Source organism: Akebia trifoliata, chromosome 16 (assembly GCF_017979445.1).
Source record: "Akebia trifoliata isolate Shusen 1 chromosome 16, ASM1797944v1, whole genome shotgun sequence".
In the NCBI taxonomy this organism is placed as follows: Eukaryota; Viridiplantae; Streptophyta; class Magnoliopsida; order Ranunculales; family Lardizabalaceae; genus Akebia; species Akebia trifoliata.
In genome coordinates, this window is record NC_141390.1 from 24,624,011 (window position 1) to 24,689,827 (window position 65,817).

At 34.4% G+C, this 65,817-nt stretch overlaps 3 protein-coding genes, 1 long non-coding RNA gene and 1 pseudogene across 5 annotated transcripts; all 5 read right to left on the reverse strand.

The window, feature by feature from the left end:
* Positions 1 to 16,475: 16,475 nt before the first annotated feature.
* On the reverse strand, positions 16,476 to 19,682 carry LOC147383007 (uncharacterized). The gene is made up of 4 exons (XR_015173852.1): positions 19,106 to 19,682; positions 18,473 to 18,666; positions 17,195 to 17,915; positions 16,476 to 17,115 (listed from the first exon to the last, which is right to left on the reverse strand). It is a non-coding gene; the product is annotated as an uncharacterized LOC147383007 (long non-coding RNA).
* A 10,209-nt stretch (positions 19,683 to 29,891) lies between these two features.
* Positions 29,892 to 32,533, reverse strand: LOC147383008 (uncharacterized). Its single transcript, XM_086427255.1, has 3 exons — positions 32,357 to 32,533; positions 31,524 to 31,573; positions 29,892 to 31,434 (listed from the first exon to the last, which is right to left on the reverse strand). Exons 1-3 carry the CDS (start codon positions 32,531 to 32,533, stop codon positions 29,892 to 29,894), a joined length of 1,770 nt encoding a protein of 589 aa, XP_086283381.1.
* A 2,203-nt stretch (positions 32,534 to 34,736) lies between these two features.
* LOC147383009 (uncharacterized) lies at positions 34,737 to 38,145 on the reverse strand. Its single transcript, XM_086429240.1, has one exon. It carries the CDS (start codon positions 38,118 to 38,120, stop codon positions 35,133 to 35,135), a length of 2,988 nt encoding a protein of 995 aa, XP_086285366.1. The 5' UTR covers positions 38,121 to 38,145; the 3' UTR covers positions 34,737 to 35,132.
* Positions 38,146 to 40,872: 2,727 nt separating this feature from the next.
* On the reverse strand, positions 40,873 to 43,136 carry LOC147383010 (uncharacterized; annotated as a pseudogene). The gene is made up of 6 exons (XR_015173245.1): positions 43,076 to 43,136; positions 42,873 to 42,975; positions 41,704 to 42,192; positions 41,427 to 41,549; positions 41,237 to 41,338; positions 40,873 to 41,164 (listed from the first exon to the last, which is right to left on the reverse strand). The product of XR_015173245.1 is annotated as an uncharacterized LOC147383010 (transcript).
* Positions 43,137 to 49,051: 5,915 nt separating this feature from the next.
* Positions 49,052 to 53,354, reverse strand: LOC147383011 (uncharacterized). Its single transcript, XM_086429354.1, has one exon. The coding sequence runs from the start codon at positions 53,228 to 53,230 to the stop codon at positions 50,507 to 50,509; it is 2,724 nt and encodes a 907-aa protein (XP_086285480.1). The 5' UTR covers positions 53,231 to 53,354; the 3' UTR covers positions 49,052 to 50,506.
* Between the last annotated feature and the right edge of the window lie 12,463 nt (positions 53,355 to 65,817).

The following is a 65,817-nucleotide window of genomic DNA, read 5'->3' on the forward strand; positions in this document are numbered from 1 at the left end:
AAAGAAAGTAAGGTGTCATTCAAGATTGCAAACAAATAAATCAAGAGTGAGGGATTGCTAGACTATGTTCATTCCGATGGGGGGGGGGGGGGGGCGCCCGCACCTGCTAAATCAAAAGGTGGAGTTTCCTACTTTTTCACTTTGATGGATGATTAATTCTTCAAGAAAGATTTGGGTCTATCTTATGAAGGAGAAATCCGATGTCTTTACCATGTTTGTTGAATGGAAGACTGAGGTAGAAAATCAAATGGGGAGAAAAATAAAATACTTGAGAAGCGACAATGAGGGTGATGTCACACCCCAAAGACCAAGGGGTGAGAGAAAATATGTAAACCTAACCCAAATTATGGGTCCAAGTGAGCCATATTCCTTAAATTGGTTCTTTCTATAACTATTAGTGAGTGTGGCACTTAATTTACCTTATTTATTTATTTAAGTTTTATTTGTAGAAGATCTATCATAATCCAACAAATAGAAGATATTATTAATGAAAATATTAGATGATTAAGTAATATAAACATTTAAGTAGTTTTCCGTAAAAGTTTTACCTTATAGGTGTACATCTTGTTGTGGTAGGTGGAAGAACAATCACGTAAAATATAGGTACTCATGATTCATCTTAAATGTTAAGCATTAAAATTGAGACACTTGTCTCTAATGGAAGATTCATAATGTTTAAAAAGTTGATTATTATTAAACTTGAAATTTAAATAATAAAATTTAGAAACACTTGTCTTGTAAATTTTGATGAATGATTAACTTTGAATTGTTAATTGAAACACTAATCTCTAATGGAATGATCATGATAATTAATAAATTGGTGAATGATTCACTTTAAATTGTTAAACATTAAAAATTGAGACTCTAGTCTCTAATGGAATGATTTACTTTGAATTGTTAAACATTAAAAAAATTGAGACACTAGTCTCTAATGGAGTGATCATGATAATTAATAAATTGATTAATGATTTACTTTGAATTATTAAACATTAAAATTGAGACACTAGTCTCTAATTGATGATCATAAACATTTAATAATTTGATAAATGATCAACTTTGAATTGTTAAAACATTAAAATACTTTTATAATATCTTAAATCAATATTTGTTTATCACACCTAACATCCTTCTCTTCTTCCTTCGATTCTTCTACACTTCTAAATGTAGCTAAGAATTATATTTAGAAGTAAAGTGGCTAAGAATTATGTTTAGAAGAGGAGTACTTCTAAATGTAGCTAAGATTAGTGTTTAGAAGAGGAGTGGTTTAAGATGGCAGTGAACGAGTAAACACATTGAAGATTCTTCCTTTTTAATTATTATGTAGGTGTTTTTTTCTCTTTGAAAATTATGATTTTAATATTAGATGAGTGTGAATCAAACAATATGAAGTAGGTGATTCTTTCTCTCTGAAAATTATGATTCTAATATGAGATGGATGTGAATTAAACAATATGATATAGGTGATTCTTTCTCTCTGAAAATTATGATTCTAATATGAGATGTGTGTGAATCAAACAATATGAAGTAGGTGATTCTTTCTCTCAAAAAATTATGATTCTAATATGAATTTGTGTGATATGATTCTAATATGAGATGGGTGTGAATCAAATAATATAATGTAGGATATTTTCTTTTCTAAAATTTTACCCATGAATTGGATGCATGTGTATATGGTGGTATTTGTTATAATTTAATGGATGTGCGATGAATATGCATGGATTTTTATGATTGAATGTGATGATTATAGATTATATGTGAATGTATTGTGTAAAAAGAATATACATGGATTTTAATGATTGAATGTGATGACTATAGATTATATGTGATTGTATTAGTGCATGTGTAAAAATAATATACATGGAATTTAATGATTGAATGTGATGATTATAGATTATATTTGAATGTATTGGTGCGTGTATATAAAACAAATCTGGTTATGGGATGATGGATACTTGTGTTGTTGGTATCAAAAGGATCGATTATCCTTGGGTGTTTATCCTAAATTCCCTTGAGGAAGGTCCTCCGTTTGGGATGGAGAGTGTTAAACGAACTGGTGTGGAAATTGGGGCGGGGCTAGGAGAAGGGGGGGGGGGGGGGGGGGGGGGGGGGGGGGGGGGGGGTGGGGTTAAGCTTGGTCGAGCTGGTGTGAAAATCAAACTTTGAATATTGCATTATATTATTTTGAAATATTTTTAGATAAAAGAACGTACCCTCGAGGAAGATCCCGTGTTTTGGGATCTTCAGGCTAAGAAAGGAAATGGGAGCTATGAATTTCCCTTAAGGATAGGAAGGAGTCTCTTTCCTATACGACTGTAGTAGTGTAGAACTAAACGAGAGTAGGTTCTTATAGGGGTTCCGGCTTTCCCCCCGCTCCCGCTTCCACCTCTTCCTCCTATGATACCCGTTGTCCCTGTTGCCTTCCCTAAAACCCCCTTCCGGGCCTATCATTTTGTTCGAACCAAGGGATATGGCCCGCCCTCTCCTCATCAGTTGAGTGCTTTCACGACTTGACCTCTCCAACACAGTCGAGTCCGGCCTAGCAGTCGAGTAATAAGCTCGATCTGGATCCGAAATGGACTATGGATCTCGATCGAGCTTGTTGCGGGATTCGCCCCCCTCTCCAGTTTAAGTTCTGGTTCGAACAGATCCCTTTCAGCCGCTACGTATACTACTGATGAATGAACCTTCGCTGCACTCGGCCGGCAGAGATGGCAGGGAAGGGCATTTCTTTGCCGTGATCCCCACGTTCAGCTGTTAATCCGTACCTATCCACCCGATGTCATAGAGCGAGACTCTGTTCGTATGGAGAGTGTTAGTCGTGCTAGTGTGAAAATTGGTGGAGCTGAACTGGTATGAAACTCGAAGGGGAAATCTTGGTCGAGCTGGTGTGAAAATCGAACCATGGGAATATTTTTGTATGTCATTATATTGATTTGATACATATTGGTAGGTTGATGTTTATATGGATTTATCTTATTTTCTAGGTTATACCTGTTTTGAAGCATGCAATGTTTTCTAATTATTTTTATAATCTTTGAAAGAAAGGATGAACCTATAGAGTCTTAGGACTCATGGTTGTTGACCGATCTTTTCAGATTTGAGATAAGTGGCGATAATGGGCAACAAGACTATTCAAAGGAATTTCCTATTCTAGTTTTTAATGTAGTTATTTTAATTGGGTTGTGATAATTAAGTTCAAGAACTTATACAATAAGTTTCAACTTCTTTTGTATTGAATGATTATGCTAAACTTATGATTAGATTAACTTAGAGATAAATTTCAATTAATTTTGTGCAAGTATATCAAAAACCCACTTATTGAGTATGTTCAATTAGAATCAGCTGGATTGAATAAATTATAGAAAAATTTATAATAATGCATAATCGGCAAGACCAATTTTATTGTTTCACTGACTTCCATAGGTTTCTACAGAAAAACTTTCAAAACAAGTAAAGCAATTTAAATATTATTTTTTGAGATTTGTTTCCAAAGAACATTGTTGCTGAAATTGCAGCAGAAAATATTCCCTTCGATTTTTGGGTAGAACTTTAATAAAGTTCTTCGAATATTTTCATAGTTTCCATAGCCTATATTGAAGTATTTTGAGTCTACTTTATCCGAAAATTAGCCTTATTACATTTTGATGTATTTATTAATTGATCTAGAATTGTTCATCAAGAACGTAAGAGTAGGACAATAGAAACTGATTTTGTAAATTTATTTTAAAACATATGTTTAGAAACATTTCTCTTCTTTATTTTTCTTAAAATGTAACTTCTTGAGTTTTCCAAACATATAAGACACATAAACTTTCACGGAGAATTGATTATTTTAAAAATCTACAGGGTTACATATTCAAAAATATAAATATGGGTTTGCAAACATTGATTTAAAAGGATGTATAAATTAGAAAATAATAATTGTAAGAGTTTTCTGTATTTTTAATTGTTACATAATTGAGTTAAAAGCATATAGGAAAAGAATAAAGACTATTCGAAATGTAAACTTTTAGTTATGGATTTTAGAGTGACCAAAGGTCAAGCTCCGGAAAAAAATTTTGTGCGTTGTTTAAAAAAATAGAAGTTAAATTTTGAGTGTCCAGATTTACCATCGAATTATAATAGTAGATTTTAACATTATCTCTCACTCAGCTTTTGAGGCGTGAGAAAATTTTAAGATCTACTATTATAATTCGATGGTAATTGAGGATACTTAAAATTTAACTTCTCTTTTTTAGAACAACACAAAAATTGGTAAACAACCATGAGTCCTAAGACTACATAGACTCAACGTTTCTTTCAAAAGAGTATAAAAATAATTAGAAAATATGACATGCTTCAAAACACATATAACGTATTCAATAATTTGAAAACATGACATGATTAAAAATATTTCAAAATAATATAATGAAATGTTCAAGGTATTTTTACACCAGCTTGACCAAGTTTTCCCCACTGATTTTCACACCAGCTCGACTAACACTCCCCATCCCAAAACACGGGATCTTCCTCAAAGGAATTTAGGGTAAACACCCAAGGATGATCGATCATTTTCATACCAACAACACAAGTATCCATCATCCCACGACAAGATTTTTTTAATATACATGTACCAATACATTCATATATAATCTATAATCATCTCATTCAATCATTAAAATCTATGTATATTCTTTTTACACATGCACCAATACATTCACATATAATCTATAATCATCACATTTAATTATAAAAATCCATGCATATTCACCGTACATCCATTAAATTATAGCAATTACCATCATATACATATAAATCCAATTCATGAGTACAATTTTAGAAAAGAAAATAAACTTACATTGTATTATTTGATTTACACTCATCTCATATTAGAATCATAATTTTCAAAGAGAAAGAATCACTTACATCATATCGCTTGATTCACACACCCATCTCATATTAGAATCATAATTTTCACAGAGAAAGAATCACCTACTTCATATTGTTTGATTCACATCCATCTCATATTAGAATCATAATTTTCAGAGAGAAAGAATCATCTACTTGATAATTAAAAATGAAGAATCTTCAACATGTTTACTCGTTCACTACCATCTTAAACCGCTCCTCTTCTAAATGTAATTCTTAGCTACATTTAGAAGAGTAGAAGAATCGAAGAAGGAAGCGAAGGATGTTAGGTGTAATAAAAGAATGTTGATTTAAAGATATTATAGAAGTATTTTAATGTTTTAACAATTCAAAGTTGACTATTTATCAAATTGTTAAATATTTATGATCATCCATTAGAGATTTGTGTCTCGATTTTAATGTTTAACAATTCAAAGTAAGTCATTCACCAATTTATCAATTATAAAATGATCATTCTATTACAGACTACTGTCTCAATTTTTAAATATTTAACAATTAAAAGTAAATCATTCACTGATTTATTAATTATCATAATCATTCCATTAGATACTAGTGTCTCAATATTTAATGTTTAACAATTTAAAGTAATTCATTCACCAATTTAGTAATTATCATGATCATTCCATTAGAGACTAATGTCTCAATTAACAATTCAAAGTTAATCATTCATCAAAATTGACAAGACAAGCGTCTCTAACTTTTATAATTTAAATTTCAAGTTTAATAATTCTTCAATTTATTAAACATTATGAATCTTCCACTAGAGACAAGTGCCTAAAAAAAAAAAAAAAAAAAATTTTATTGATAAGATGGGGTTGACGGGGCCCCTCCTAAAACTACTACTATCGAGTGTAAATACACGTTAAATCTTCCAATTCTCACAAGTTCTTGAAGAGCATTAGTCATGTCTTTCATAACATAAAAATCATCCGACAAGGACCCCAACTTTGCAAGAAAATCAGTAGCCCTATTTGTCTCTCTCCAATTCAAGATAAATCATGAGTACCTATATTTTATGTGATTGTTATTCCACCTACTACAACAAGATGTACGAATCATAATTTGTTCACCCACAAGGTAAAAAATTTATGGAAAACTACTTAAATGTTTACATTACTCAATCATCTAATATTTACATTAATAATGTCTTCTATTTGTTGATTATGATACATATTTTATAAATAAAACTTAAATAAATAAATAAGCTAAATTAGGTGCCACACTCACTAATAGTTATAGAAATAACCAATTTAAGGAATATGGCTCACTTAGACCCATAATTTGGGTTAGGCTTTATAGGTGAGTACAAAGATGGCAAGTTCTTGAAGTTTTGCAATGGAAAAGCATCACAAGGCTTTTCATTGTGAAAAAGAAAATCCTCAACAAAATGGCACGGTCAAGGGGACGAATATAACTCTTATAGAGAAGGAGAGATGCATGAGGCTACATGCTGGGTTGCTTGAACTATTTTGGGGTGGAATCGATTAACCATGCTTGCTATTTGGTTAATCTGTCTCCATCTAAGCTACTTGAATTTAAATGTGGCGAAGAGATATAGACGGACAAAGAAGTGGGCTACTCTACATTGAAGGTGTTTAGATAGAAGACATATGTTCTCATTCTTGATGATGAGAGAAACAAATTACAATCAAAGTCACTCAAGTGCATCTTTCTTGGATTTGAGAAGGGAGTGAAGAAATTGAAGCTTTGGGATTCGATAAACAAGTCAAAAATCCTTAGTAGAGACATGATCTTTGATGAAGGTTCCATGGAAAATAGAAAATTAAAAAAAAAAAATGATGGTGAGAAGTTGATTGTCGGTGTCAAAGTAGTTATTACCAAAATTTCTATTAGAACGGAGAAGACTACAAAGGAAAATTTTCAAATTCAATTTGAGGAGGGTAACACATCCGGTGGGGAAGTCCAACAATAAGAGAGGGCTTATGCTTAGCCTTCTAGCATAGCACGGGGAAGCCCAAGAAGTACCATCATACCACCTCAAAGGTATGAATAGGAAGATGAAGTGTACTTTGCACTAGTGGCAAGTAAGGGTGATCTCATTAAATTGGTTACAAGGGACAAGTTTAAACATTGCTTAAACTTGTTTAATCTCATTGTTTATTGAGATTGGAGGGGACCTACCCACTTGAGGTGCATGGAGATTTCTCATCAAAGTGGAGGTGTCATAAATACATTGAGGTTCTAATGTTTTCAAGGGTCGAAGAGTTTTTTCACCAAAGTGGAGATTGTTGAAGTATGGCTCAAAACTTGGTTAGGCCCGATCCAAGTATGTGTTTGGATCGATCCAATGTAATTTGGGTTGGACTCATAACTTATGTAAGTTGTCCAATTATATCATGTTTCTAACAAGGGTTTTGTTCTTTTGTTGTAAGAAATCTAACTTCAAGTCTAAATCTTTTCTAGATAAGGGTGTAAAGAAAGAAAGAAACCTAAGAGAGGAGAGGTTGAGAGGTTTGAGAAGATTAAGATCCAGAATAATGTGAATCTTTGTGATAAAGGGAGTTCTTGTATTGATTTGTCCCATTTTCTTTATAGTGAAATTGAGTTCCAAGACTCATACCTCCCTAGACATAGCCTTTGGATGAACCATGTAAAATCTCATGTTGTGAGTATTGTGTTCTTATTCTTTTCTTTGTGTGGTTGTTTATCCTCTTTGCATTTGCAATTATTATTTGGGTTACCTTTTATTGCCATTATCAAATAAGGTCTTGGAAGGTGTAGTACATAAGGTGTTTGGTTAAGTACCCAATAGGTGTTTGACAAAATTACTAAGTAAGCTTCACAAGAGTGTTCACATACACAACACAGACTTTGTAATTTCCCCTCTCTTTTATACAAAATTATTCACTTGCTTAGCAAAAGAAAAACAAAAAGAAAGTTACCCCAAAATCTAAAATTTGAAGAAGATTGAGGATGATATTAGAGGAAGAGTCGAAGGTTTGGATCTTGTAGAAGACTTAGAAAGTGCAATCAAAACTTTTGTGGATTTTGGAATCTAAAAGCTAGCAATCTTGTGAAGACAAAATCTAAGACTTTCTTTTGGAATTGTCCAGAAGATGGAGTGGTGAAAGTAAATACCAATGGCTTGTGAACCTTGGAGAGGTTGAGATTGAGATCTATTGGCTGAAACTGTTATGGAAGTTTCCTTTTTGCAGGACGGATGAACTGTGAAGAAGAAGATGTCATCTTTGTGGAGCTACTTGCATTAAAAAAAGCATTAACTTATGCTTTAAGAAAAGGGCATTGTAGAGTCATTGTAAGCTTGGATTCTCTCCTTTCCATCAACATCATAAATTCCAAGATCATGCCTGGATGGAAATATGAAGAGGTAGTGAAGGAGGTGAAACAACTGAATTGTTGTTTAAATCTTTGTTATTTTGAGTTTCTTTGGAGGGAAGCAAATAAAGTTGCAATCTATCTAGCTTGACTTGGTGTGTATGGACATGAATGTTTTGTAACCGAGGATACTTCTTGTATTTCTCATGAGCTACTGACAATTTTGTTAGATGATGTAACTTGTAATTATTCTCAGGAGTAAAATAATGAAAGAACATTTAGCAAGAAAAAAAAAATGATAAAAAACGGAGGGGTCCTCTAACCTCAAGTTACAGATAAAAAAAGCAATATATATATATATATATATATATATATATATATATGGAATGCTAACGTCCAAGATTGTATAGGGACGTTAGCATTGCCCCAATCTTTTAATAGACAATAATGCCCTTTGGTGAAACTTAAGAAACATTACTTTAATTTAGTTTTCCAAGTCTTTTTAAAAAACATATGGGGAGAGTTCAAGGGACACAAGTAAAAACATATGTAAAATCAATCATTTTTCAAAATATAGGTTAGAATTTTCGGATTGAGCTAATTTTAAAATGATCTATCCTAACAAAAAATCAGCCCAATTGAAACTTCTAACCCCATTAAATTTGATTTAGAATGTGGACCATCGATTTTTTACCAATAATTTGTAAACCACTTTTGATGGATTTAAAAGTTTCAAAATGGGCTGATTTTTTGTGAGAATGATCTTCTCATCAAAGGGATCATCCGCACAAAACATCAGCTCAATTCAAAACTTCTAACCCATATTTTGAAAAATGATTGTTCTTACATATATTTAGGTGCTGATTGATTCAGCTTCTTAAAACTACTGTCAGCTTCTGCTGTCAGAATCTGTTGTTTGAATCTGAAAAGCTGAAAAACTTATTTGATAGAGCTTTTTAAAACTGCTGTAGTAGGGTTAAATGATCAGAATGCCTTTAAGGTTGATAATGCATGAAAATTACCAGAATACCCCTATACATATATAATTACACTAAATATATATAAATACAATAAAATTATATAAAAAATTAAAAAAATAATTATTTTTATTTTAAAATGTTTATAATTCTAAAAAAAATTATAGAAAAATTTATAATTCTATAGAAATTTCGGCAGCATCTCCTTTTAAAAATAAACATATAAAATTTTCCTCATAAAAGAAATACCTGCATAAAATACAATCCAACATAATGTACGCATAATGCATCAAAAATTACTAAAATACCCCTATAAATATATAATTATAATAAATATAGATAAATACAATAAAATTCTATAAAAATTTCGGCAGCATCTCCTCTTAAAATTGAATATATGAAATTTTCCTGATAAACAAAATACTTGCATAGTATGCAATCCAAATTTTACATTTTATATAACATATCCACATTACATCGTATATACACAACACATCCACAACCACCACATTTAGATTCTAACATCATTTAAACATAATAATCATCGTTAATATAATAAGTAAAACAAAAATAAAAAAAACATGAAAAATATAAATCCAACAAATGCATACAAATGCATAGGGGTTTGGTTTGGTTTAGAGATTTGTTTCGGTTTTATACAAGCTTGATCCAACAACTGAACCAAATTGATCGGTTCTCCATTTTTGTAACCCGAAATCGAAGCGCAACTTATTCCAAACCAAACCAAACCACCCCAAAGCCATCGGTTTGGTTCGGTTCTCGATTTAAACCAAACCAAGATGCACCCCTAGTACAAAATACAGTAATTGTTGTGTATGTGTGTAATTGAGCTGTGTAATTTTATTTTTTTTATAAATTTATAAATTATAAAAACAAAACCACTCCATTGAAAGAACATATAAGTCTAAAAAATGTTGTGATGGGACAATAATATTGTCTTAAAATAGCTATTTAATTTTAATTTCTAACAAAATAGCCCATGTGTATTAAAAAAATAATCTAAATAAATTCATTCAATTAATCCACACTAACGTCAAAGAAAAACAAATTATGACAAATAGTTTGAAACCAATAATATGAAGATATAACATAACTAATAACCAGAACAAGAAAAATATCAGAAAAAATGTGAAAGTTCAAGCAATTCAAACTTAGATGCATTCAACATAAACACATAAAATCAAACAAATAATCAAAATTCAAAGACAAAACATAAACAAAAAATCTCAATGAGATTCAAATACAGTCAAACAAAGATAGATCCATTCCTTTTCCAGATCTCTAAACAATACAATAGCTAAATACCTTGAATTCAATTCCAAACCAATAAAATCAAATTGACCCAACCCATATCATAAGTTAAACACCCACCAATTCAAATTCAAAACAAAACCAACAAAAATGCCCTCTTTTTTTTTATCATAAAAGAAAAGAAAAAAAAAACGAATTACAGATTAAGTAAGATCTGAATGAATTAATGAAATGAGTCTTTAAAAAGCAGGAAATTAAGAGATGGGTAGGTTCGAATTATAGCGTACTTAGCGAAGAACACTTATTGACCCTAACAGAAAGAAAATTCTGTTAATCCAACAGAGTCCCAGCAATTTCATCAAGAATTATTCACAATTGTTCAAGTTCTATAGAAATTTCTACTATTATTTTATTTAAATAAAAATATACCAAGAAATTACAATCAACCTTAACAGAATAAAATTTCTGTTAATCCAACAGAAATATGCAATTTCTGTTAATCCAATAGATTCCTAGCAATTTCGTCAAGAATAATGCACAAAAATTGAAATCAATGGGAGAGAAAAAGAGAGAGTGGTCACAGAGATTGGAAAATGGCGTCGATCGAAAAATGGATCAAACGGAGATATTGATTTCGATCGGACTTCGAATCGTCATCGTTAATGCCGTCGATCTTCATCGCTATCTTGATCGTGGTTGAGTTCAACGATAAAGGGTGTCGATCGATATGGGTTTTTGCATTTCAAATGGGTTTACCGCTGCCGTCGTCGATGGTTTCGCTTGAACGAAGTTAGGGTCGTCGTCGGCGTTGTTGATATGTTAGATCGATGCTGGTGGTGGTCGTCGTCGATGAGTTCAGTTAGCTGCTGCTGTCGAAATCGATGGGTGAGGAAAACCCATTTGATGAACAAAGTTACTATTGCGGACAGACGATGGAATTTCTAATAATGTCGAAGGGTTTAGTAGTCATTTCACTTGACTGCGTTTAAACGTTGTTGGGCGAAGCGTCTCTCGTCCGCTTTTCAAAATAGCAGTTAAAATTCGTAAATCGCGTTAAAAATATCAAAATGCCGCGTTTTAACAGAAATCGCCTCGACCCTTTTTCACTCAATAGTGGATAGGGGTCCGATTTATTAAATAGGGGACTTTAAAACAAGGGAGTCGCCACCTAGTTTAGGTCTAGGAACCATAAATAACTCCAAATGGATAATGGGTCGATCCACTGATCAAAGAGATGGGTAAAGGGTCAGATTACAAGTTTCGGAAGGTGTTAGGCACCGAACCCGTCCGATCAATACGATCGGTCTCTACTACAATCCAAAAACATCCCATGGTAAACATACAAAGATTACAGTCAAGGTCATAGTCCAATCATCATCATCTTATCTTGGGTTTTCCAACCAAATCCCATGGCTAAAAATTGTCCAACTATCACATGATCCTTATTTGAATTCTACAAAATATGGAAGGGTTTGAAAAAGTCCTAATTAGCTCCATGACCTGAAATCAATTAAGAAACTCCACCTGCAAGTATTCCTCAAACTGTCCAAAATAGAAAATCATAAGAATATCCTAAATAGGAAGATTACAAATAGAAACATGTCAAATCGGGATTTAATATTTCTAAATTAGGAGCGTAGAAGTTCCTAAATTATAATTCATGAGATATATGCTGTATTCTTAAATTAAAAATTTAAAAAGATACATTTTCTAAAATAGAATATTCTAAAAATGTAAGTTTCTAAATTTGAAATTCCCAAATTTCCATGAACATAAACCTCCTAAATATAAAAATGTACAGAATCTTCTAAATTGGAAAGTTGCTAAAATATGGAATTTCTGAATCAGAAATCTATAAATATATTCTCCCAAAATAGGAAACTATACAACCCTATATTAGAAAGTTTTCAAATAGAGTTTTATAATAATCCACAAATGATCTCCAACAAGGAATATTATATAAACAACGAAGTCCCCAAATTAGAAGATTATGAATTTGCCAAAAATCACCAAACTGGAAATCGACAAATATTATCGCAAAAAAATTCCAAGTTAGAAAGGACTATCCACAAGAAAATTCTCATATTCATGAATCCCTAGAATAACCTAACGAGCATGCACATATGATTTTCAATTTTTGCCAAAATAGCTATCATTCAATATCATGCATAGTTGTCAAGTCAAGAACTATATTGATCACGTGGAAAAATCTTAAAATAATACGAAGAATTCGAAAACATCATCATAGATCATGCAAATCCAACCCGATCATAGTAATCATGATAAATAAAAAAAAATCTTATAATCCTACCAACATGCAAAAAAATAAATAAATAAATAAATAAAAGAATAAACACCTAAAAACCTACATAAAATCTAAAGAATAAAAGATTCTCCTAACCTATTGTCATGCAAAAAAACCTATCAATACATAAAAGAACAAACAAAACACAAAAATTATGCATGAAATAAAATAAAAAAAATAAAAATAAAAATAAAAGAAATCAAACATTCTCCCAATCCAATCCATACGCAAAGCAAATATAAAGAAGCCTCTAATCCTGTCAAGGAAAAAAAAAAAAAAAAAAAAAAGACGCCTAGAAACCTACATAAAAAAAACTGACGAATCGAAAAATCCTCCTAACCTATTGGCATGAGAAAAATAAAAATAAAAGAAATCCATAAAAACAAAAACATTTTCCTAATTCTATTGTCATGTAAAAAAAAAATTAAAACCTAAACACCATGCATCTCTCTTTATTGTAGCCTATCCACAATGCAATGTGGTATAAAAAATCCCCCAAAAACAAATTTCATGACGATTATGACATCAACATCGACATGCGCCGTTAACGTGATAAAATCATACAAAAGAGGGTAATAAGTGATAATATACCACGAAGAACGCCAAGAAAACTGAACCAAAAAAAGACTTACTTACTGATTCGAGAAAGTTGGATTGATTCCTTCTGATAAGATCCCAATGGCTTGTGCGCACTGTGGCTGTTGCAATGATGACGTTGGAGACGATGAATGTAACAGATAGCGATGTTGAAGACAAGGAGAAGGAGGCTTAGGAAATCTGTTAATGGTGATGAAACGTATGGGGATGATGGTGGGGAGAGGGCCGTTGTAGGTGCTGCTGTGATAGGCTATTAAGAAGAGAGGACTGAGCAGAGAGATGAAGAAGAGAAGGAGAGTCGTCTAGCCAGCATTCTCAATTGCCTTTCTTCACTTTCTCTCTTTCTCCTTTCTTTATCGTCCAACAGAGGTTGCAGGTTTGCAGAGTATGAAGAAGATAGAACGAAGAAGAGTTGCAAGGCTGAGAGTGAGCGTGAGAGAGAGGCCAATCAGACTAGAAGGAGAGCACGTCCAACCCCTTGAACAGCCAAGAGGAGAGAACCGAAGAAGAAGCAAACAACCCTCCACAGACGTTCAGCCACCCCAGTATTTTTCAGCCTCTTTTTTAGAGAGAAGACGTCCGCGCTTTTTAAATCAAAATTCAGTTTCTAATTTAATTTTTTTTTTCTTTCTAAAATTTTTTCTTTCTTTTTTCTCTTTAGGCGTCCCTTCCTTTGGGAGAATGGTGGTGGGGTGATCCCCCGCTACCCGTAGCATGATATCTTCGAGTTGTGATTGGTCAATTTTGATTGTTTTGATTTTGATTTGATTAGTTGTTGGATTTCAATTTGAAATGTTTAGTTATTTAATTTTAATTTTTTTTATTTTAATTTTAATTGTTTAATAGTTTAATTTTTAATTTAAGTTTTATTTTTTTAATGGTTTAATTTTAACTGTTTAATTGTTGGATTGTTTGATTTTTAATTATTCGATTTTTTGGATTTTAAATTAGATTTTAATTGTTTAATTTTAATTTTGATTGTTTAATTTTGAAATAAATTTTAATTTTTTAATTTTGAATTAAGTTTTAATTGTTTAATTTTGAATTAAATTTTAAGTTTTAATTGTTTAATTTTTGAATTAGATTTTAATTGTTTAATTTTGAATTAAATTTTAAGTTTTAATTGTTTAATTTTTAATTAGGTTTTAATTGTTTAATTTGAATTAAATTATAAGTTTGAATTGTTTAATTTTAAATTTGAGTTTGAATTGTTTGGAATTGTTTTATTTGAATCGTTTAATTTTTTTTATTTGAATTTTATTTTTTCAGTTTAAATTGGATTTTTAATTAGGTTTTATTCTTGTTACATTTTCCTAAGGATCGGAATCTCTAAGTTGAATTTGAGGGTTGAGGGGCATTTCGGTCATTTTTATGATTTTTCTTAAATTTCTCTGTTTTCGTCGGTTTGGGTCTCGTTAGACTCGAAATCATGTTCTGAGTGCAATGGAGGCACTTTCAAGGTCTTTCGGAGTTCCAAAATTTATGAGAGGTATTTTCGTCATTTTGTCAATTTTTGCGGATTTTTACAAATTCTGGCGTGAGGTTTCTTTTAGTCCCAACGTGATTATTTCTATATTTCAAAGTCGTATTTTCCTAGCGTGGCGAGGTCTCTAGGTTATCGAACTGTGTGGTGAGCCTAAGCATGCGTGCTTACTAAATCGGGTGTGACGTATGGCGATCCTAAGCGTGCGTAAATTTCTATGTTGAGTCGTAACTAGTAGGTGAGATGAAAAGAGTGGAAACGAAGGGAATCAGGGACAGTACTCAGAAGCCTTCCAGTTCTTTGCGATCATCATTAGGAATTCACGGTAATCGGGTGACGAATTGTTGAATTGGACAGATGCAAAAATTGGGTGTCTACATTAATGCTCTATCAAACACTCAAAAAAAAAAAAACCCCGCATTTTGACGCAAACACTAGTAAAATCGCGTTTTGAAGCGCAATCAATCGCCCCCTTACTTATCTTCCTTGAACACCCCCCCTCCATATATGGATTTTATGTTTAAAGGGTTGGGATCATGTGTTTTTTCATGAATCATTCTTAGTAGTCAACAAATCCCAACCCATATATATATAACAAACTTCAACAATAACAAGTTTTACAACTTTTGACAGTTTTCATAAGGTGAACTAAGTCTAATTCCTAGTCAAGTCTAAGTTTTTTTTTTCCTACTATGGACAACTCTTTGAATGTCATCCAACCTTCCAAGTCTGAGTCCAAGTCCGAGATCGAGTTCAACTCAAAAAAAGCCAGATTCACACTACAAAATAAATGGTCTTTCGCGGCGTTTTAAAATCGCCGTCATATGATAAGGAAGCGTCGGCATTACCTATCAACGGCGTTTAGCCTTTAGCTGGCAATTATGGCATCGAGGAAAGCTATAGCGGCACTTTTTGCGGCGATTCTATAACCGCCACTAATAATATAATTTTTCCGGCGGTTTTTATCACAATTACCGGCCATTCTAAAATACATACTATAAACGGCGCTTTTGAAGAACTGCCACTGAAATAATGTATTAGCGGCACTTTAAAAACTGCCGGTAATTTATTATATTAACAACATTTTGATAACCGCCGTTAAATAAGGTATTAGAGGCGTTTAAGGAACGGCCGGTAATATATAATTTTCACGGCATTCTCTACAATTCGCCGGTATATCATGGATTAGAGGCGGTTCACCAACCGCCGGTAATTAATAACTTTAACAGCATTATTAAAAACCGCTGGTAAAAATAATGCATTAGTGGCGCTTTACGAACCGCCGGTAATAAAATTTCATTACAGAAAAAAAAAAATCCCTACCAGAGAAAATTACTATAATTAGAATCTGAAAATTCCAAATAAAAGGAGTAAATTAAAATAGGCAACTTTCTATTAAATAGGTAGCAAATTAACAAATTGATCTAGGATCCATTAAAGGGATGTGTACCAAACATTCAATACTGTACCAAAAAGAACTAAATATACATTCTCTATGAAGTATGATAATGTTTGAAAAAAAAAGAAACAAGTTATCATTCAATTTCATTGTGGAAACTACATATTTGCTGCAATATCTTGCTCCATTCACCCATTATATTTCCTTCTCAAATCATCTTACAATGTATATGGGGAATGTATATTTCGATAATAAAAACAAGAAATGGCCAAGAAATGCCCTGTTAAGAAATGGATATGGGGATCCAAAAACAGTTACAATCAATTTCGATAATGACCAATATGAGAACTTGTAGAATATGCCCGTCAAATGGACGGTCATACTCTTGTAGGATTTTTTTTTGGCGGCCTTGGACTATCAAATTATTGGAGAATGGGCTTAAAAAAATATTTAAAAAAAAAAATCCATAGAGTATGACCGTCGAATTTGGAGGTTTAACAAACAATAGCACGGTCCTCTAATTCACCAATCACAATGAACGAAATAATAATAATAAAAATTTGAGGTCTGTCAGTGGGTTCAAAATTTTCCTAATACGAGTATGTCAAACAAATCCATAAAGGGATAACCAACACTAGTATTTTTTAAGTAACGGTAGAGATATCATGTCATGTAAAGGCTGCATGACAAGCAATGGAAGCACTATGAAGTGATGTAGAATTCATGTATGACTTAAATCAAATGAGTGTTAGGCATGTGTCATTGCCAGCATAAGATGTTGCAGAAGATTAAATTTCTACCTGAACATCCCATACAGGGTAATTATGACCTTTGTAGCAAACAAGATTCGCGTTCAACTTTGTGCTCCATAATCGAACTGCATCAGTGCAATTCAATGTGCAAAAATCCAATCACTAAGAAAATATCAGTAAAATGCCACATGTAAGGAAACATACTAGTTGAGTCTGATGAAGAAGATAGAATAAAATCCCTAAAGGGCTAAACGTAGCTAAATAAACGGGTCCAGCATGCCCTTGAAATAATGTATATGGTCTTTTCCCACTCTGTTTCCCCAGAACCTGTTCATTAGGATTCGTCTCATTTTCTCCCGCAACTGTTTATTATAAGATTTAAAAAAAAAATTATGAACACAACGACTATGTTGATGTGTGTGCAAGTATAAATGTTTTTTTTTATTAAACAATTGATAGAAATAACCATTCATTAAAATTCACAATTGTCATATTTCATCTTTATTAAAAGTAATGATTACATAATCAAGACTAGCCTTTTTATTTTGGTAATATAATTGTATTAGATAAAAAGAGAGGAAATGGGAAATGGGAACCTTACAACAGCTGTGAGTCTTGTCATACTTCGATGTAGTTATCTTTCACGTGTCATTTAATTATGTCTTTATTGTGTAATATAGCTAGTCATATAGCCGATCCATTGGGTGGTAAATAGGAATCATTGGGTGGGAAAAGAGTAAATTGTCAATCCTACGTCAGTTTTCTTCCCTACTTTTATTTTCTTCTTCCACAATCATGACACCAACAACAAAGTGGAAAACAAAAGGGAAAAAAAAGAGGAGTCTTACTTGAGTAACAAAGTGGAATAGGACAATTGTATGTTCTTGCTGGAAGATGAGCAACAACTTGACACTGCATCAAGAATCTGCAAATTCAAAAAACAGAGAAATAAAAAAAATAAAAAATTCAGTATTCATGAATAGAGTTAGATTTCAACCAAATGTACAAGGAATCAAATAATCTTGCAAATGACAATTGAGAACTGAGCCTATCATTGATGCACTTTTATGTTGAAGAACAAGAAGCAAGATGGTTCAAGATGCATGCTCAGACATACACAGACATACAACTACAACGGAGCGAAACAGTGGAGGTTGCGAAGCCATATGTGCACAAAAGCAAACAAAACTCTAGGACCTCATTCCGAGCTCTATTGTGTGGCAGTCATTTGGAAAATACAAATTGAAGAGATTAGATGTCCAACTCAGGCCTTTATGACATATTTGGGATGATCAAGAAATTCTCAAATTTGAAAGAATATAGATTGCTTAACTATACAAATTGTTTTTACATTAGAATTACTGACATTTGATGATGATAATATTGGAAGGAACACCAAGTTTAGACCTGTAAAAGATATAGGTTTACAAAGATATAAGTTTGCTAAGCATCTTTATCACATTTTCAAAACCAAAGTCCAACCTCAAGTGGTTTGCACAGGCCTCTTCTTTCCCGGATTTACGATACCTCCCTCATAGTGTAGTAGCCTCTTCATTCTCCCCATGATAACCACAGTCCGAAATAGATGACGATGATGCAGTGGCCTTTCCTCGGCTATCTGACATACCAGAGCTTATATCCACGCTCTTTGTATTTTGCTGTCTTAGATTTTGAAGCTGGTTTTACAGAAAGTGGCCCAAAAATAGATAAAAGGAGAAGAAAAGTGAGTTGGTAAACTGCAAATCAAATTATTAAACAATCTCTGACAGCATGCCCATACAAAATGACTCAAATACATCTACAAAACCTAAAAATGTGACTAGAAAATTATCAAAATAATGCCAAACTTAAATATTAATGAATCGAAAATAGATCGATCAGTCTTAGCTTGTTGAAACCTATCAAAAGTAACAAAAAAAAAAGATAATGAATTAGTTTCCCATTCAATTTTGTTTGTGTTGGTACACAACAATGTGACCTTAAGTTTGGTCAAACAAAGTGTACAACAAAGCAACCACATCAAGTGGATGGGGTTCGATCATTGACATTAAGGAAATTAGCAAGAAGCATAAAGAATGACAATAGATTTAAGAAAATCACATATGTTCACTATACCTCAATGTGGTGCCGGATTAATTTCTCTTGAGCCTTTAGTTGAGAAACAGATCTGTTCGAATCACTTCGTGATCTGTCACCCTGTGTGAAATTAGCACTAGATGCCTGAAATGGGACAAAGGCTGCATAATGCACATACCATACGAATGTATTTGTAGAAGGATAAACATAAGATTTCTCGTATACAGAGGCAGCCGCAGCTGCAGCTTGAAGTCTAGCTTGATGCTGGCTCAAATTATCATTTGAAGCACCACTTACTAGAATCCCCGGTTGATGCACTAGCCATGCCAACTCCTGCTCAAAATTAAAAGGAGAAAAAGGATTAGCTACTTTCCAACAACTAGTTTTGTCCAATAATCATTCTTAAAAGATTTGCTGCCAATGCCGGAGCTGTTGTAACTTTCTTCATTGTATCCATCAAGATATTTGGTAAGATCGTATAACCTCTACATTAACTATCAAACCTAAAGAACAGAGCTTGTGGTGACCGATGGCAAACACATGAAACAGAGAGAGCGCCAAGCGAGTCCATTTCTCCATTACTTGATAAAGCAAGCTCCACAGTTAAACTCTCAGATGAAAGATCTGAATGCACATATTCACCAGCTGCAAAAAACCAAAAGATGTGAAGTTTTAGGTGCCAGTTATATATTGCTCAAAATTTTGACTATCCGTTTCCTTTTTTTACCATTTTTAATTCCATAAGTAGGCGTTTAGTATTGGCTAGACCCAGAATTGGGCCTCATCATGTTTGATCTAGATTGTCCTCAATTAAAACAAAAGAAAAGAAACTTGAGTGAACATAAATGCTAATGAGAGAATCTAGGGATAAATATATGGATATCTACTAAATTTTATTTTATTTTAATAATGAAGTCCACTAGACAATGAGTTGGAGTTGGGCATTTTCCTATAACCCAAGTATCAACTGGTTAAGAATCACCCAGATCAATCAATGTTAGTTGTAAGAGAATTCCTATATGCCCATCTTGTGAACCATTGTAACATTTATTGATAGTAGCAAAAAAAAAAAAAAATTGTCAGCAATAACAATCATTCTTCTTTCTTATATAGATTTAAGAGATTTCATTTAGCAAATATGAAAAGAACAAACCTAAGATGTCGAGAAGACTTGCCAAAAAAGATCACCAAAGAAAATACATAGAGACAATGGATACAAGCTTACAATCCTATTTCATTTGAAAACAAGATCATCAAAGAAAATACCCTTAAACTTCTTAAAAATCATGCTATTTTAATTCTACTAGTCCACTACCAATACTTACATGGTGGTACAAGAGTTTCCACATGAGGATGTGCATGAACAAATTTCTTATTACCCGCTTCAATATGTCTTAAAGCATTGGATTCCAAATTGAATAAGTACAAACTGCCTCCACAGCTAAGTAACATCTGATTCATTCGAACTGGTACAGGGAAAACCTCCAAATTAGGCCTTATAAAACTTCCCAAAATGAAACTATATTCTTTAATCCAACTGGGCCTGTTCTTTTCTTCTTCATTGTTGTCTTTTGAAGTCCAAATGACCATTGTCGATGCTCCAATCATGCAAAGCGAAAGATGGTCTCTCATCTCGACCAAAAAAGGACAAGGTCCTTGTTCCCCAACTTGCTCAGGTAAAGAATTTATTTGAAAATCCTCTTCACTGATATTTATGGAGAGGATAGAATTAATGTATTCTTCCTCCTCATCACTGTCAGAGAGGTCAGGATTATTGTATTCTGCCTCCTTACTGTGGAACAGCCAGTGAATAGCACCTCTAGCTGTGACATGCCAATTATTAGTGGGAACAAAAGGAACATTTGCTTTTTTACTTCCTTTAATCACTCCCCAAAGTAAAGACCTCAATTCGGCACGGTTCAAGCACTGAGACATTATTGGCAATAAGACGGAAGACTTTGTATTTATTATTCTTTGAATCAAAACCAAAACAAATGTTTCCGTTTGTAGCTAAGTATTAACTACTATTAGTATTCTTGTCACTAGTTTTTTTTTTTTTTTTTTTTAATTATTGTCGGTACTGTTACAACCAACCATTATCATTACCAAACTGAGACTTTACTAATATAAAATATCTTTAAAAAGTTCACTACCATGGTTTTGAACTTACTAGGAGATTCAATTCGATTAAATTGAACTACAAAATACAAAAATCTTAAATGTTTTGCCAAGCTACGAGTAGTTACCAACAATGCGCAAATAACATACACCAAGGTATGTGCTCTTAAATATGAATAGTTGTATTATATGTAACTAGAACAAACAAATATGGACTCAAAGTTGATCTCTGATGCAGGCCAATTGTAACATAGTCACAGCATTGAATGTATAACTATATGGGTACAAGGGGGAGTTTACCAACTCGTTTAAAATTCTCAGTCATCAAGCCTATAAAGTTTGCCCAAATCACACACCAGTTTTAGTCAATCTTTTATGAATCTACCGATAGAACATTTTAACCAGTTAATATTCCATAAGTCAACCAATAAATCAACCCACAAAAGCTTGCCAAATATCAACCAAATGAAAAGAAATACAATTAAAAGCCAAATTAGGGAATGCAAGGGGAAAAAAAACATAAAAGAATGCTTGAAGTTCATGACCAAGTACCAATTTCCATGTCAAATTTTGTTTATCATGTTGTGCCAAGTATATTCTTAAATAAAGAACATATGAGCAGTTACATTACATAACTAGAACAAACAAATATGAACTCAGAGTCAATCTCTAATGCATACCAATTGTAACTAAGAACTCATTTGTCACATCTGCCGTTGCCCTCACAATAGTCGCAGCATTAAATATATAACTATATGCGTACAAGGGTGAGTTAACCAACAAATTTAAAATTATCGGTCATCAACCTATAAAATTTGCCCAAATCACTCTAGTTTTAGTCAATCTATTATGAATCTAACTATAGAACATTTCAACCAGTTAATTTTCCATAAGTCAACCAATGAATCAACCCACAAAAGCTTGCCAAATATCATCCAGACGAAAAGAAATACAATTAAAAGCTAAATTTGGTATTGCAAGGGAAAAAAACATAAAAGAATGCTTGAAGTTCATGACCAAGTACCAATTTCCATGTCAAATTTTGTTTAACATGTTATGCCAAGTATATTCTTAAATAAAGAACTCATCCGTTAAGTCTGACATAAAGTATAACAGAGACGCACTAAGATGCCCCTTAATCTAATCAATGAGAGTACTTACCAATATTAACATAAACATCATCATTGACCTTGGTATAGAACTCAACATCCCAGGTATCTACAGCATGAGCAAAGAATAATTTTGTCTTCTTTGCAAGCTCCTCAGGTGCCTCCACAAGACTATCCTGTAGAATGATACAAGATTACTGTTATGAAGATCATTGGCCCCTTGTTTGCATATTGCCAAACATTTAAGAGACAAATTTTAGGTAGCAAAGATAAATAAATTGTAGCCATCTCTGTTGATTTGGTACTTTTAAACTTTTATCATATCTAATGACACCCAAAACAGCTGCTTCAAACACCAAGAAGAGCGAAATTGCCCACAGATGAGCACCCTTGGATATACCTCTTATTCAACTTATTTTGGTTCATTCCTGGGATATGCAACCCAACATTGGTTTCCAAAAAATGTCCCATAAGTGCCATTCACCCCGTACTGATTGTGTATGATCCGATATGCGTAGGATTAGGATAGAAAAATGGTATTCTACATGGTGAAGGATCTGGATTGTTTATTCTGGAGATGGAGGTTACAGAAATTTTGCAGAACAATGAAGTGCATGAAATTAGCAAAACCCATCACAACTACTACTCCATATAATCAGGAATGCAAGTGTATCATTAAGGCCATATAGTGGAAATCTGGAAGCTTAGTGAGTAACTAGATGTGAGTGTTTAGGGAGAAAGAGAGACGTGGATAGATGGAGCTGTTGGAATGACTAGAGAGATGAGCACCCTTCATGGTGTGGTTTTGATGTGAGTACCCTCGGGGGGCAGATTTAGAGTGGGGGGGGGGGGGCACTTGCCCCCACAAGAATTTTCAAAGTCTATGAATTAGTGAGATATGACCCTTTTGGATAAGCTACAACTCATCTTCTTAAGAATTGAACATTAAACCAGAGTTCTATGAATAAACTCACGACTCAGAGAAAAATTCACCTGATTTCATACATCCACTACAAACACGAGGCGTGCCCAAGTGAGTTGCAAGCATAACTCCCAAGCCATTTGTACAACAAGTAAAGGTTAAACCAAGATTATAGCATAATACCTCCACACCACATATGGTCTTATTTAATTTCATTAATGCCAAATTTTCTGAACTACCAAGGTGTTCAAGTAATGCCATTGTTTAAGAGTTCCAAAATCTTGTATATATAATTGAAAAGAGATAATGAAATTTCTGAAAGTTAGTTCCGACGGGGGATTCTTTCCAAAAGAGATGAGAATTTTACCGGCCCTAGTTGCTCATTTAGATAGTTTCCAAAAGATACAAATGGGAAACAAATAAAAGAGGATGGAAAGATGGATATACATACTCAGCAACCAAATGTTCTTCTAAGCTATGAACAACCTCTTATAAAGTGGTGCCCCAAGCTCGGGTTTTATAGTTCTTATGTGAGACGGCCCCTTAATGTAACTTACCTGCCAAAACAAAGTGTGCACTGTAAGAATCAATCAAGTAATCCTTTGTCCATATGAAAAAAAAAAGAATATAAAAAAGAGAAAGGATACGACAGTTGAGGATGGGAAATGGCTCAATACGACCAATACCAATATTAAGTGTTTGTGTGTACTAACAATTTAAGAATATATTGTTATTAGGGTGCTATTAATTTGTGCCCGGTACACGTTAAGGTGTATTAAATACACCTCCAAAATTTATGTTAGGAGCGGATGGAATTTGGATTTTCTGCTTGTGGATTGGCATACACTATGTGAAAAAAGCCCATATTTGACGGTCTTAAAACAACAAAGAAGTTTAACCTGAAAAAGGAGATTTAGAATATATATGCTATGCTGATGATTATAAAACTAGTAGTAAAGAAAGTGGAACAGAGTGGCTCATCAGCAACACAAACAAGATGTTGGCCAGCTTGAGCTAGGTGAAAGAGGGGTACTTACCTCAAGAAGTGGTCGGTCATGTTCAGCCTTAGGAAGAACAGATGAGAGCGATCATACGCACTAATGCTGCATCACCTTGCACAAGGAATGACATATTATTTTTCTAATTGTACAAGAGAATTATTGGCTAGCATGTTATTGTCAAACTTTCAGCTTAATTTGGGCTAAAAAAACAACACCAGGTTCATTTTATCGATATGGGATGACGGACTATCCTATGTTGCTATCAATCTTGTTCAATGTATTAGTCTTCTTATGAGTGAACTACAATCAGATTTGTGTGCTCTTCTTTACAGGTTTGTCTTGTAGTGGCGATAGCTTCGCCAAGGAAGGCAGCATTATTGGTTTTGATCCTGCATATGAACGCCATTGTTGGAACCTAGAGTAATAAAACCACAACAAAAGAGAACGCATTATCTGGTTGCAATTTTTTACAGATCATAATAAACAGAGATGACAGCTTACATACATCTCCTTTAATACTATTGTACGGTTATTTGTTGCAAAAAATATGCTCAAACAGAAGTGTATAAGGTAGGAAAAACTAGATGGGCAAAATAACAAAAAGCATATAAACTAATACCTGGCTGTAATTGGACCGTATAGGTTCTAGTTCGGCTGTTGGAGGAGCTGCTTCTATTTCAGCCAAAGAAGAATAACCAAGATGGATGGCAGCCCATCACAGAAAAGCCCGAATATCCTGCTTGAATATTTTGCAACCCTAAAGATTAAACAAAACATATTGGCCTGACCCACACACGACCCCATTAAAGATTAAACAAAACACAGCACATTTAATCATATAATACTAACTGAGCAACTAATAATTAAGAACAACACTTTATAATTATAAGTGCAAAAAAAAATGGACCTAAAGGGATGAATTGGCTACAAAGAGAGTAGCCGAAGCCATGTTGTTGATTGATGATATGTGAGAACAGCAGCAACAAGAGTGAGTTTGAAGCAATACAAAATATAGGATGAGATTATGGATAACTTTGTGGATGAATGAATAGTTGTGGTCTTCACTCCCTCACACTATCATATATCCTCTACTCTTCCTCCTCTTACCTTACAATTCCTTTGTTCATGATTGTATTGGACATGGGGCAAGTGTGTCACTGTTTCCATGTGTGGATAAGAAAAAATAAAACCCCAATAAAATCTACTACACATATAATCATGTATATATGTAATTTTAATTTTTTTTTAAAAAGAAGAAATTGGATATGTTGCCTATCTTTGCTCATCATTTTTCTGACCCTCACTGACCAAGACTCTATAAGGGATTATTCGGAGTGTCCAAAATGCATGTTGTTAATCTTGAAATGGAATCTACCTCTAGATGTCCTTCACACCACTAGCTTCACAAATAGTCTGAACCAACTCGAAGGTCAGACACATGGGGGATATAATCTGAAATTAGCATGATATTTTTTTTTAGAGTAGTTCACATAGTTTTTTTGCACTGTGAATGAGAGAAAAGAAAGAGAAAAACAGGCAAACTATACTAATATGCATGGGTTACACTATGCAACACCTGCTCATTTTGACTGACTGCACTACACAGGGTGCACTACAAAAGGAAATAGAACTAGCAACAGAAAGCTAGCACTACTGAGCCAACAATGGCGGTGGAGTTTCAACAATTGGAAAGAAGTTCTAATTGAATTTAAAGTTCAACTGTTACCAAAAAATTGAATTCAAAACAGAAAGTACTACTGAGCCATGTGTAATGAGCTCACAACCTTACAAGCATAATACAAGGGAAATTTTCTGTTTTGACACTATTTTGCTTAGTGTCAACATGCATTCAAAACAGAAAGTTCTCGTCATATAGAAAGCAATAAAGTTGGAATGAATGGGGAGAGAGATTTTCGTATTGTCAGCAATACTAGTGAGTTGGGATTTGTCTTGGAATATTGGAGGAAGCTTGTAAAGAACTAAATTTAGGCACTATACAACAGAAGAGACTCTAAATTGGGTCTCACTGTTGAAATTACCAAATCAAAAGTAATAGGACAAAAGTCTTTTAATAATATCAAATACTATATGAATTTAGGTTCGGCATTATGTTGCTTAATGATTTAGTAGAAATTATTCCTATGTGAGCATAAGGAGGACCATATGCAGCAAATGGATTGCTTCAGTAAATAAATTTAAACACCAACTTTCTTGTCAACTTTCTTGTGGTGAAATAGACTTTGGAGCACTTTTCCAAGGACTTCGGAGTTAAAGTAACCCACACATATAAGCATATCAGGCATTAATGATGGAATTGAGCATACTAGAAGTAAGAAAATGTCTATCAATTTGTTAAGACCTAACTTAACATTATCTTTTCTATTAGAGAAAATTAGTTGTATTCAATACACAAAAGAAGGACAAGGATAACTACAATAACCATTCAACTAAAGCCAACCAAGATTATTGAGAATTACAATAAGAAGCTCTACTGCAAATTTGTTTCTTTTTAGAAAGAAATCAAACATATTATGGTCAAACTATTACTATATTTTCCAAACCATTACAGCAAATGTAAATGAACAACAGAGTTGAAGTAGTAAGAGAAGGAATGAATAAGCAAGTAATACCATTAAACTGTCCTAGCATTATAAATGTTCTAAACTATCATACTTGGATGCTTCAAAGTTATAGTTACCTCTCCAAAAGCCTTGCACTATCAATAGTTGACAACAGAAATTCCAGCTCCAACAGTCATCCGGGCTTGGGACCACCCTTTTCCCTCCTCCTTTATCCGGGCTTGGGACCGGCAATGTAAAACATATAATTTACATTGGCGGAGTTAAAAAGGGGTTAGCTAACAAAAAAAATAGTTATAAAAGAAATCATAAAATATATGTAGGTAAAAAAGTCTATGTAGTGATCCATTTCATGCAAACAACTAGCACACATAAAGGATGAGAATGCCATACCTACTGATTTGCTAAATCTTCCAGTCCATTTCATCTATTTAGGCTAGTAATGGACACAATCCTAATTTTCAATATTTACAGACCATTATCATAAGTTTTTCATAAGTAAGCAAACTAACAAAATCATAAGTTTATCTCAAAAAGCAAGTATCATACATTATTATCCAAAACACAAAATTCACTTAATAAAACTAATAAAATTAACTAATTTAGAAGTTTTTCTAACAAAAGAACGCATCAAATCAATCATCTGGCAGCTGTGTCAATGAGTTCGGTGGAGTTGGGAACGTACAGCCCGGTGGAGTAGGGAATGTGTCGCCAAACTACAATAAACATATCAGATTATCAGATATGTTATGTTTATATATCTAAAAATTCAATAAATATAAATTTTTTACTTACACATCATGACAGGTTCATAACCATCAGTGCGAGATTATCAGACTCATCCTCTGAAGGGTCCATCTAAGACATGCAATAAACAAAAGAGTTAGCACACAATAAATTATATGAAAAATAAATTAAATAATTAGTAGTCATTTCTATCCAAATAAGCATACCAATTAACATTCTAAGTTTCGATTGATTGTGGAACCCTTACAAACAACAAATCATGAGTATAGTTTTTAATCTTCAATGTCAGTATTGTCTGAACCATCAACAGAATTGATTGTACGGGGGGGTTGTTCAAATAACAATTGAGAAGGTGCATCGAGAGTAATTCCGGGTACATCATCTCTAACCCAAATGACATCACCATCATCACCTTGTTCCATGACATTTCTATCTTGACAAACACCAAATGGCTGAGGTTCCCATATATCCTCTTCTTCATCAATATTCACCACACTCATGTCATACAAGTCTCTAGGTTTAGCCTTCACAACAACATGCCAATCTGATTCTATAGGATCTTCTACATAGAATACTTGTTGTGCTTGTGCAGCTAAGACATATGGTTCATCTCTCGATTGTAATAATAATCGATTGAAATTCACAAGTGTGAACCCATGCTCATCAACCCTTATTCCTCTACCCATAGCAGTAACATCAACCCAATCGCACTTAAACAGTACAAACTGAAGACTTGGAGAATACGTCAACTCAATAATGTCTGTTAAACGTCCGTAGTATGTTACATTTCCTGTTACGGGTCTTTGATCTCTACTACTTGCATAACTTGTAGTAGATGCAGTAACTGCAATCCCACTATTTTGACATTTACAACCTTTCTCCTTGTCTGAAATACGAAACCTAAACCCATTCAGAACATATCCCTTATACCTCTTCGCCATATTTTGTGGACCTAAACTTAGGCTCGTAATATCATCTGATACGATATTTTTCGATTTCCTCAACAATTGCACCTATTAGTAACCAAAGAGAATCAATATTATTACATTATTGAAAATAATATAATAGAGTTGTAATTGCACTTTGAATCATCTCACTTACATGATTCTTGAACCAACTAGTAAATTGTTTATTCTGTAACTTCTGCAAGTCATGAGCACGTGTGTGTGGCAATTGCATCATAATCGATCGCATGTGTTGTCTGTTTAACCATTAAGTATTACACATGTTAGATTGTATAATATGTTACATTTGTATATAATGTTAATTGTGTCGCAAAAATATCAACTTACTCTATGTAATTGGTAACTTTGTCATTGTTGAACAATATGTAACGATGTGCTTGTTCCCTTTCCAATTCATTTAAATCAAATGGCACTATACTTCAGATCGTGGAATAGTCATAATTCCTAAGTGGTCGATTCAACCTTGTCTCAACATTATGTAGATATCTCGAACAAAATGTCAGACATTCCTCAGCCAAGTACCCTTCAGCTATTGACCCTTCGGGTTGAGCTCTGTTACGTACATAAGACTTAAGTCTGTACAAATACCTATATCAAAAAATAAAAAATATGTGACTTAATTCATTGCTAGGATGGCGAGAAAATGTATTAAATTCGTAAATAATGTGCACCTTTCAATGGGATACATCCATCGATATTGAACAGGTCCACCCAATCTTGCTTCTTCGGCCAAGTGGATCGGCAGATGCACCATAATATCAAAAAATGCAGGTGGGAAGATTCGTTCTAAACTACACAGTGTCAATATTATACGTTCTTCCAGTCGATGTAGTTCCTGAACATGACATATCTTGGAACATAATTCACGAAAGAAGCTACTCAATTCAATGATTACTGCAATGACATTCTTGGACAGTGATCGTCTGACCGCCAATGGCAATAATTGTTGCATTAAGACATGTAAGTCATGACTCTTCAAACCAGTTATTTTACGCTCTTTTACATTAACACATCTGGCGATATTGGAAGAATAACCATCTGGGACCTTAACATTCTTCAGTACCTTACAAAACAACTCTTTTTCATGTTTGTCCATTGTAAAACATGCAGTTGGAAGATACACCTTATTTGTTGAAGACACTATTTGTGGGTGAAGTGTGTTCCTTACGCCCATTTCTACCAAGTCTAGACGAGCCTTTAAGTTGTCTTTCGACTTGCCTTCTATATTTAACAACGTACCAATTACATTATCACACACATTCTTCTCAATATGCATCACGTCCAGATTGTGTCTCAATAAATTAGTACTCCAGTATGGTAATTTGAATAATATGCTCAACTTCTTCCAATTAAATGGCATGATGTTCTCTCTTGCTTGTCTCTGTCATTTTCTCGCAGTGTGTTTTCCATACTTGAATACAATTCCATCCAACAGGTTTACAATGTCATATCCAGCCACATATTCTGGTCGGGACCTATCTTCTATTGTACCATCGAATGATTTTTTATCTCTTCGAAACCTGTGTTGCAGTGGTAAAAATTTACGATATCCCATGTAACAATGTTTTTTTCCTTTTCGCAAATAACGACTGCATGTGTCTTTATTGCAAATCGGACATGCAAGTTTTCCTTTTGTACTCCAACCTGATAGCATCGCATACCCAGGAAAGTCACTAATCGTCCATAGCAAAGCTGCACGCATCTGAAATGTCTCATTTCTTGATGCGTCATATGTCATTAATCCACTTTCCCATAATTCTTTCAATTCTTCCACTAAAGGTCTCATATATACATCTATGTTGTTTCCAGGACCAGTAGGACCAGGGATTAACATGGACAAAATCATGTTTGACTGTTTCATACACATCCATGGGGGCAAGTTATATGGAATCAATATCACAGGCCATGTGCTGTGACTAATACTCATAGTTCTGAACGGATTGAAACCGTCACTAGCCAACCCAAGTCTAACATTACGAACATCTAAAGCGAATGACGGATTGCAATTATCAAAATGGCTCCATGCTATTGAGTCTGCTGGATGCCTTAAAAGACCATCTTTGGTTCGACACTCATCATGCCACCTCATGTCAGAAGCTGTCTTTGATGACATAAAAAGTCTTTGTAGCCTTGGTTTTAATGGAAAATAACGTAGTATCTTAGCTGGACTTTTTTTCCTTTTCCCTCTCGATTGATCTTCATCCATTTTCCATCTAGAAGCACCACATGTGTCACAAACTTGTTTCTCGCTAGTCTCTCTCCAATATATCATGCAATCGTTAGGGCACGCATGTATCTTATTATAGTCAAGACCTAAATCTGAGATAATCTTTTTTGTCTGACTGAAATTTTCTGGCAACGTCGACCCATTCGGGAGCACCTCCCTCAACAAGTCAAGCAACATTGTAAATGACTTGTTGCTCCATCCACTAAGGCACTTGATGTGAAATAGTTTAACTATGAACGATAATTTGTTGAATTTTGTACAACCAGGATACAACTCTTTCTCCATATCGTTTATCAACTTGTAAAATTTCTCAATTTCTACATTTACCTCGCTATTTGGTATTTCTGTATGATTACCAGTTACATTACATTCTGCATTTGGCATTCTGAAAATATCATCCAATAGATCTTCCATTCCATCCCCACTTTCATTTCTCATTGCATTGTTTGACCGATCATATGAATCTGAATTCTGGCCTCTAGATGATGACGACTCAATATCTTCACCGTGGAATAACCATCTAGTGTAATTCTTGTCGAACCCGTAACAGATCATATGGTCATATGCATTTTGTTTGCTCTGGTAGTACACGTTATTGCATTTAGAACATGGACACTTCAACTTCTCGTCAACAGTGGCTCCACGTTCAAAAGCAAACTGAATGAATCTTTTTACCCCTTCGATATATTCTTGACTAATCCTAACACATTCAACAAGTTCATGCGAATAATACATCAACATTATGATATGGTGACATCAAATCAATCATGATATGAAATATCAACATACCTCGACTTTCGAATCCAACTCTTATCCATTGTCCGTAAAAGAAATTGACACTGAAACGCAGAAATAAGAAATTCATAAAAAAATGGGGGTAAGATCGAATGTATTAAGTTTCATGTATGGTGTGACTCCATCCATGTATGTACGATATGTTCTTTCTATTTATTTATTATAAAAAATTATATATATTTTGATCTTATCCTCTAACCATAAGTAAAGTGTATAACTTAACATGATTGAAAGGTTTTTAGGAAAATGGTAAAGAAAATGGTAAGTCAGTTATTTTTTATTAGTCTCTTACAGAAGATTGCGATTAACAGTCTGTTTGAATTGAGAAAAAAGAAAAGAAGAGAAAATATGCAACTTTCTCTTCCTTTCTCCTATTTGGATTGTTAAGTGGGGAGAAAAGAGAAGAAAAGTGGGGGAAAGAGAATGAAAAATGTAAAATTTGGTTTCTCCAAAAGTGGAGAGACGAGAAGGAAAGAGAAGAGAATGAAGTTTTACATTCCAATTTTGTCTTAATTATTTTTAAAATTTTCAAAAATAGGTAATATTGGCAAGCCATCCGTAAGGTTATTTGCAGGCCATCCGACAGGCCATCCAATAGGCCATCCGACAAGCCATTTGACAGGCCATTTGGACAAGCCATTAGGCAGGCCATCCGACCAGGCCATTTGGCAGGCCATCCAACATGCCATTGGACAAGCCATTAGGCAGGCCATCCGACCAGGCCATTTGGCAGGCCATCCGACATGCCATTAGGCAAGTCATCCGACAGGCCATTTGGTAGGCCATCTGACATGCCATTGGACAAGCCATTAGGCAGGCCATCCGACCTGGCCATTTGGCAGGCCATCCAACATGCCATTGGACAAGCCATTAGGCAGGCCATCCGACATGCCATTAGGCAAGTCATCCGACAGGCCATTTGGTAGGCCATCTGACATGCCATTGGACAAGCCATTGGACAGGCCATCCGACCTGGCCATTTGGCAGGCCATCCGACATGCCATTGGACAGGCCATCTGACAAGTCATTGGCTATGCTCTATAAGCAATCAATAGGGCATGGAAGTGTAATAAAATATGAAGTTTATATATATTCTAGATTTATCGAGTAGATCTAGAATTAAGAGAAATAAGATTACAATCTATCCAAAAAAAAAGTTTACAATCTGATTAGGTGCTTACATAAAGTTATCCTTCTTTGATCCACTGTTGCATAATCTACACTTTCATCTAATGAGGCAATAGGTTTATTAATCTTGTTAACCCTCCAAATTTAATTTCAATAACTCAGATTACCAGACAAATAAGAAAATTCCAACCCTCAAGAAATAGATCCAAGTTTACGCTATAACATGAACTAGTAAACAATAATACCCAATACAAGTTGGGTATCTTTAAATATCAAATTACCATAAACAGAACAAAACCCATAAAACTTAATCCTTAATTATTAATCAAAAATCAAACCTGTATAAGCATACCCAATTCAAGATTCTACACAAAACCTAGCATCCAAATAACAATTTTACCAAAGAAATACATAGTCTTATAAAGATAAAGGAACAAAAACTTCAAAATTCATGAAAAAAACTAGTTCAATAATACTCACTAGAAGTTGGATATTTTTAAATATCAAATTACCAAGAACAGAACAAATCCCATAAAACTTAACCCTTAATTGTTGCTATCACACTCTATTGATCAAAGATGCAAAGTAAGGCGAATCAAATATCGCCTTGAATTCTATTGCATTTAAAACATGTTATCAAATGGAATATTCATTAGAGTCGTGATACATTGCCTACATTGGAAGTATACTGATAAGCATAGATTTATTTTCTTGAGATACAAGTTTAAAAATCAATGATTCTCTATGCATTGCCACTTCAGCGTAGTGTCCAATGCAGGCAGTCCATCATTTTCCTATTCATAATCTATTTATTGTTTTAGAGTGTCTAAATGGTACCTCGAAAACTAAATAAGTCTTTTGTAGATCTTGCATTTCTCTCAAACTGTACATTTTCAAAATTGGTCACATTTTATACATTGTCATGGGCTCCATAACACCATTTATTTTTAAATGATCAGAATACACACATTTTCAACGTGTTGAGTAAAAGGACGATTCTATCTACTGATTGACATAAATAATCAAAATCTCCTTATTTTACGATCAATTGAATGTGGTGTTAACAATACATCAAAAATATTTAAAATGATCATTATAGTTGTTAGAGATAGTTATTTGAAGTTATATTGATGTACAAAAGATATGCTAGAAGTCTGTGATATTGGACTACTTTTTAAAACGAATGGAACACGATCAATTTATTTTTATTTTTATTTTTATTGTAATATCCCCGAAATACTTCATTAATGGTATCCTCCATTAAAAGAATATGACCTTCATGATTGGAGTCCAATGGTCCCTATGTACTTCCATTTCTATAATCTTTTCTTCCTTGAACACATCGTTAAATATTTCATCTCCATTAATGGTGTCCCTGTACTAAGGGTTTTATTATCTCCCAAATAAACTAAACATACATTTAAAATAAAAATTAAAACATGCAAATTGGTCACTAAATTCCTACAGGATTTGATAAATTTAATATTTATTTTTATCTAATAATTTGTTAAAATATTTTGGATGATTGAAATCATAAATAGTATAACATACTTGTGGACATAGTTCTATTAAGAAAAAAATTCATAGTTCTATAAAGAAAAAGAACCAAAACTCCAACATTCATGAAAAAAATAACATTCAAGACGAAATAAATGAGATTTAAATGAGATTTATCAAAATAAATGAGATTTAAAAACAAAAACCTTCACAAACCTCAAATCTGCAGAGCCTTGGTAAAAAAACAGCCACAAGTTGAGCTACTACGTCTTTTGTAGCAATATGCCAACTAATTACTTCCAATCAAACTAAACGTTTCAAACAGATTATTACCTTCCAACTTGTGTTGTTTTAAGTTATAAAATGGTGCTCAATGTATTTCTCCTATTTTGGGTCATCTGTCTTGAGTCTTTTCTTTCTGTACTCATTTCTGTAATTAATCTGTTGAACTCTTGGGTGTTTTGTTTCTCTAAGTAAATATAGACCCAACTTATTGATATAAAAAAAAAAGTATATGAGATAAGGAGCACTCAAATTGTCTTTACAACTCAGTTTTTGCAGATGGGATTAAGTTAGAAGTAACTCTAACACTTCAATTAATGAGTCTTGATCAATGAAGTCTACATGTAAGAGATGTGTGTAATACACGCTATGGTTTTTGACATGCATAGCTAGATTGTACTAAAATGTATCTTAAAAATTTCTTAACACACAATATTTATAGAGTCAAAGTTCAGAATAAGATTTTCTAGTCAAGCTCATACCATGATTTTCTAACATATATTTTTCTCATTCTTTTGGTGGGTAATATTAAACTAGAGGCAAAGAGACAACTTGCTTTATTAAGAAATGTTACCAACAACAACATCTTATGAAAATTTTGAAATAAACCTTGCTGACAATGTTAAATTGAACAAAAGCTTGTTCTTTTTATTACATTTCTTCATCTTCCATTTCACTGGAGTCTATGTATTCTCTTCAACCTTTGCCTCGACTGCGTCGTTTCCTTTCAAAAGTCCTTGTGAGCCATCCATTTTCCTTCCAGAAAGTAATATATCCGATTGAAACACCAATTACCATCCCACATCCGTATCCGATCATCATAGATTTCCAATCGAAGTCACTTGTGGACATTGAAACCTCATGTTGTTGGTTTGTTGTTGGTGGAGAAATCGCATATATGTCTTTGCATTGCCTTGATAATGGAAACCCACATAATCTCGGATTATCTTCATACGAAGTATTTGGAAATGTGTTAAATTGATAACCTGTTGGTATGCTCCCTACAAGTTGATTATGCTTGAGATTCATTACTGCAAGGAATGTAAGGCGAGTTAGTTGCTGAGGAATCTCTCCAGAGAGCTTGTTTTGTGAGAGATCCAATGACTCCAGTTGTGCTAAATTCCCTACCGATGATGGGATGTGACCAGTGAGGCTATTACGAGAGAAATTCAACAGTTTAAGAGATTTGAGGTCCCCTATCACTTCGGGAATTCCACCTTGGAATTGATTGTTAGAGAAATCGATTGATGTGAAGATGGTCAAGATGCTATCAGTAAGTACCAAATCACGTCCTTTGATTGCAAGTGTCACTGAGACTTTATAGTAATCTCCAATATATTTTGTGTGGGACTCATTGACCATCATCATCATCTTCTTCCAGCTTTGGAAATATTTTGTGGGCAAAGATCCCATAAATCCATTGGAAGAAAGATCTATAACATGCAACATTTGAAAACCATGATTGGTTTGAGGACCTTCAATGCGACCATAGAATTTGTTGGATCTCAATACAAGGACCTGCAACAAAGGCAATGTCTCCATCCAAAATGGAAATGTATCATTTAATTTGTTACTTCCGAGGTCCAGAACTTTTAGGTTTTTGCAACCACCTAAACATCTTGGCACAGATCCTTCCAATTTATTTTGAGAACCTTGAAGGATTTCAAGATTACTCAAATTGCATATAGTTTCAGGAATTTCTCCAATTAATTCATTATCACTGAGTTTCAAGAATGCTAGCGAATTGCAATTGCCAAGTTCCTTTGGTATTTGCCCGCTTAGATTGTTTGTGGACAAATCCAAATATTGTAACTTTGATAGCATTCCAATCTCAGTTGGTATGTGCCCTGATAATCTATTATTAGACAAGGAGAAGAAATAGAGATAATTGAGAAACCCAATTTGAGGAGGAATTATTCCAGTGAAGTTATTGTTATTGAGTTTCAAAAAGTAGAGTTGGGTCCAATTGGATAGAAAATATGGATGGATTTCACCAGAGATATTGTTAAATGACAGATCAAGAGAAAAAAGGTTGGTGCAAGATCCAAGCTCATTGGGAATGCTGGAATTTAAGCTCGTATTCGAGAAAGATAGGTACTCAAGCATCCTAAGGTTACCTATTGAAGAAGGTATGGGCCCAGTGGTAAAAGGGTTATTAGATAATTGAAGGAATGTGAGGTTAGTGAGAAGGCCAATTTCAGGGGGTATGTGCCCTGATAATCTATTATTAGACAAGATCAAATAGTGGAGTTGGGTCCAATTGGATAGAAAATATGGATGGATTTCACCAGAGAGATTGTTAAATGACAGGTTAAGTCTAATAAGGTTGGTGCAAGATCCAAGCTCATTAGGAATGCTGGAATTTAAACTCGTATTCGAGAGAATTAGGTACTCAAGCATCCTGAGGTTACATATCCAAGATGGTATGGGCCCACTAGTAAACGGGTTATTAGATAATTGAAGGAATGTGAGGTTAGTGAGAAGGCCAATTTCAGGGGGTATGTGCCCTGATAATCTATTATTAGACAAGATCAAAGAGTGGAGTTGGGTCCAATTGGATAGAAAATATGGATGGATTTCACCAGAAAGATTGTTAAATGACAGGTCAAGATAAGAAAGGTTGGTGCAAGTTCCAAGCTCATTGGGAGTGCTGGAATTTAAACTCGTATTCGAGAGAATTAGGTAGTCAAGCATCCTGAGGTTACATATCCAAGATGGTATTGGCCCACTAGTAAACGGGTTATTAGATAAATCAAGGGATGTGAGGTTAGTTAGAAGGCCAATTTCGGGGGGCATCCTACCATTGAGCTTGTTCATTCCCAAGTAAAGGGATTGAAGTTTTGTCAGATACTTGATTTCTGATGGAACCGGTCCTTCCAATGAATTATATTCCAGGATAAGGAATTGGAGGTTGTTAAGATACTTGATTTCTGAAGGAATCGGTCCTCCCAATGAATTCCCTCCCAGGTAAAGGGTTCGAAGTTTGGTAAGATACTTGATTTCTGATGGAATCAGTCCTTCCAATGAATTCCCTCCCAAATCAAGAGAAATGAGTTTTGAAAGAGACCCAATTTGAGATGGGATTTCTCCAGACAATTCGTTGGCCGAGAGGGTTAGGTTGGTGAGATCGGGGAAGGCCGAGGAGAAGTTGAGTTGACGAAGAGTACCTGTGAGTGAATTGAAGGAAAGGCGGAGAATACGGAGTTGTAAGAGATTTCCAATTTCAGAGGGGATCGTACCCGTGAAATAGTTATCACTAAGATCAAGAGAAATGAGTTTTGAAAGAGACCCAATTTGAGATGGGATTTGCCCAGACAATTCGTTGTAGAAGAGGGTTAGGTTGGTGAGATTGGGGAAGGCTGAGAAATCGAATTGATGAAGAGTGCCATTGAGACTCGAATTGAAGAGGTTTATCTCCACGATGCTGTCCAAGTAATTGTCGCATAGAATTCCCATCCAATGGCAAGGAGTAGTGGTGAGATGGTCAGACCATGTCCATGAAGAAGTAATAATAGGAGAATAAGAGATCAAACTGTTTTTCCAGTGCAGCAATGCTTTTGCTTCTTGTGCTAGTCTTTGTGTTTTTGCTGATGCTGGTACTGGTGCTACTGATATCTCTTCTCCCATTATTCTTATAAGAACAAAAGCACAAGACAGAAAAAGAAAGAAGAATGTAGTCTTCATGATTGATTGAAAGACTATCTTTTGATTCTTAACTATATGTATATCAATCAAAAACCATCTAATATTTATACTACAATTAAATACATGGAAGAAAGAGAGAACAATGTGACTGGATGGAAAAAAAAAAACAGAGAAGAATTGTCTCTTATGTTATTTCCATGATTTTGTGGAAAAGAGGACCATAGACTATAGAGTCGTGCTGGAATCGGATTGCCGGTCTTGTTTTGTATATTGAAATTACATCTGTGCCACTATTAGTTACAGTTACATAATTACCCTTTGTAATTCTTTCATTCCCTATACTACACATTCATTAATTAATTAATTAATTAAATTTTATTTTCATCTGAGATACCACTACCGCCCTATGCTTTCAATATGTCCCACTTTTTATTACTTTAGTTACACTTAAATTACTACCAACGAACCACCCTTCACATGACAGCAATTAAATAGAACCACATTAGTGGAGCGGCATATAAGATTCGAAGGAGTGACTTGGTAAGTAGTAACCATTGACTTGGTTCTTGGGCCTTTCTAGTTACTCCTTCACTCCATCTATTGAAGATAGTTGAAGTTTATAAAAGAAATTTAAGTAAAAATATTTAAAAAGCATTTCTTGTAATTTTAAGAATTATAAAGATGATTCAAGTTATTTCACCAAAAAATTCAAAATGATATAGGGGGTTTTGTGTAATTTTACACACAAAATATGCCTTCTTGCTCCCTTCAAGACGTTTTTTATTGTAAACCTTGGCTTGTCCTTTTTTCTTTTTTTTTATCTTGTTGACTTCTAGACATGCCCCGCCCAAGACGGTTAGGAGAAAATTGATGGATCCTGATGTGGGGACCCTTGTTAGCAATCTTCCGTTTAATTATTGAAAAGTTCATGAATTTTTCTTTTTTTTTATTTATTTATCAATGAAAGTAGTATTCCCGGATTATTGAACTATTCTGAATAATTCATGTATTTTAAGTTGAAAAAAACGAATAAAATATGTTTTTTTTTATACAAATTATCATAAGACTTGGTCAGAAAAAAAGACTACTGTAACTTGTTTCGGATAAGATTTAAAATCCCAAGTTCATTTTTCTCATTTTTGAATGAGACGTCTCAAACGTATTGGAAAAATCATCCGAGACGACTTGGTATCTGGCATGGACTAGACGAGGGACAAAACCAATTTTTAAAACCATGGACTGCATACTAACAACTAACAAGTGACTGGGCTCTTGCGTCTTTCTCGGTACAGCTCCCTCACTTCATCTATTGAAGATAGTAAATGTTTATAAAAGCAATATAAGTAAAATTGTTTAAATAGCATTTTGTGTAATTTTAAGAATTATAAAGATGATTCAAGTTATTTCACCGAAATATTCACAATGATATTGGGGGTTTTGCGTAATTTTACACAAAAAGTAGTATGCCTTCTTAAGAACGTTTTCCAGTCTTTTCAGGTCGTTTTCTGTGTAAACCTTGGTTCATCCTTTTTTGCTTTTTTTTCTTTGATTCCCAACCCAACGCTGGGACCCATTTCACGTGCCCCTTGTTGAATATATGGTTAAGGGAAAATTACTTGATAGATCCTACTGTAGGCCCTCTTTTTATATGCACCCTAACTTTAGACATCTACTTGATCTCAATAATTTAAATTGTGGGTATTTATATTTGAATCATTGATCTCAAAGATTCAAAGAGGGATGAGAGCATTAAGAAATTAAATATTTGTGAGGGTACTTAGATATAAAAATACCTCCAATATCATTAAGTTATTATTTTTAGTACAGAATTATCTTGTTACTTGGTTTTGCTTCGCTTGCTTCTATTTTAGCACTATTAATATTAAAGGAGTTTACTTTATTAAGAGTTTTTTTTAGATAAAAGTGATGGAAATTCTATGCGACAATTACTCATCCCCATTCTTTGACTTTTCGTACTCTCGACTATTGTCCTTGTCTGGAAACATCTCGGTGGCCTTCTGCATCTCCCTTACCTATTCCATTACATCAACGTTATAGACATAAAACTTAGCACCAGTCAGAAAGAAAATAAAGTTAAGATGACTTAATACAGTATAAAACCAATAATAGTAAACTAAATGTGACACATTTGATTATTAAATATCCCCTTTGCCGCTCTTCTTCTTTGTGATATCGGAAACAGTTTTTAGAAGAAAATTACAAAGAAATTCCCAATTACCAAGCTACAAGTGAAATAAGAAGTTCCAAGACTTTTCGTTCCCTTGGACGCTTGATCATAGAAGAATTCAATCTTTGCGACTCCTACAAATGTATCAGCGACTCCCATCAAAGCAAATTGTGGGAGAAGTATGAAAATACTAAGAGGGACGGTTTCATTTTTTCCGTTTATTTTATTATCCACTACAACAAATATGCAAATTAAGAACAGTCTATAACCATTCCTAATCCAGTATGAAACGGTTGGCAGACTGTTTCTAATCGAGGCATCGTTAATGAATTTAAACGGCTAGAAACCGTTGTAAATATCAGGATTTGGAATGGTTTTCAGAACTCAAAATTTGGAACGGCTAAAAACCGTTCCAAATTTGTGTTTTATATAACAATAAACACTAACACAAAAAATATCTTGGACATTGATTTAAAATCCAATGTCTATAAGACTGATGTCCTAAGGCTGAGACTGTAGACATCGGTTACAAACTGATATCAAAACTTAAAAAAAAAAAAAATTTTAATTTTTTTTCTACTCACCTATTACCTGCGATCAAAATAGACCCAAATAGAGAATATCGAGGTTCTCTATCACATTAATTTACACACAAAAAGAGTTACAATGAGTCATTATTTACAAATTCAAAATTACAATCATTGATAAACCCTTCACAATCGTTACACAAGCACAGGTGCCTACAAGGAAGCAATGCCATCCCTCCCTATCTTCTTTAAGATCCCCACAATGCCCGCAATTGCCAATCGAACAACCCTTCGTGTCACCACATTGCATACTCTGACGATGAGCTTCCATACCTTCAAAGGAGTGTCTGAGATCTGAAAACCCAAATCTTACAGAAGAACAATGATTAAAGTAGTCCCCTTAACAAACAAATAGACTGATCATAGTGCAACTTGTATACCTGAAGAGTGTCTTCCAAGATTCTGTCACTGAAAGCCTTGACATTTGATAATTGCATTTGCCCGCTCCATGTAGCAAGCATTTGTGCCAGTTCCAATAATCACTGCAACAACAGTGTCCTCATCATGATAATGTGCAAGAGCTAATGTTCCCACACTATCAAGATATATAAAGTTAAAAATTTGCATTACAATAGTTGGGAGACGAGAATGAGAAAATATGAGGAAATGACTGATTTGAGTGGCTTGAGATCTCTCTTTTTACTCTTAATCTTCATGTAATGATAAATACAGTCCCTCATTGAAAAAGATAATCTGAAAATATGACAAATAAGTCAACAAAAGTTACCAAATGCACTAACGGAATGAGTTATACACATACAATAACTAAAAGTTAGCAATGCAATAATTTAGCATTATATATGATAGTCTGATGGAATATATAAAATAAACCAGCATTGTGAACTACCTGTTGAAACTAGAGTTGCAAATCGATCTTTGCAGACCACTTGAAGATACCATAATAAACTCAATCACCACCAAGTCATCTCCTGTAGCCCCTGCTGCTACTCTTATAATATCCTCAATCAATGCAAAGTTCCCCATTATATCAACATGAGCAACACTCTGGGTGCCCAGCCCTCCAGAAGATTTGATGGAGGGGCATGATCGTACTCCCTAATGTAAGTTCGAATGTCCGAAGGATTGAACCGGGTTTTCCCATGCCAACCTTTAGCACACATGAACCCTGCACTAAGAACTAGCAGTCTCATCTCCATCAACCGTGAAGACCCCAACTTTCAGACATCTTCCCTCATTTCCATTCTCAGCTGAGGTATCAATCTGAAATGGACTGTAGCAGTTAGCAGTGGGGCTTAACTTATACATGTAAGCTCTTTTAGTGGGGATTCCAACTCTATACATGGAATAAATCTCCATGTCAGGAGCATTGGGTAATCTACAAACAAATTCGATTAGATGAAATAGCAAAAATGGAAAATTATTTTGCCCAATTAATGGACTTTACGAGTAACTAGAAGAGAAAATAATCATGCATCATTACAGTCGTACAAACAGGTAAAAGCAAATAACCATAATTAGTTGAAAAGCAGAAACAACTGGCAGGTAATAAAGTTCCTATATTTCATAATGTTAGAATCAACTATGCACTTTGGTTTATGTTGTGTCATTCTTATTTGTGACCAATTGATCTCAAAGAAATAACTACTCTCCATATTTTAAAAAGCTTTAACCATTTTGCAAATTCAGAAACTTTGACTGGACCTATTTCATCTCCCTGATAAACATCAAAAGTTAACAAATAGCGTAGTTTTGTCATTTCATAAGAATATCAAAAAATGGATGGAAAATATCAGAGAATAGTTGTTCTCATTTTTTCCCAAAACTGCACGTTAAAAGTTCTTTCTACAACATATGAGGTAGAAAAGTAATGTAAAGGACATCTAATATACAAACATGGTAGATATCAACATTTTCCCTAATTAGAAGACCCATATAAATTTATTTTTTTTTTCAATTATCCACAATATTCTCTGAAAATGAAAAAAGAACATTATTCCAAATCAAAACCTATTAGAAGAAGAAATAACTTATATTGGGAAATCTGTACATTCTCACTTTGTTTCCAAGGGGTTGGACCAATATTTGTGGTGTTTGTACATAGGATCATCCAATCCTCAGTTATCCCATATGAAAAATGAGAACCTCCACGCTTCATCATCTTTGGAGCAACAAATTGAAGTAGATCCAAAAGTGATCTAGTTGTGCAAACTTTATAGTCTGCAATAGCTCTGATACCTCCAATGCCCGTGTCTTGTTACCCCGTCCATACACCTCACAAGACACATTTGCAAAGTTATTACCCTTAATAGTGCCCTGCATATTAAATAAACAGACAATCATATATAAGGGAAATCACAAATAAAAAATCAACGTAGACAATAATTTCTAAACAGTAAATATTGAAATTGCTATAGAGGTAAGCATCAGATGTCCATAAGATGCATGTATATAACAATGAAATCTAAGTGGAATTTGGTTGGGTGGCAAGAAATAAAAGAAATTTAGCATGACAGCACAACAGTCAGACATTATATGGTAGGACAGGAACTCCGGCAAGTATATGGCAAGACCGCACTTTGAAAAACACATCGGAAGTTGTGATCCTTTTGCCTCCAGGGGGTTGCCTCAGTGGTAAAACTAACGACAGGGGTTTTTACACTCAATAAAAACTAAGACCACTAAAAAAAAGGGACTCATATTCAGATTGATATGAATCAGGCTATATTCAATCTAGTTCATCGTTGCCATTGATCCGTAAATGTAGATGCCATACTTTGGGTCTGATACAATGTTGTATGGATTGCCACATGCTCTAGTCAGTCCAGCCGAAATGCCATATAGAGTAATCCAGTAAAGTGTTGTGATACACAATAGTAGGTGCCAAATATAATGATCTCAATAGCTCATTAGGTAGGCCCGATAATATTACACCACACTCATAGACCTGATAACCTAAGAACCTTACAAAGTGGTCGTCTAAGGTACCCTGCCCCTTAGTGAAAGATGTCTTCGAAATATCTTTCTATGTTAAGAAATAATATGCTACATGAAGAACTGCTAAACACAAGGAGATGCAACTTCAGATAAACATATTGACAAATGCATGATTTGTATAAGAGACATGCCTTAAAAAAATTTCTCGAGCACGAGGCTTTTCTTGGCTATGAGCTTTATGAGGTTTTTCTTTTTCAAATATCATATGCAAGAGTTGGACATCTAGGGTCAGGTTTTGTGGTTTAGACCTCAATAAATTCACAAATAGATCACACTGCAATTGGTTTAGATCTCAAGATATGGTGTTGCAAAGACATAACCGAAACTTAGATCAACCTTTAGATGTTATTAGTGACAAGATAAAAGATATTCCAATTTCTTAAGCATCGATATTCTTTGCTTTGCAGCATCACTATCTCCGTCATCATTTCATATAAGAAAATTTGAACCCTTCTTCAACTCTTGCTATTTAAGTCCCAATTAACAGCATGAACAAAAGATGCAGAAAATAAAACTAATAATTAGATCTTCATTATGAATCTAGTAGCAGGGGAGTAAAACTCAAGTTTGGACGAAGGAAGACACATAAGAAGCAGAAATAAAATGGAGGACTCACTATCATCTTTGTAATATGTCCTATTAACCACAACTTGTAGGAGTGGCAACCATTCAGGCAGTAATTGGTCATTCTGTAAAGAGTGAACATTAAGAGCAGCAAAATAAATAGTGGCTGGAGCAATAACATCCCTCCATTTCATTATTTGTTTTCTATTTTTCCCATCTCATTAAAACCCAGCATACATACCTGCTGTCCTACTTGCCATTTGTCTTTCCCTCTTGCTTATGCCACCTCTTACATGTCCTTGCACCTTTTGCTCACAAGCACAGCTGCTGCTCCCATTCCTTTGACTTGTTTTTTCAGATGTGCTTGCCATCTGCTGTCAATGTAGCAAGCCAAAATAGCAGCTTACAGGATGTGTTTTTTTGTTTTTCGATCAGGCCATGTGGCTGTTCACAGCAACCCCATCTCACACTCTTACTTTGTTGCCAGCACACACATGGAGAACATGGAGGCATCTAAGCAATAGCAGCTCGAATGCCTTTCCATGCCTTTTCCAGCAAATTCTAAACCTCTTCTGCAATATTGTTGGTCCTGCCATTTACTATTCCATCCTGCTATCAATTTCCTCCCATATTCTTCACATATCGGCCATCTCATTAAATGCCATTACTATTATGCACATTTAATCATATTTGTAAGGTTGGATCTTGGACTTCAAGAGATTATCAACATCAAAAAAATCTGGGTTTTGTGTTACTTACCTTGAGCCATTGAACGTTGCAAACGAGACCTCCATTCTTGATCCGAAATAGAAGAAACCTTCTTGAAATGACTCCTCTTGGTTCAGATCTGATGTGCAAAGTCCAATCTGCTCTATAGTTATTTGAAAGACATTAATTAAAAGCCAAGCAGAACAGATTATGTATCAATGAAGTGGTTTTCTTGACAGTTATGATTCTCTTTACATTAGGCATTTTCGTAAGAGATCAATTTTTTTTGTTAGTCCACACATTAAATCCCTAAATGCTTTGACAACCTATAGAATGACAGTAAGTGCTTACCAGTGCTGCTACTTACATATCCAGCCCTCTCCTGGTCATTGCTTGTTGTAAACATTCTGCCACATCATTTCCAACCTGAAAATCAAAATAAATATCAGGCATCTGATTATGGACTATATACAGTTGTTAAACTAAATATAAACGATTAACTACGAGGCATTATAATGAAGCAAGAGAATAAATAGGCAACAGCATGGATACTAAAAGCAACGAAGAGAAACAGTCACTGTTAAGCATGTAATCCTCACTAATCAAACAAATCTTATTCGAAACACATCAAACATCCAATGAGAACAAACAAACAAACAAGAACAATAGATGAGGTGAGCATCTTAGTGTCAAATCATTCAACTATTACCATAAAAAGGCAGAAAACTAGACCAAAATCACAAAAAAATTTGATCAAACCATATCAGCATTTCCATTAAATCCAACATTTTTTGTTCTAAATTATATGAATTTATTTTTTTAATCTAGAAAATCAACAAACCCGATCAAACACAAGCTAGAGATCATTTAAGAAAGAAAAACTCAACTCCTCATCGGTCACAAAGAACTATAAAAGAGATCAACTACATGGATCTAAGAATCACTAACAAAATCTAAAAAAATAGAGACCGAAAGAATGATTAGGATAAGTTCTTATTAGATATGATAAATAGTAATATATTGATACATCAATCATAATCTCATGAAGATTACGATAAGTTCTTATTAGATTAGGTTCCTTATATTAGCTATAGTTTTCTCATATTTGGAATTGGTCGTTATTTTGAATATAAACCTTATGAGTGTTCATGTCATCGCAATCAAGAAAGAATGTGGTAGTGCCGTAAAACTTCATAACGTTGTAACTGAATTGCACTCTTTGTATGTTACAATCATTCGACTTTTCATTTGGGATTTTCATTATGTAGCTCGTGAGTACATGGATATCTTTTTGTATATTTTGCATGCTTATTAAGAAACATTTGAAAGCACATGCCACCATGACTGAAAATGTGACTATAGATAGAACAGAATTGGAAAATATAACACATTGCTGACCTTAATATGGGGATAATGCATAGATGATGATTTATAGAGACTTTCTAAATTCCTTTTCCAAAAAAAAATCCCACAAACATTAACATGAATATGCAGAACTAGTACATTTAAACCACATTGTTTCTAGTACAAAAACATAGTATGTTAGACCCCTTGAATGAACATAACTAAATTTATCATCCCTCCCACATAATCTCAACTTTTTCTTGTATGAATAAATGCAAATTCGAAAACTAAAAAAATAGAAGGAAAAATAATAAGGAAAGGTGGTGATGGAGTCTTACAATGCTGTGGCCCAACTATGCCAACATGCCTTTTTTGCTCTGGAATCTCCACCCATTCCCTTTTCCAGTCATAATATAGTTCAATCGATGATGCTTTCGTTCCCAACATAGAGTTGTTTCTCGGATTTTTTGGTAAATAAGTCCCAACCCAAACAAACCAAACTTGTACATCAATTTTTTTGGTAAATAAGAACTTATCCTAATCTAAGTGTCGTTTTGAAAAGCAATAATTCATATTCAATTGAGCTACAAATTGAATATCCAAATAGAAGAATTTTAAGGAAACACACACACACACACAACGAACATCTTGAGCTACAAATTGAATAATCCATGGTTCTCTGTTGGGAGGGGAGCCGCGGAAGCAAACCACCTAGAGAGAAACCCTTTATCGGAACTTATACCAAGTTCCAAAACACACCAACAAACAATGACCAATACCATTAGCAATTAAAGTAAAGTAAAACTAACTACGAACGTAAATAGCAAATAAAGAGATGCTTACATAATATTTACGTGGTTCGGAGATGTGCCTACGTCCACGGGGGTGAAGGGAGAATCCACTATATGAAGAAACCAACGACTTGCACAGCCCGCAAGTTTGTCCCAAGAAGAAAGCTCGGTTTTTACCCAAAGAGAAGATCAATCTCTTCCTTTGTAATCTCTCCTAGCTCTCTCTCTCTCTCTAATTTTACAGATTTCTATCTAACTACTTCTACCACAAGATAGCTGTTGTATTTATAATAAAAGAGATATGCTATTGCCACACCAACTATTGCTGATAGATGTTATTGCCACACCAACTACTACTGTTGATGCCAGATTCTCACAAAATTTGCCACATCTACGCTCCTAAAAATGTATCAAACGATCACATGAACCCAAAAGAAGCTCAATTTACCACATCTAGCAACTAAAAGAAAATCAAAAACATCAAAATAAGGTCAAGAGATCTAAGATTGAATCCAATGTAAATCATAACTGTGAGATAATCGAACTAACAAAACTGTGTTTAATCACATCTAAAAACCTAAATCTTCAATTCAAATCCCTAATACAATCTATTTAAAGAAAAGAAGGATTAGAGAGAGTACCTAGCCCGAGAGGTTGATCGAGGGAGAGATTGAGAAGTCGATCGGGGGAGCGACTGAGAGAGAGAGATGAGACCAAGAGGTCGATCGAGGGAACGACTGAGAGAGAGAGATGAGAACGAGAGATCGATCGAGGGAGAGACTGAGAGAGCAACTGAGATTGAGAGAGCGACTGAAAGAGAGACGAGAGAGAGAGTTCGATAGAGGGAGCGGTTGAGAGAGAGAGAGAGAGAAAACAGAGGTTCATTCCAACAAAAGAGATGGAGATTGGGTCGTTTAAAATACGAATAAAACGGTTTTTAAAAGTAAAACGGTTTAATACCGTTTTTAAATAAAAACGGCTTAATGCCGTTTTAAACATATGTTCTTATTTTGCAATTTTTTTGTAGTGGCATTATGTGGATCGAGCTTCCCGAGATACTTAAAGAAACAATGTTGAGGTTACAGATTATTATTAATGCAATTTGTTCCTTTAGGCCTTGAGTTATCCCTTGACAATACTATAACATGCTTCGTAGATTTCATCACACACATGTACGTAGACACACATCTTGAAAATACCAAGTTTGCTTGATTTCATTGGTGTGGTATTTATTGATATAAATCAGATAAATTACAAGAAGTTCAATTACTCATCCCCATCCTTCGAACTTTCGTGCTCTCGGCTATTGTCCTTGTCTAGAAACATCTCGGTGACCTTCTGCATCTCCCTTACCTATTCCATTACATCAACATTATAGACATAAAACTTAGCAACAGTAAGAAAGAACATAAAGTTAAGAAGACTTAATACAGCATAAAACCAATAATAGTAATCTAAGTGTGACACGTTTAGATTATTAAATATCCACCATTTGCTGCTCTTCTTCTTTGTGATATCGGAAACAGTTTTTAGAAGAAAACTACAAAGAAATTCCCAATTCCCAAGCTACAAGTGAAATAAGAAGTTCCAAGACTTTTCATTCCCTTGGGCGCTTGATCATAGAAGAATTCGATCTTCGCGACTTCTACCAATGTATCAGCAACTCCCATCAAAGCAAATTGTGGGAGAAGCATGAAAATACTAAGAGGGACGGTTTCATTTTTTCCATTTATTTTATTATCTCTTGTGACGTTATGTCTCCTTCATCTCAGCTAAGGCGGCAATGACCCATAGGCTATTTTATTAGCCCTTGCTGGCACGAAGTATCGGTCCAAGATTATGAGGCTAATCAACATAGAGAGTGTTTAATATCAGAATCATTTTTATCATTTGCTTGCAGTGGTCTTTACGGCGGCTTTGTTGAGGAACCTGCAATGCAATGAGTAGTAGTCACTGATGCCTTCCTAGTAATGTGCTTGAAAACTTGAAACAAGTTGACTATACCAAGGGTGATTAATTAGGATACCAGTTATAGGGTGAAGTTGGGATATCTTAACAAGCAAAACCCAACTCTCAACTCTCAAGTCTATGAAAAAAATGCGTAAATCTGGTGACTAGAAAATTATTAATAAGGCCAATTTTGTTGTGTAGATCCACCAAAGGATAGGTTAAAACGTTCATGGCTCAGATAAATCAAATTTGAGGGGCAAGTCATCCTGGATTCAGAGGCCTCTAAGTGATTTTTCCACCATGAGAACTGCCCATCCAAACACAAGTAATTTTTTGAAAATACTCGATCTATGTTACAAAACTTGACCAAGTTGACCGTAATAGATTAATGCGAACATAAAGGCTTCATAGATTTTCAAAAAACTAGTTGGTCATCCAAGTTGAGTAGAATTTTTTAGTTCAAAACTATGTTTTTAGTTTTAGGGGTCAGATGACATACGAGAATATTGTTATTAACAATATTGTTCAAACTATGACTACTACTATGCCAACTAATTACTTCCAATCAAACTAAACATTTCAAACAGATTATTACCTTCCAATTTGTGTTGTTTTAAGTTATTAAAAGAGAGCTTGTATTGCACATCAACTTGTGTTGTTTTAAGTTATAAAATGGTGCTCAATGTATTTCTCCTATTTTGGATCATCTGTCTTGAGTCTTTTCTTTCTGTAATTAATCTGTTGAACTCTTGGGTGTTCTGTTTAAGTAGAAAAATCAATTATAAATCATTATAATTCTGCACTAGATGTGACTTCTTTCAAGACTCTTGGATTCTTAAGGCAATTTGATTAAAATGTATTTTCACTGAGAGTTTTTCCCATGTAAAATGTATTCCCTAATCTCAAAATGCTTAAAGCACCATCATGGTTTCTCTAAGTAAATATAGCCCCAACTTATTGATTAAAAAAAAAAAAGTATGAGATAAGGAGCACTCAAATTGTCTTTACAACTCAGTTTTTGTGGATGGGATTAAGTTAGAAGTAACTCGAACACTTCAATTGATGAGTCTTGATCAATGAAATTTTCTAGTCAAGCTCATACCATGATTTTCTACCATATATTTTTCTCATTCTTTTGGTGGGTAATATTAAATTAGAGGCAAAGAGACAACTTGCTTTATTAAAAATGTTACCAACTACAAAATCTTTATGAAAATTTTGAAATAAACCTTGCTGACAATGTTAAATTGAACAAAAGCTTGTTCTTTTTAGTACATTTCTTCATCTTCCATTTCACTGGAGTCCATGTATTCTCTTCAACCTTTTGCCTCAACTGCGTCATTTCCTTTCAAAAGTCCTTGTGAGCCATCCATTTTCCTTCCAGAAAGTAATATATCCAATTGAAACACCAATTACCATCCCACATCCATATCCGATCATCATAAATTTCCAATTGAAGTCACTTGTGGACATTGAAACCTCATGTTGTTGGTATATTGTTGGTGGAGAAATCGCATATATGTCTTTGCATTGCCTTGATAATGGAAACCCACATAATCTCGGATTATCTTCATACGAAGTATTTGAAAATGTGTTAAATTGATAACCTGTTGGTATGCTCCCTACAAGTTGATTATGCTTGAGATTCATTACTGCAAGGAATGTAAGGCGAGTTAATTGCTGAGGAATCTCTCCAGAGAGCTTGTTTTGTGAGAGATCCAATGACTCCAGTTGTGCTAAATTCCCGACGGATGATGGGATGTGACCAGTGAGGTTATTACGAGAGAAATTCAACAGTTTAAGAGATTTGAGGTCCCCTATCACTTCGGGAATTCCGCCTTGGAATTGATTGTTAGAGAAATCAATTGATGTGAAGATGGTCAAGATGTTGTCAGTAAGTAGCAGATCACGTCCTTTGATTGCAAGTGTCACTGAGACTTCATAGTAATTTCCAATATATTTTGCCTGAGACTCATTGACCATCATCATCATCTTCTTCCAGCTTTGGAAATATGTTGTGGGCAAAGATCCCGTAAATCCATTGGAAGAAAGATCTATAACATGCAACATTTGAAAACCATGATTGGTTTGAGGACCTTCAACGGGACCATAGAATTTGTTGGATCTCAATACAAGGACCTGCAACAAAGGCAATGTCTCCATCCAAAATGGAAATGTATCATATAACTTGTTGCTTCCGAGGTCCAGAACTTTTAGGTATTTGAAACTACCTAAACATCTTGGCACAGGTCCTTCCAATTGATTTTGAGAACCTTGAAGGATTTCAAGATAACTCAAATTGCAAATAGTTTCAGGAATTTCTCCAATTAATTCATTATCACTGAGTTTCAAGAATGCTAGCCAATTGCTATTGCCAAGTTCCTTTGGTATTTGCCCACTAAGATTGTTTGCGGACAAATCCAAATATTGTAAATTTGATAGCATTCCAATCTCAGTTGGTATGTGCCCTGATAATCTATTATTAGACAGGAACAAAGAGTCGAGTTGGGTCCAATTGGATAGAAAATATGGATGGATTTCACCAGAGAGGTTGTTAAATGACAAGTCAAGATAAGAAAGGTTGGTGCTAGATCCAAGCTCATTGGGAATGCTGGAATTTAAGCTTGTATTCCAGAGAGATAGGTGCTCAAGCATCCTAAGGTTACCTATCCAAGATGGTATGGGCCCACTAGTAAACGGATTATTAGATAAATGAAGGGTTGTGAGGTTAGTGAGGAGGCCAATTTCGTGGGGTATCTTACCATTGAGCTTGTTCCTTCCCAGGAAAAGGATTCGAAGTTTGGTAAGATACTTGATTTCTGATGGAATCGGTCCTTCCAATGAATTATTTCCCAGGGAAAGGAATTGGAGGTTCTTAAGACTAGTAAAGAGGTCCACTGGAATACAGCCTATTATATGGTTATGGCTAAGATAGAGGTACTGTAAGTTTTGTAAATTACTAAGCTCAGAAGGGATCATACCTGTGAAATTGTTGAAACTCAGATCAAGAGAAATGAGTTTTGAAAGAGACCCAATTTGAGATGGGATTTCTCCAGACAATTGGTTGTGGTAGAGGTCTAGGTTGGTGAGATTGGGGAAGGCCGAGGAGAAGTTGAGTTGATGAAGAGTACCTGTTAGTGAATTGTGAGCAAGGCAGAGAATACGGAGTTGTAAGAGATTTCCAATCTCAGAGGGGATCTTACCCGTGAAATAGTTCTCACCAAGATCAAGAGAAATGAGTTTTGAAAGAGACCCAATTTGAGATGGGATTTCTCCAGACAATTGGTTGTGGTAGAGGTCTAGGTTGGTGAGATTGGGAAAGGCCGAGGAGAAGTTGAGTTGATGAAGAGTACCTGTTAGTGAATTGTGAGCAAGGTAGAGAATACGGAGTTGTAAGAGATTTCCAATCTCAGAGGGGATCTTACCCGTGAAATAGTTCTCACCAAGATCAAGAGAAATGAGTTTTGAAAGAGACCCAATTTGAGATGGGATTTCTCCAGACAATTCGTTGTCCGAGAGGGTTAGGTTGGTGAGATCGGGGAAGGCCGAGGAGAAGTTGAGTTGATGAAGAGTACCTGTTAGTGAATTGTAGGTAAGGTCGAGAATACGGAGTTGTAAGAGATTTCCAATCTCAGAGGGGATAGTACCCGTAAAATAGTTTTCACCAAGATCAAGAGAAATGAGCTTTGAAAGAGATCCAATTTGAATTGGAATTTCTCCAAACAAATAATTGGAAAAGAGGTTTAGGGAGGTGAGATTGGGGAAGGCCGAGAAATCGAATTGATGAAGAGTGTCATTGAGACTAGAATAGTTGAGGTTTATCTCCACGATGCTGTCCAAGTAGTTATCGCGTACAATTCCAATCCAATTGCAAGTAGTGGTGAGATGGTCAGACCATCTCCATGAAGAACTAATATTAGGAGAATAAGAGATCAAACTGCTTTTCCAGTGCAGCAATGCTTTTGCTGATGCTGGTACTGGTGCTACTGATCTCTCTTCTCCCATTATTCTTATAAGAAAAAAAGCACAAGACAGAAAAAGAAAGAAGAATGTAGTCTTCATGATTGATTGAAAGACTATCTCTGATTCTTAACCATATATCAATAAAAAAAACTATCTAATATTTATAAGACAAATACATGAAAAACGGAACGAAACACAGAACAATGTGAACCGATGGAAAACGCAATGTTTTCTGGTCGTGCTAGAATCGTTTCGCTGGTCTTGTCTTCTATATAGAAATTATATCTGTGCCACAATTAATTACAGTTACATAATTACCCCTTGTAACTATGATCAACACGTACTCCTATGTTCCACTTTTTATTATTTTAATTACTCTTATATTACTACCGACCGACCACACATGTAAACCTTGGTATGCGCCGCTTTTTTTTACTTTTATATTACTAACAACCGACTTGTCCTTTTTTTTTTGTCTTGTTGACTCTTAGACATGTCCCGTCTAAGACGATTAGGAGAAAATTACTTGATAGATAAAGATGTGAGGATCCTTGTTAGCAATCTTCCGTTTAATATAAGGGGTTTTGTGTAATTTTACATACAAAATATGTTTTCTTGCTCACTTCAAGATGTTTTCACGTGTAAACCTTGGCTTGTACTTTTTTCTTTGTCTTGTTGACTCCTAGACATACCCCGCCTAAGATGGTTAGGAGAAAATGACTTGATGGATCAAGATGTGGGGACCCTTGTTAGCAATCTTCCGTTTAATATAGGGGGTTTTGTGTAATTTTACACACAAAGTATGCCTTCTTGCTCCCTTCAAGATGTTTTGACGTGTAAACCTTAGGTTGTCCTTTTTTTTCGTCTTGTTGACTCCAAGACATGCCCCGCCTAAGACGGTTAGGAGAAAATTACTTGATGGATCCTAACGTGAGGATCATTATTAGCAATTTTCCGATTAATTCTTGAAATTTTTCATTTTTTTTTCTTCAATGAAAGTAGTATTCCCAGATTATTGAACTATTCTGAATAATTCATGTATTTTAAGTTTAAAAAATAATAGAATACGTTTTTTTTTACGAATTTTCATAAGACTCGATTTGAAAAAAAATACTACTGCAACTTGTTGCATGTTGCGAAGTGTAAACTTGTAAGTTGTGACGTGTAACACAAGTTGACTTTGAAGCAAGCATGCCTCAAATATTTGGAGGAATCCACCTTTTTAAGCGACAAATGTCCATTTTATCTTTTAAAAAAATAATGACATGATTGTACATTTATTTGAGATTACATCTTAATTTTTCAAATTGATGATTTGTCCCTTGATTTTGGTCCTCTTTTATAAACTAATGGAACAATAACCTCAATTCCCTCATTATTAGCACCATCATTATTACAATCACCACTATATCACCTTCACCATCACCTCAAATTTTTTTCGCATTCCGAATTGCTAATAGGGGTGGGGACTTCAGTAATTTTTTCAAAGGCTAATGACACCCATAGGTAATTATATTGTTGCTTAGGTTTTGAATCACTTGCTTCTATTTTATCATTATTAATATTAAAGGAGTTTAGCTGATTAAGAGAATTTTTATATAAAAGTGGTGGAAATTTTATTTTAAATCAAAAGCGAACTAAAATATTTATATTACCTTTTTTTGAGTAAAGAAATCTAATTTCTAATTATTTTATAGAAAATACATATAATACTTTATATTTAAATAAAATATTACGTAATTGATATAATTGTAAATATCTTCTTGAAGGCTTGTCAATGTCACTATAAATAGCGTAAACTAACTTAGAAATGAAAAATTATGGTATTATGAGAAATCTAAACTTCGTAACTAAGGGCTTCTATGAATCATCACTCTGAATTCTTCTCCAAAGAAGAGTTGAAGCTGATTAATATTAAAAGGAGTTGGAGAAATACTGTGAAGTGGATATGCATTTGTAATTATATTGTGAAGTAGTGTTGGGCTAGATTAGTCTCTTGGACCACAAAAGGTATATATATATATAAATAATTAAATAATAATAATAATAATAATAGTAATATATAATTTTCATTAAAATTAAGGATTTTACAATAATACAAAAAAAATAACGCACTTGACACTCCTAGGACCACAAAAGATATATAAAAAGTCATCATCTTCTGTCAACACCATTGGAATATGAGGCGAGGCCCGTGTTTGACAAAAAATAAGGGTATTAGTTTAGGTTTACGCCCTGCATAACACAAGATGTTTAAATTTACCCACTTGAACGAAAGTCAAGAATCCCTTTTTTTTTAATGAATGAATGGTGACATTATAATAAAAAATTTCTTACTAATCGATTTTTCTTAGATTAGTATCATCAAGATCTTAACCCAAAAAATTTGGGAACTATTTCTAGAAGAATTGTAAAAATTATTAATAATAGTTTTATCATTAAATATTTAATAGCGTTGTAAAAAAAATTTTGACAAAGACTTTTAAAAAGAATTCGCCAACAAAATTATGCTCGGTGTAGAGACACGGTACTCGAAGCTCAAGAAGGTGGCTCTTGCATTGATCAATAATACAAGAAAGAAAAGGTCATAATGGAGTATCCACTCAAGATCATTATCAACAAGTCCGATCTTTAGGTCAAATGGTAAAGTGGGCTATCAAACTACTTAATCAGTTCGAAGTTACATTGGCCCCAAGAATCTCAATAAATGGATAAGTAGTTGTTAAGTTCATCGTATACTTCCAAGCACACCCAATTAAAGTCCTAATGGAGTATCTGCTCAAGATCATTATCAACAAGTCTGATCTTTAGGCCAAATGGTAAAGTAGGCTATTGAACTACTCAATTAGTTCAAAGTTATGCTGGCCCCAATAACCTCAATAAAGGGATAAGTAGTTGTTAAGTTCATCATAGACTTTCCAACAGAATCTCTCGACTAGACAGTAGAAGAAACAACAACAAAACTATCTCAAGATGGAAATGAAATAGCTCCAAAACCTTAGTCTTCCAATACTAGGTGGAGACTTTCAGTGGATGGATCGTCTGGCAATAAAGGCTCAAAGGAAGTAATAGTATTAATTATCTCAGTGACAATCAAGTTAGAAAAAATAGTATGTTTTGCATTCAAAGTCTCCAACAACAAAGTATAATACAAAGCTATCATCTTGGGGTTAGAGTTGGCTTCCCAGTCAAACATCCCTACGTTGTGAGTCTAGTTGTCAAGCATATCAATGGGATTTATGAATCCAAAAATGAATGAATGATAACGTATCTGAACCTAGTTCGAAAATGGATGAGGAAGATCAGGCATGTAGAAGACTTCCAAATCCCTAGATTGGAAAACAAACATGTAGATGTTTTGGTAAGTGTGACATCGATGTTGGAGACTATTTTTCAAGGGTTATCTATGTCCATTATTAAGAGATTCCAAGCATTGTGCAAAAGGAAATGGAACAATAGACCCGCATCAAGCAATAAACCCGAGTTGGATGGATCTTTTTAAAGCCTACCTTATGGATTCGGCTTTACAAAAAAATAAAGTAAAAAAAACAAAAAAGATAAATGATCATGGTCTAGAAAGTGATTTCTAGAGCCCTTGTGCATGAACTTTTAAATGAATTGCATATTAAATCCCTCATTAAACATAATGTATTGTTAGTCCATATTTATCATTGATTTCCATTAAATAATACATATTGGAATTAATTGTTTTTAATTTCGTGTAACAGGAAAAGCTTGTAAATTTTCGAAAATAATTCAAAAGATTTGAAACACTCATTGCGATCAAGGACCCGGGAACAATCAACTAACCAAGACCCGAGTCATGTGGGTCCAGGTTGATCACAGCACCCAGGTTGACTAGGGCGGCGCAATCAAGATAGTTAGTCAAACCTTAGAATTTATGCTAAAGATTGGTAGTTGAATATTATTCGTAGTGAATTAGGGTTTTCGATTTATTGTAATTACGGAAAGTTTTCGAAACCCAAAAAACTTTAATTCTCTTTGAAACTCTAAATTGGTCTCTAGAAATAAGATACCAGACCATAGTTAGAAATAATCTAGAGATTAAAATAATAGTAGTTTCTTTTTCTGTTTTTGTTTTTAGCTTTTATTTAGAAGATGAAGTTGTAATCAAATAACCTTTGCCGATTTCAAAATTCAAGAAGCAATGAAAGATTCATCTTTCTCTCATCTTTTTGCTCTCTTTCATATCTGTTTATTTTATTTTATTTTATTATTTTTGTAATGATTATCAACTAACTTCTCCGTTAGATCGGTTGAGGAAGTCGAAACAAGCGTTTATCAATCTTTTTTACTGTTCTCATGATAATGTATGATCGTTTTATTGTGATAGTTTTAAGTAGATATTACTGGATTTAATATTGATTGTTTATCAATTTTGATGGTTTATTCTTTGATAAGTTCAAGATAAACCATGCTTCATAGAGAATACTTAATATTTATCCTATAATTTTGGCTTAATATACTAATCACATACTTTCAATTTCTTTTCTAATATAACTGTTTGATTTTCCAATCCACAAACATTAGCTTTGTTTGTGGATCGAGATAAATAGAGGATCATAAATCCTTGATAAAACTTATAAAGGTGGATTCGATTGATCTACACTTTTTCATAGTATTTTAAGTATTTACTTTTAGTATTTTCTTTTAGATAATTTATCTCGAAAACTGTTTTTAATCGTTTGCATAACTTAGATTAGATTTAAAGTGAAAAGATTATCGGATTAACGTTATCTTTGTGGATCGATCCTTACTTGCCAAAGTAGTTTTGTTATTTTATTTTATTATAATCTATAGTTTGAACAATAAAGCATAAAGTAAGGCACTACTAGTTGATCAATGGAGACTTGTATAGAAGGTTATTCAGAGGACCTTACCTATTAGGGCTTAAAACGGGTCAGGTTTCGGACTAGATATATATATATATATGTAGGTTCAAGGGACATATGAGAAAACATATGTAAAAACAATGTAACATTAATAAATTTTCAAAATATGGGTTAGAAATTTCGGATTGAGCTGATTTTTTGTGAGGATGATCTCTATGATGGGAAGATCATCCGGAAAAAAAAATCAGTCAAATCTGAAACTTCTAACTCCATTAAAAGTGATTTAGAATGTGAACCATTGATTTTTTACCAATTTTTGTCAATAATTTGTAAATCACTTTTGATGGATTTAGAAGTTTCTGATTGAGTAGATTTTTTGTGAGGATGATCTTCTCATCATAGTGGCCATCCTTGCAAAAAATCAGCTTAATCAAAACCTCTAACCCATATTTTGAAAAACCATTATTTTTTCATATGTTTTTACATATGGTCCTTGAACTGCCCCCTATATATATATATAAGAGACATATGAAAAAACATATATACAAACAATGTAACATTAATAAATTTTCAAAATATGGTTAGAAGTTTTAGTTTGAACTGATTTTTTGAGAGGATGATCTCTATGATGGGAAGATCATCTGAAAAAAAAATCAATCCAATCTGAAACTTCTAACCCCATTAAAAGTGGTTTAGAATGTGGATAGTCGATTTTTTTACCAATTTTTGCCAATAATTTGTAAATCACTTTCGATGGATTTAGAAATTTCAGATTGAGTTATTTTTTGTGAAGATAATCTTCTCATCATAATGACCATCCTCGCAAAAAATCAGCTCAATCCAAAACCTCTAACCCATATTTTGAAAAAACCATTGTTTTTACATATGTCCCATAAACCACCCCTTATATATATATGAGAAGTGTTTAGAGGCCTAAACAAACCTAAACATTGTGCCAAACATTTTTTGAAAATAGGGGTTAGAAGTTTCAGAATGGGCTGACTTTTTTGTGAGGATGATTTCTATGGTGAAGAGATCATTCATATAAAAAATTAGCTCCTTTTGAAATTTCTAACCCTAGTTTACAAGTTGAAGAATTATGGACCATCTGATTTTTGTAAACCACTTTTGATGGGGTTAGAAGTTTCAGAATAGGTTGATTTTTTGTGAAGATGATCTGCTCATCATAAAGATCGCCCATTCTGAAACTTCTGACCCATATATTGAAAAAATGTTTGGCTCTCTTTAGGGCCTCTGAATGCCACCCTATACATATTCTGATCTGAATTCGACTAAGATCTTACTAGCTCAAATCATATCCGAACTAATTTTTATTTTCATTAGACCCGTATCTAGATCCGATTTGATCGAATTAATTGATTCGGGTTGATCAGGTCGGATTTGATAATTTCAAACTATTTCAAGAAAAATTACCAAAGGTAGCGTGAACTCAAGACCTCTTTCTTTTTTAAGAGAGGCCTTGACTACTACACCCAACACTTGTTGCTTGATGAAAAATAATTTTAAAAATATAAAAATATAACATACAAAGTAATATATCATTCGGATATAAGGACGGATCTATATTCGACTCGAGTTAAAGGACATCAACTTATATTTGACCAATATTTTAATTCAAATATACTTAAAGGAACCAAACCTACTAAAATCATATTCGAAATTAGGATAAAATCTGACCCATTTTAAGCCATATTACCTCTGATGTTTGAAGGAGAAGAAACAAGAGAAATCTTGAAAGAAATCCACTAAGGAGATTGCAGTAACCACTTAGGTAGATGTTCGCTTGCTCACAAATCTACTTCTCAATGGTATTACTAGCCCTTCTGGCAAATGGATGCCCTATAATATGTAAGGAGATGCGACCAATGCCAACTACATGCTCCAGCTATTCATCAACTTACTGAAGAGTCGCACTCACTGAAAAATCCATGGCCCTTTTAATGGGGCCTAGAAATAGTCGTACCTCTACACATTACTCCTAGATAAAAATAATTTATGTTGGTAGTAATAGACTACTTCACAAAAATGGTTTAACCTATCATGGTCAATTTGATGAAAGCCTATGACATTGTGGCCTGGAAAGCAATCAAAGATAGCATTTCAATGTTTAAGTGTAGACACCCCATTTTTGCATCCGCCTAATTAATCAAGTCGTCAACCCGATCGCAAAGGTTCCCAATGATGGATGTCTATTCCAATGCTTTATTTTGTTACCAGATATGTTTCAGAAATCCGGATGAGGTATCTCGAACTGACAAAATTCAGAAACCACGCTACGCTAGGAAAATACAACCCCAGAAACATAGAAATCATCATCTTGCAAACCAAAAAGAAGCTTCACGATAAAAATCACTAAAAATGATTAAATTGCCAAAATACCCCTAACCTCAAAACAACCTTAGAGCCTACATTACGCTTAGGAAAATCCGTTCAAACACATAAAATAACAAATCGAAACCAAGTAAACCACTTCGCCAATTTTCACAAAATTTGACAAAATTACGAAAATACCCCTCATAAAGTTCACGATCATTTCATACAAAAAACTTCATAAATGACAAAAATCAACATTCCCATTGAATTCCTTATGAAAAACTGATTCCAAAACATCCTGGAACATTGAAAAATGACTTAAAACGTAAAAAATCCTCTCCGAGGGCAAAACGGTAATTTCACAATTTTCATAATTAAAAAATTCGAAATTAATAAATAAAACATTAAATAATTAAAGTGAAACATTAATGAAATTAATTTAAAAAGTTGAACCTAAAAAATCGATTAATTGGACTCTCAGGCAAAATTGTTGAGGGTTCGTGGGATATTTCTTTAAGGACCCCTCCATTTGGGGCTCCAAAGAATTAAAGATATAATAGAAGGGAGTTCTCCAAAAATTAAAAGTAAATCAAGCAAGACTGAAGTCAAGGTATTAAAGTCAATCAAGTGAGACTGAAGTCAAAATTAAAGTCAATCAAGCAAGACTGAAGTCAAGGTACTAATCGAGTCAATCTCATAAGACTAAGGTCAAAATCCTAAATCAAAACCCTAATCTAAATTAATCAAGTCAATCTCATAAGACTAAGGTCAAAACCCTAAATCCAAACCCTAATCTAAAACTAATCAAGTCAATCTCATAAGACTAAAGTCAAAATCCTAAAACCCTAAAGACTAAGTCAAAACCCTAATTGAAACCCTAAAAGAAACCCTAATCAAACCCTAAATGCTTCTAAAAACTTTATAAATAGGAGCCTCCACACCCTATTTTCGTATCAAAGAAAAAACCCTAGGAAAAGTAGGTGAAGAAGCCTCCACAACCTCCCCAAAACCCTAATTTTGGAGCCCCAACTCCTTCCCTAACACCCCTACTCCGATTTTAACCTAAAAAACACCCAAAAATCTCTCAAAAACATCCCAGAAATCCACAACAAATTTGAAGCACTCAGATCCAGGAAGGAGACACCTTGCCTCGGAGATCAGAAATCAGATCCGGAGACAAAACGAAGCAAGGAATACGGTGCAAGGAACTGTTTTTCAGATCTGAGGGAATAGTGCTTTTGCAGATCGAAGGTAAGGTTTTTTATTATTTTTTTAATCTAGATTTTATCATTAGCAATGTAGATCTATTTGGGATAAGTAGAGACCGGCATTGGCCGGGCGGGGTTGGTGCCTAACACCTTCCAACCCCGTAACATGATCCCCGGATTCAGATTTCTATAGTAGATTAGTTCTTTTTATCCATTGTAGGGTCAATTTGGTTCCTAGACCACAATAACTAGGTGGCGACTCCCAAACCTCAAGGGTCAAAAGCGGATCCGCGCACCCCGCGGATAGAGGGCGCTTTCATTAAGTTCCCCCAGAAATTCATTGATTGGGTTCTCATGTGTGTTACCAATGTCTTTTACGCCATCTCCTTCAGTGGCTCCTTTATTGGATGTTCGAAGGAAAGAGATGGCTTAGACAAGGGGACCCACTGTCTCTATATCTCTTTGTTCTTATCATATAAGCACTAAACCTTTTATTTCAAGAGAATGTGGAGACTGGACTTTTTTATTACCACCCAAGATACAAGAAGCAAAGTATTTCCCACTTGTGTTTTGCTAATGATCTTCTTATCTTTTCCAAATGTAACCAAAAGAGTATTAGGACTAACCAATATGTTCTTAAGAAGTTTAAGGAGTTAACTAGCTTGGCCATAAATCTAGTTAAGAGTTCATTTTTCTTGGAAAGCAAAGATAATGGTTTGGAAGTTGATTTTGCTACCATATTAAGGGTTCGAAAAGGCTCGCTTCCAATAAGATACTTAGGCCTTCCCTTGCTCTCATCTTGGCTCTCCTATGGGAATTGCCAATCTTTTGTGATAATATGATGAAGAGAACCTACTCTTAGAAAGGGGGATTTCTCTCATATTCTGGCCATTTGGAGCTCATCAAGTCTGTCCTCCTTAATATTAAAGTTTACTAGTATTGTAGATGTGTGATTTTCGATTTCAAAGATCACTTCTACAAAGGTTTGGAGTTGCCACCATTCATATTTATAAAAGGGTATGAATGGTCACTCAGGGCACATTTTTAGAAAAAAAAAGGGTCATTATTATTGTTTAGTAACTCTCGTAAGGATAAGACACCGATCAACCTAAGATAGAGGTAAGTGGTTCGATTAGAGAGAGGGAAAGGTGTTACGTATCCCTCTTTTTCCATCAAATGTTGGTAACCTCAAAATAACTTGATCATTTTGGATGAAAATACAAATAATAATAAATAAATAAATAAAAATACCACGTGTCGACGACTTGTACCCTAAGTAGGGATTTACTATCGACTTAGCTTATAAGGATCATCTCATTGAAGGAGATGATCTTTATATGGAAATGACATTGGGAATAATATGTGTTTTTGAAAAGTGTTGGCTAATGGTTATGGGTTTATTCTCATGGGTTGAGAAGGACCCAAATACCGATTGTCTCAAAACAATTTAAAAAGATTTAAAATCGATTTTATTTTAAAAGTAATTACAACCCTTATACTTTTAATCAAACCAAAGTCCGACCTACTGAAGATAGGGGATGGGGGCATCACAACTTAAGTTTTGCTAAAATAAAATTTAAAGAAGTGGGGGGGATAGTAGAATAGGTATATAAAGAGGAGAAAAGAGGGGGGGAGGTATGTGTTCCTTTAACCCACCTTGAAGCCTTAAGGTATGTTTGATTGCATGGAAAGTCACTTTCCATGGAATTTGAAATCCATGAAAAATTAGTTGTGAAAAATAGGTAGGGTTGGAAAATCAAATTCCATTGTTTGATTTCACTTGGATAAAATCATGAAAAAATATGAGAAAAAAGAAGAGAAAAAGGAGGAAGAAGATGAGAGGAGAGGGAGAGGAAGATGAAGATGACGAGGTAGAGGGAGGGGGAGGATGTGGCGACTGCAACGACGATGGTGACGGTGGCGGTGATGACGACTACGGTGGCTGCGACGACGGAGGTAAGTGAGGAAAATGGGGGGAGAACATGGTGGTGGTGGTAGCGGAGGAGGTGAGGGATAAAGAAGAAGAAAAAGAAGAAGAGAAAGAGAGAAAAGGTGGTTGGAGACGGAGTCGACGACGACGGCGATGGGGACGACGACGATGACGACAACGGTGAGGTTAATGTAATGGTGGTGGTGGTGGTGGTGGTAGTGGTGGTGATAGGGAAGAATTGATGATGAAAAATATGGGTGGATTTTATTTTTCCACCCATATAGGTGGGAAAGTGAAATCTATGATTTAGTGGACTTTTTGAATATGGTGAAAAATGAATTTCCATTTCCATGTGCAATCAAACACTTGAAAAATGTCATTTTCCATGAAAATTGATTTTCCACCCTATTTTCCATGTGCAATCAAACATACCCTTAATTTCTTCTTTTTTTCCTTCCTTCTTCTTCTTAGGTCCTTAGTAGAATTTGTGAAAGTAGAAAAATTTTAAAGTAGATGAAGTGAGGGGAGGAAAGAGTTGAGAGAATTATTTTTTCATTTTTTAGACTTGGACTTGGTACCCATTTTGAAAGGTGATGAGGTATTTATAGGGATGGAGGATCACTTTTGAGGGTAAAATAGGGTAAAAAGTTAGAAGAGTAAAGAATGGCATGGGGTTTGAGAGTGAGAGGTGTGAAATTTAGAGTTAGGATGCGGGTATTTGTGGAATGAGGGTAAATAGATAGTCTTTTTATCCAAATGGGTTGGATCCACCCCAATCTATTTAGGTTGAGTGTTTGGTGAGGTGAAATGATGTGGTATTTGATTGAAATAATGAGATTGAATGTTAGTTGGGATAAGAAGTTATGGTGTTTAATTAGAAGAATGAGTTGTGTAAGGAGTAAGGTGTTTAGGTTTTTGGGAGAATGAAGGAAATTGTGACAAGTGTAAAAAGAATATGAAGATGAAGTGTTTATGTGAGTTGATTGGAGGGAAGGGGTGTGGGGGTGGCTTGTGAGAATGGGTTGGGGTGAATGATAAAGGGAGGTATGAGTTGTGATGTGGGTTGGTGGTTGTGTTAGAGAAAAATTATGGATTAGATTTATGGCGTGGAGTGTGGATGGTATGGGTTGTGATGTCAGTTGGTAGTTATGTTAGAGAAATGTGATGGGTTAAATTTGGTAGAATGATTTTGGGGAGGTGAGTGGTGGTATGGACATGTGTCCATTTGATGATCAAAAGTTGATTGGTTGATGTGGATAATGGTTTGTAGATTATGCATGTGGATTTGAGTTGATTTGAGCATTTGTTTGTTGGGCTTGGATTTTAGGTTATTTGGGATTGGTTAGGGTATATTTTAGAATGAATTTTTCAGGATAAGTGTGTCTTAGGGTTTAGATAATATGGAATTAAGTTTAGGTTAAGTTGGATGAGGTGATGAGTAATTTTGAGGAATTGATGGTTTGTGAACCTTAAATGGGTTTGGGGTATCTTCGGTTCTGAGGGTGGAGCGATGAAAAATAGGGGAGATGGTGGGGTATGCTAAGTCTTTATTGTGGGTCCCTTAGACCTTTAGGGTCATAAGAACCTTCAAATCGATCAAAATGCCATGTTTTAGTGATTTGGGCTTTCAAGGCCCGTTGGTAAATCTTATTTAGAAAATCTGATTATTTAGGTCCTTTCGAGTGGGGGCCCGTTTAAATTGGGGTGTCTACAAGTGTAACTGCTTCATTCTTCCTTCCAGGATAGTGAAAGACCTAGAGAGGCTTTGTGCTAGTTTCCTTTGGTCAAGTCTAGATAGTCAGAAAATCAATAGTACAGTCAACTAGAATGAAATTTGCAAACCTTTCCATGAAGGAGAGCTGGGCATGGTGAGCATAGTCGAATAAAACACAACTACGATTACTGGGTATGCTTGGATGCTAGCAGCCAACAAAGACTATCTATGGCTAAGATGGGTAAGAAATTTTCTCTTGAAGGATAAAAAGTTTTGGTCTTTTAAGATGCCTAGAGAGGTCTCTTGGAGTTGGAGCAAGATTCTCAATTCTAAAAAGTAAGCTTCGCCCCTCATCACTCATCTCATTGGCAATGGAAAGTCTACTAAGCTTTGGGAAGATCCATGACACCCTTTAAGTATTTTGAATTTTGAACTCCTCGAAGATTTGGAACATGACTCAAGAGTTGGGTCGAATACTAAAGTGTCAGGAATCATTAGAGATGGTAGGTGGAATATCCCAGCTGGTCAAGAAACTTCCCTTCTCAAAGTATCTTAGCAATTCTCCTTAGGCCCTATCCACCATGGCATTAAGGACAGAGTGGTATGAAAAGGTAGCATTGATGGTGACTTATTGGTTAATTCAGTTG

Coding starts and splice junctions, on each gene's coding strand:
- LOC147383008 (XM_086427255.1), bottom strand. CDS start 32,533: ATGGCATGTCGGATGGCCTGCCAAATGGCCAGGTCGGATGGCCTGTCC. Junction 31,574..32,356: donor ATGGCCTGCCAAATGGCCAG/GTCGGATGGCCT, acceptor TCTGCGTTTCAG/TGTCAATTTCTTTTACGGAC. Junction 31,435..31,523: donor AGTTGGATTCGAAAGTCGAG/GTATGTTGATAT, acceptor TGAATGTGTTAG/GATTAGTCAAGAATATATCG.
- LOC147383009 (XM_086429240.1), bottom strand. CDS start 38,120: ATGAAGACTACATTCTTCTTTCTTTTTCTGTCTTGTGCTTTTGTTCTT.
- LOC147383011 (XM_086429354.1), bottom strand. CDS start 53,230: ATGAAGACTACATTCTTCTTTCTTTTTCTGTCTTGTGCTTTTTTTCTT.